This window comes from Marmota marmota, unplaced genomic scaffold (genome assembly GCF_001458135.2).
Source record: "Marmota marmota marmota unplaced genomic scaffold, marMar, whole genome shotgun sequence".
Classification (NCBI taxonomy): Eukaryota; Metazoa; Chordata; class Mammalia; order Rodentia; family Sciuridae; genus Marmota; species Marmota marmota.
The window spans coordinates 19,871,185-19,938,197 of record NW_026000242.1 but is presented as its reverse complement, the minus strand read 5'-3'; the positions used below and the strand labels follow the sequence as shown (position 1 = coordinate 19,938,197).

The window sequence follows — 67,013 nt, the reverse complement described above, 5'->3', positions numbered from 1 at the left end:
AAAAACAAGGAAAAAAACAAAGAAAGGCAAGGAGAGCAAGGAGAATTAGATGCAGGAAAAAAGGGGGATGGGGCAGGTAGTACATCTCTTCACAGTATCCCCCAGGATTTATTTCAGCAGAAATCAGAAGAAAATAATAAACATTTATTGGACACCTCCTGATTATTGAATGATTCTAAGAATTTCTATGTATCAATAACTTTAATTTTCCAAGAAAACTATGAGGTAGAAACTCTTTCATTATATTATCAAGATTACTAAAGCCCATGACCTACTAAAGCAAAGATTAATTAGCTTGATGTAATTTATCTACAATGTAATCTTACCTACAATGATGTAATCTTATCTACAATGTAGACACAGATCCAAACATCATGTCATACTTCCAAAATATACACAATTATTATTTATCAATTAATAGTAATTTTAAAATGAATTAATTTATTTGATCTTTTTAATATAAATTCATTCAGAGTTTATTACATAACAGTCTTGAAGAGATAGACTTCTGGCATGATGTTCTTCCCAAGTTTGCTCTTGGTTGTTCCAGGTTCATGTGATTCTTTTGAGTAACTGCTAAGTATTCATTAGGTTGCCTCCTATTATGGTTTGGATATGAAATATTCCTGTGAATGCAGGAATATTTGGAGGCCAAATAATTAGATTATAAGAATAGTAACCTAATCAATCCATCCTACTTGAATGAACTAACTGGGTAGTAAATATAGGCAGGTGGAACGTGGCTGGAGGTGGGTCACTGGGAGCATGCCCTGGAAGGGTGCATCTTCCCTGTAGCCCCTTCCCTATCTACTTTTTCACTCTACCATGGACGGAGTGGTTTTTCTCCACTGCACTCTTCCCCCACAATGTCCTGCCTCACCTTTGGCCCTCAGCAATGGAAGTGGTCGTCCATGGACTGAGGCCTCTTAAACCACAAGCCCCAAATAGACTTTTACTTCTGTAAGTAGAACATGGCAGGTACTTTGGTTACAGCAATGCAAAAGCTAACTAAATACCTCCTTTCCTTGTACCTCTGCAAGAAATAATAGCCTGGGCTTTGAACAATGCCCTGATTCTTCCTTAGACTCCAACAAATCATATTTGAATCTGCTCTTTTAATTACTCTTTGTGGCCTCCTGAGGGGTGTGGCTGGTCTGTTGCTTGCCATATAGCTTTCTATTTTCTCTGGTCACAACCTCAGGTGCAGGGAATTCAAGAGCTCTAAAGCAAAGGCTGAATCTCACCAATTTCCTATCCAGTCTCTAGGCCTGGTGCTGTTTCCTCTGTTTTTTTCTCTATAGAAACCCAGATTTTCTCACTCTTGGAATCTGAGCAGAATTTCTTAGGATTCCAAACTCTATGAAATTACCCTATATTTTAGGAGTTTCTTCTTGGCTGCCACTCTAGGGTACTTTTCTCTGGCAAAGATGCAGGTACCAGAAAAATATTGCTGTGACTGAGAAATGAGTGTGTCATTTGGTTATTTTCACTATTTCCTGTTTTTAAGTACCTGAGAAGTTTGCTTTAGGAAAATATCCTTTATTTTCCATGAATGAATATTCAATCAGTTATAATGTGAATTTTAAGTTATAATCAGTAAATTCTCATTGAAGTTCAATACAAACTTGACATTATATTTTCCTTATATAATCATTTTTAAATTATTAGCATTAATATCAAAGTATATAGATATACCTCAATATAAGAGAATGAGAATTCAATTAATGTGGAGCAGAGAAATGTGGAAGGCAATAACACAAGAAAGCCACTTAAGAATTTCGTGGCTATGGCTCAGTGACAGAGCACTTGCCTAGCACGTGTGAGGTATTGGGTTCAACCTTAAAAGAAAGGCAAGCTGTCTGTCTACAACTACAAAAAAAAAAAAAATTCTTAATTTAATAAGCTAAAACAGATTAAACTAATCTGGCCTAATGGGAAAATACATCCATTGTGATCTTGTAATATAGCCCAGTTCTATCAGTTACAAGTCAAGTGGATTTAAGAATCATAGATTCTGTTATCTAAATTTCCGAGAAATTCAGAAAAATCAAGACATCTTTTTTTGAAACTAGATGTTTAGGGTGACTCTGGATATTTACAATTCTAAACTCTGAACTTCCAGATATTGAGCAAAAATTAATGACCTAAATGCAAATTCCTTTATTAATTACAAGTTTCCCTGTAACATCAGCTAAAATGTCTTTTTTGGAAATTAGTCTAAGTACATCAAAAAAAGTTGTCTCTGTATTGACAAAATAGATGTTAAACTACCACGTCTTTAAATATTAAGTGGTCAGTAATATATTAATCAGTCACAGAAAATTTCAAGGTAATTCACTCTGGACTATTTTCTAATCATGCCTAATAATAATTGTGTAACACTATGAATTCATAATTAGCTACATGTATTTAACATACTTAATTATTGTAGCGTAGATGTTGTTAGGGCCATTTGAAATTATTGAATATCACTTTAGATTCCATAAAGTGGTTTCCTGTGCTTCTATTATTAGAGACTTTTGACAACACTGCACATCATCCACGCAAATCATCTGGCTTCTAATCCAGAGTTCTTATGACTGCTAATAAGTGTGGGTTATGAAAATGAAAAGAGCACAGTGAACTCTCACAACAGGCAAATTTTCTAGCTTCTAGTGAGTCAGACTTCTCAGTTTGATTTTTGGAATAGTTAGACCAACCTCACAAAGTAGTGCACAAATTCCCCTATTATATTTTTTTTCTCATAAAAATAGGGCACAGGCCATTCTCTCAGCAATGAGTGGAGTTGTATATTTAAAAGTAGTAACTGATTATGTTATTAATTCTGCTGATCTCTCATTTAAAGATTTTGTTGACATTTTTCTTGACCATTTCTATTTTTTTAAGCAATCAAGTAATTTTCTAAATTTACATGGTAAGCAGTAGAAGGCCATTCTGTGGTTTCCTCTTCCTAGTTGTCATCCTTTCCACTTGGCTTGTGGAGAATACACAATTTTCTGGTAAAGTAACACAATGAGTGTTTGTTTATTCTTCTGAAGTATTTCCTGTTTTGTTGTTTTTCCAGTCTGTCTACATACAGATATAAGGAGGCTGAACTATTTGCTTATTCTCCTTTAACTCTGCTGAATTCTCTTCATGACTTTTTCCAATGAAACAAACAGGCTAGGCAACTAGTAGCTCTTAATAGAAATAGTAGGTGTCACTTCCCTTCGCTTTCTCCATCACTCCCAACACAAATCCATACTCTGCATTTCTGTTTCACCTGGATCTTGATTTATTCAATAACCATCACCTGTATCTACAAACGCTTGCTAAGAGAGATGAGATGATAGGGAAGGTATGGTCATTAAATTGGAATTGTGGGCAGTCTATGTAATTTATGCAACTGCAATTAATCTATACTGAGAACTACTTTAAAACTTAATTTTTATTTTTAAGGAAACTTGTATCACTTTAAACCATAACAGTGAGTTTCCAAATGATTACTTTTCTTCAAGTTTTAGAGATAATTAACTTTTTTTTTTTTTTTGGCAGTGCTGGGGATTGAACCCAGGGCCCTGTGTATGTGAGGCAAGCACTCTACCAACTGAGCTATATCTCCAGCCCAATAACTTACTTCTTTATGTTAAGAAAATATGTTTCACAAGTTTTAGCAGGATCTTGAAATGAAGTGACCATGCTACAAGTGTGGTAACTTAAAGACAAAAGAGGGAAGCATATTTTAAGTAGACAAGTATAAAAGACAGCAGGAAGCACAAAACTAAAAGACAAAAACAAGCATTCCTCAGCAAGCTTAGTTCCAGAAAGCACAGAATTAACTCTAGAATATGGAAAAAGTTGAGGTAAGAGTGTGGAGAAGGCACAGATCCACTGCTAGGGAGTTTCACGATGAGTGCAAAAAGAAAATAGAATTACTCAGGCCCTATTTTAGTTTCTATTTTCTCTGTTAATGTGAACGTGAATCTGAAATTAAAGAAACTAACTTCAAGAAATTGTTAAGACTGCTATACCTGCCCAGATTATATCACATCTGTAGTTTTATGTTTGGTTCAAAATTTTTAAGAGGAAGGATTCAAAGGAGCCTGACATATCTTAAAACAGTACTTCATTCATTTTGTGCATTCATGAATTCACTTATTCTTCATTAAATCCAGCTCCATATCACAAATTAGAAAACAGACTCATTCATTTATTCATTCACTGACACATACTTTTTGTGTTCTAGACACCGTGAACAAGTCAGTTAAGGTCCTTGCTATTATGGAGCACACAGGTATGAGAAAATATTATTCAGTACAAAAACCATTAGAACAAAACATGTGTAAATCATAGGGAAGCATTTCTGAAACAAAAGGATAAAACAATTCATTTGAATGGAAGAAGAAATGGTTCAAATTAGGCCTTGACAAATGAATGATTCAGTATGTAGATACAGACTTCAAGAGTTTTGCCAGCAGAGGAATGGCATGTGCAAAGTCCCTTAGAGGCAAAAATACACAGAGACTTCATCAGGAATAAAGGAAAACTTGATCATATGAGAAACCGTAAAAGAAACTAGAATTTTTAACCCAAAGAGTAAGAGACTTATGGCTATTGTATTATTGCTATCTTCAAATATCTTGAAATCTGTTATGCAGAAAAAAGGAATTCCATACCAAGGGCAAAACCAGAATCAATCCATGGAAGTTACACACAAATGAATATGGGGTCAGTGTCAAGAAAAACTTGGAATGAGGGTTGTTTTTGTGGCAGCATTAACCTACAAAAAATATTTTGGCAGAGCCTTGGCAAATCAGAGAGTAAGATAGGCAACTTCTACGTTGAATGCCAACAGTTAAAGAAATCCAGTTTTTTAGTTCTTTGAAAGCTAAGATCAGGTCACAGTATTCTAAGACAGCACACTAAAATTTGAGAGAATTCTGGAAAGAGACCTTGGGTATTACTGAACCTAAAGCTTTCACTTTACAGATGAGAAATTGAAACCTTGGAAAAGATAAGTGCCTGCAGGTCACCCAGAAAATCAGTGTCTCTGTCTAAACTAGAATTGTCTTTTCAGTTCCCCATGTGGTTATCATTCTACCATATCATGAAGCTGCTCTGAAATGAATCCAAATATCTAAACCTAGAACTCACAAAGCACAATCTGCAATGTTAAAAAACAAATGCCCAGCTGCTAGAGAACTGGAGATGAGGGCACATTTTCCATGACTTTTCAAAAATACAGAAGATGGCTTCTCCAAATTGTAGCCTGCTGATTTTCATATCCAAGAGAATATACAGTTCAAATTAATGAATAATAATAAACAGAAGAGGTGATCACAAGGAACCAATATATAAGAACAAATAATTCTTAACCTTTATTTTTTAACATCAGAAGGAAATTGTTATTTCATCACTCACTTCTTTATCCTATCAAGACAGAAATATTTAAGTGTCTTTTATGTGTCCCACAGTGAGCTAAGCACATTGGGAAGATGAACGATGACACTTCTGGTTTCAAGGAGTTCAGTATAATACAATACGACAATGCTATAGGAGGTGGGGAGTGGGTGTGGGTGAGGAGAGCCTTCCCAGAAGAGGCAATATCTAAATTGGGATTAGGAGTTTTGAAAGATTAGTGAGAGTTAGCCAGGTTAGGACTTTCACTATATAGGTGGCAGCAAAAAGGAATAGCTCATTTGATAACTGAAGGTAGTATAATGCTATGCTGTAATTATACTGTATTTCCATTTTGGTAGTTAACCAAATCTAAATAATATGCTTTATACTTACATAGTCAGATGGACTACTGACTAGCTGAATGGCTCTGCCCAAAGAGTAAAGAGCAACTGATTGATGTTAATGGGGGTAAGGACTTTAAGTGACTTTTTCAATTTTGTTCAGCTGGTTAAAAACCAGGTGAGTATGGTGGTGCATACCTATAATTCCAGTGGCTCAGGAGGCTGACACAGGAGGATCACAGGTTCTAAGCCAGCCTCAGCAATTTAGTGAGACTGTAAGCAACATAGTGAAATTCTGACTCAAAATAAAAAAAGAAAAAGGGCTGGGAATGTGGCTCAGTGGTTAAGCACCCCTGAGTTCAATCCCTGGTACCAAAAAAAAAAAAAAAAAAAAGAGGCAAACCCATACTTACAAGTAGTTTAATAATGATAAATATAGAAAATTTATGGATGTAAAGCTTTGGTTAACTAAATGTTCTATGAGACAAAGTGAAGGAAATTAAGGCTACTAATTAAAGATATTAACTTTGAGGACAACCTGTCTTCTAAATCTACAGTTGATGAGAATTTCACAAAATGAGGTCCAAGTAATCAAAAATAACACTAGACTAGTAACGAAATTTCTGAATTTAAGTCTAGAATATGCCACTTATCACCCATTCAGTCTTAGGCAAATCTGTTTGGGATATATTTTCCCTGTTGCCAAAGAGAGAAAGCTGGAGTAGATACTTTCTTAAATTTCCAGTTTCAAAATAAATTTCAGAATGCATTTAACCCTCTAGAATTTGACACTTAATATCCCAAGTTCCTAGACCACAAGTCTCAATAAATATTTCCTGAATAAATGAACAAATCAAAGTTACTTACTCTGTAATAGGCTTCTGCTGTATATTATGACTAGGATAAGTAATAATGGCAGAAAAGGCAAGTAAAAAGGGCAGCAATATTGAGTTCAGGTGAAAATTCCTATTTTATAATTGGTTCCAATTCTTTCACTAGAGGATATGTATAATCAGCAAAGGAGAAAGTATATATTCCTTATACAACCTTTATTTTTTATATTACAAAACTAATACATACTCATTGTATTACAGAAAATACAGATTGTGAAGCAAAATAAAAACTCCTGGTAATTCTATCACCAAGAAGTTAACCATTTATCTTTTTTTGGTGTATAGCCTTTCAGCCTTCTCCCAATACATACAGTTTTGAAATATAGTATTGCATTGTACATACTGCTTTAAAATGCTTCCACCTTTTATAGCATGAATGTTTAAAGATACCATAATACTCCATTATATGAGTGTGCTATTATTTAACAAATTTTCCTATGCTTAAGCATGTAGGTAATTTCTTTTTTTCTTATAAATTATATTATGGTAAAAATCACAAATTTTATTCTTTAGGATATATTTGTAGGCATAGGATGGCTGGGTAAGAAGATATGAAACTTATTAAGGCTTTTGAATATATCTTCCTACTTTCCAGGAAAGGCTATGCCAAATCATAGTCCCTCCAGTAAAGCATAAAAATTTCTGTCCCCATATGCCATCAACCATAGGTATTATCAATTTTAAAATCTATGCTAATTTGGGTGGCAAAATATAATTGTTTTAATACGCATTTGATTTGCATTAATTTACTTCAATAAATCAACATTAAAAATAAGATTATACTAGAATGTCTGCCATACAGTAAACAAAAAATACAAATATATTAGATATCTAACACAAGCAAAAACATTCATCTGTTCATTCTCATGTATTCATTTGTTCCATTTATGAATGCTTTTCCTATACTGTAGATAGTTCTGGGCATTGGAGGATAAAGCTAAAACATACAGTCCCTGCTCTCTAGGAGCTCACAGCTTAGTTAAGAAAACATATGTGAATATGCTGTTACAATACAGTGTTATGGACACTCAAAAAAGTATATACAAGATCAGTAGTGACTCAAAGAATGCAGAAAGGAAAGGATGTTTCTTTAAGGATAACCAAGCCCAGAATTGGGAGGAGAGCCCTCAATTATACAGAGACAGTATACGCAGAATATGCAAGAGACATAGAAAGGTGCTGCAATCTGGACTAAAGGAGAAGCTCCAATAAATCAAATCTTACATCAGAGAGTTAAAGACTACTGATTATCTTCAATTCATACATCCTAAGTGCAAGAAGGGTCAGATTTTCCCTTACTCAACTAGTGGTCTGTCAATTTTTTTCATTTATTTTGTAAGATCAGACTAGTCAATGTAACCATCTTATGACCATATTTATAACAAACTGGTTATGGGGGGAAAATGACTTACTTGTTAAGCAAAGTGGAAGACAGTAAAGCAAATGAAGCATCATTCCTTCAGGAAGCTATTTTTTTAAAAAGATTTTCTGCATGTTTTATCTTGTGGTTTGCCTCTTTCAACAAAGCAGCAACCTTAGAAATAATGTCAGTATGAAAAGCTATGACTTATTCACTTCTGACATAACTTTAGAGTCTCAAGAGTTTCCAACTGATCTAAAAAGTCTTTCTTGGGATCACGAGATTCAGTGACTTCACATACTTGTTTTTCTTCTCATAAGAACTAACCAGTTTACTGGCTGCTTAAGAGCTGACATTCCACTGGCTCCATTCTTTCCATTATAGTCAAATATCACTTATCCTTTAACATTCAAAAAAAAAAATATTTGGAACCCACTGTCTTCAAAGTACAGTATTAGGTTTTACTGAGCATTAGACAAACAATGCAATTTTAAGTAGATTATCAATATGCACTCTAATCTTACTCTACCTCACAGAAGAGGAAGAAAACTTAAGAAGTGATTCTTTTGTCAAGTTCAAGTGGTCACTATCAAGGACTTTGAATATAAATCTTCGAATTCCAAGTCCTGGGCTTCTTTCATGTTATGTCTTCCTTATCGATCTTTCCAGGTGACTTTTTCTCCAGTTGTCTAAATAATGACTTTAAAATACCACCTTCACCATTTCATCTGCTCTGAAAAGCAATCTTGCCTATTTGGGTCTATAAGAATTCACTCTCCTCTGAACTCTTATAGGTTGTTGCTCAAGTTGTTCAAATGGCAGACTCTAGAAAATGCCCAGTGGATCTCGATCTTCAATCATGAAATAATTTTTGAGTCTATTAGGAAGACACCATGCAAAGTTATGAAACTACTCTGGTACTTCTCAAACTTAAGTTCTATTTAGTTTGCTAATATTTTTGACAAGCTACTATGAGTCATACTTAACTTCACTGAGGACATGGTTTCCATTCTTAAAAATTTTAGTCTAAGGGAAATGTAGATATAGAAACATTTTATGTATATAAATGTGCATTTGCTCATTCAATTTATTCAATAAACAAACTTAATTTGCTGGTGGATCTGTACATAAAAAGATAAATGGAAAATGGTCTACTTTGCACTTGCACTTTAAGTGGAGAGATAAGTATACAAATTTTTTCATTTATTCAATAGACACATTATGAGGGGGACCTACAAGTAAGGAACACCTATAAACATCACAGTCCCTGCTTATAGTTGTTTCCTTTTTGAGAATCACAATCCTCAAAAGAAAGGAGTAGGAATTATACTTATTTATTCTATGTAATAAGGAGATATGGTGAAGCCTTAAACCATGGACATTCATTTATTCTTAAGTCTATCCCAAATCTGTTGGTAGTTCTTATATTACTGTTTCAGAATAGCTCCAGATAATAAGTCATCATAAACGCTATCATTCTGATATAAAATAATTCCTCTGATACTTGAAACTTTTTTTATCTTATTCTACACTAAAACAATGCCAGCTACTTTTTGGCTTTTTAGAGAATGAAATAGAAATTCCTAAATCCAGTTTTCCCACTATTACTTTGCTCACATTTGACACGTCAAAGTACAAATGTGCAAACAGTGGTTTTCAAAATATGCTGTTGGAGCCGAGTGTGGGTGGAGCCAGCTGCTGCGGAGGCTGAGACAGGAGGAAGGTGAATGCAAAGCCAGCCTCTGCAAAAGTGAGGCGCTCAGCAATTGAGACTCTGTCTCTAATTAAAATACAAAACAGGGCTGGGGATGTGGCTCAGTGGTAGAATGATCCCGAGTTCAAATCCTGGTACCACCACTACCTAAAAAATGGAGAGCCAGTAGTTCCTTTAAGTGGGGAGGATGTAGAGATTCTTACTTTAACTGTTTTAAATATTTTACTTCTAGGTAAAACTTCTTTTGGGAAAAGGTCTTGCTACTATATAATCAATCAAAGTAATAAGGGAATCAAACAAAGTAATAAGACCATATAGTATTTTTGTTTTATAAACTTATTTATTTTGTTAAAAAACAGCCCTCCAGGGGGCTGGGATTGTGGCTTGCCTACCATGTGCAAGGCACTGGGTTTGATTCTCAGCACCACATATAAATAAATAAATAAAATTAAAAATTTAATCAACAATAAAAATATTTTTTAAAAAGAGCCCTCTCTCTGAAATCAAATTGATCCACTTTTTTTTTTTGATCCACTTTTTAAAATAGCTATAGCAGTTCATTTTACTGAATGCTTGTTACTTGGTACCAAGCACTGTAAATTTATCATCTCATTTAGTCATATTTAATATTCTTTAGAACAATCACTTCATTACAGTGCCCAAGTTAACAAGTATATAATACAGATTAGTTCACATCAATAACAGTTTTGTATTTCTAAGTGTATATTAGTGGATTAACTGTTTTCCACTTAGTTGCTCTACTATATAATATTTGAACACAAATTCAATTTACAAAGACCAATGATTTAGTTTTGTTTTTTCAAAGAACAATGTAGTTATTAATATTTACTGCAGGTATTGTTTCATTTCATCCTCAAAACAATACAATTAGGTAATGACTATTATTCTCATTTTATAGGCAAGAAAATTAAAGTAGGGAAACTAAAAAGACCAGAAAAACTTTAAGGCCCATGTGTGGGAGAATTTTCAGGGTAGAATGTAGGTAAGAGAGTACCTTCATTCTGGAAGGTTCCATCTCAATCTCTAACGTCTCAATCTGATACAAGCCAGACAGAAGGAACTGCCCACCTTCCACACCTATCATTTCTCTTCACTCTGGTGACTATAAAAAGACTAACTTTCTATTCTCTATGGCTACAAACTGTTCTTGTAGCTAAACTATCAGAAAAAGGCATGGGAGTAAAGATAGAGTGGAATCATCTACATCTTAATAGGAAAGCCTATCTGTGAAAATGTGAAAAGGTGGTGGTAGGGGATAAGACAAACAGCTCAGTGGCAGAGTGCTTACATAGCATGTGCAAGGCCCTGGGCTTGATCCTCAGCCATGAGGGGGGGAAAAAAAAACAAATAAAATTGGACTTTGTAAAGGCTCCCAATTCCTGAACCCACTTTTTAAAATTATTTTTTTTATTTATTCAAACACTATGAACTAACCTAAAAACTAGGCACAGTGATGAGTACTTCAAAGTACCAATAATAACTGGGTCCAGATTTCCATTATTGAAGGGGGAAACTACCTTGAATTTCCTTGGACTTCATATGCAAATGTGTTACTATCAATCACAGTCCTAGACAGACTAAAAGTCAAGCTTACCTTTACTTTCTACTTTCCCAGCAACAGAAATAAAACACAGTAGATGGTAAATATGTCACTTGAGAAGCAAGTGCATTCACTGCATTCACTGAGAATGAATGTAGGGATTACGTTTGGACAAATTCACTCTTCACAATCTAGAAGCAATCCTGCCCTCTAGTGCTAAAACTATCAAACTGAATCACGACAGCAACTTCTGACCACCATAGAAATATATTCTTAAAATATAAGACTGTACCATTCACAACAAAAAGCCTCATTTTAAGAATTAAGGAATGAGATATTCCCCCTTCATTTTGCCATTTGTTTATACATAAATGTATGTTATCAATCTTGGTTTTAAAATGTTTCTATATTATAGGAAGTAATGGTTGGTGTATGTGGTAGAAAATGTTATTACATTTCTACTTTTAAAATCACAAAAGGTGGTCCTAAAAGTTCATTAATTATGTTTTCAATTCAGTTCTATTCTCTAGCTACATTTATTCTCTATGTGATTTCATCCATGTCCTGATATACATATATACATATATATATATATATGTATATATATATATATATATAGACTGTTGACTTCCAAATTACCTATCTCCAGCCCAGACTTTATCTTTGAACTCCAAATTCAAATATCCAACTACCCACTATTCTATATTTCCCTCTGGACATCTTACAGGCACATCTACTGTTACAAATCCCAAACTAAATCCTCAGTCTCCCTACCTCAAACATGATCCTGAATCTTTTACTCTTAAATGGCCACTTTCAATATTCCAATGTATTATTCTCCAAATTTTATTCACCCCCATATCCTTGCTTTGATCAGAACCCTAATTGTTTCCTACTTCACTCAGTAAGTCTTATTCCCTATGTCTGTAACGTCGCTTTCTATTGCTAATTCTCTTTTGGCTTATTACATTTACTCTGATCTTGTAGCTTCCCAAAGACACCTAGCAAACTGTTACCTGCTCATGGCCTTAGCACGATTCCTCTGCCCAGAACACTGTGCTCCCAGATAACCAACCATATTGTTCAATTGCTCCTGTATCCCAGGTCAAATGTCTCATAAATTAGAATACAGTTTATTTAAAATAGCAACCTTATACTCACACTCTGTAATGCCTTCCTTGACTTATTTTCCCCCAAATAATTTTGTCACCATTTGATAAACAATATAAACCAATTCAAATGAAAATCACATAAATGCCAGAGACCTCTCTATTCTATGCCCTATGATATACTAGAGCTAGAATACTTCTTGGTGTAGTTAGAATTTGCTGAATTAAAGATTTGGTCTGAAACATAAATAAATGTGTTTGATTATTTTTTTTTAAATGGTAGAATAAAATAGTAAACTCCAGCTATTTTTCCATGTAGGATGGTATAATCTGTTGGGGGCAGAGTGAACTATTTTAACTAATCACTTTTTGTTCAAACACCAAAGTGAACTCTTTTAATATTTAGGGGCCCCATTTGTACTTCCTGACAATAATAGAATTATTGCTGTTTTACAGAAAAAAAACTAAAGATGACAAGAGTCAAGTGACTATCTAAAAGTAACAGAGATGTGGCAAAGAAGAAACCAAACTCAGGTTCTCAGATTTCACTTTTATAAACTCTCAAAATTCCAAGTAATTTCAAAGAATACAAATCCAAAATAGATAAGTAGTCAAAATTAACTGTGCCTAAACCTGCTTTAAGTCATTTCATTTGCATGATAGTACAGGTAAAATATGTAAACCTCATTTAAAACTAAAAAAAATTGATTTGCTAAATTTGATAAAGTCAAAATAAAATCTCTAGTGACAAGTGTTCAAATAAAGTATTGTCTTTTTTCTTTCACAAATTCAAATAATAGTCATATAAAAGCAAAATTTTTAACCTTCATGGCTTTTAACTATGATTTATTTCTACAGGAAAAATAAACTATAACTACTAATTCTACACACACATACAACCCTATAGAGTTTTGGGGAAATCTTGCTTTATACATATGCATTTTATATATTTTCAAGCTTTTAAAAGTCCACAATTTTAATTTAAACCAACCATGAAGTATGAAAAGTCATCAATACTGTAGACCTGAAAAGCCAAATAGCAGGACAATATCTCCTCAAATGATATAATTTTGAGGAAGGCTAAGACAATTTTAATAAAATTGTTTTGCTGTAACTTGTAAGAACTGATATAAAAACAAGGTGTATTACAAAGGATTCTAAATGAAGTATCCATCTTAAAAAGAAAAGGGTCACATTAAGTAACAACTGATCAGGGAAAGGAATTAAGGAAACACTATCTGTACTCATAGAATACAGAAGATTGTGAGGTGGATACAGTAAATGCCTAATCAGTTTTATTAAAATTGGTGTTTAAGAAAAGGCAAATAAATTAAACATCAAAAGATTTACTCCAGGGGCTGGGGTGGTGGCTCAGTGGTAGAATGCTCGCCTAGCACTGGGTTCGATCCTCAGCACCACATAAAAACAAACTAATGTATCCACCTAAAAAACTAAAGATACATAAATAAATATTTTTTAAAATTTATTCCAGTGAAGTAAAAATTCACTAGAAAAATATCTACAATATCAGTACAATTTATCCAAGGTTTGTGGCAGCAATTCAGTTCCACAATATAAAGTTTATCATAAAAGTTATAATGCTTTCTGGGCTTTAACAGTATAATCATAGGTATAAGTAGGTCTATTAACAAAAAAGATTGAATTGTAATATTTTTGTCTCATTATTGCTAAATATTCATGAAAGTGATAAAATTAAAGTCATTAAAAATTATATGATCCAGAATATTTAATAATTCACATTAGTCTTTCCTACTGAGGAAATTTACAGTTTTCCTATTTTTCATTTCTCTTGAAGAGAAAATGCTTCCTTCTTTGAAATGTTTCCTTGTGATGTTTTCCAGTATCACTCAAGAAGTGATATACTTCCTTAAGGAAGAATTTCTCTCTAGGAAAAAGAAAAAAATTCTTTAGCTTTCTAACTTTTCTCTTTTTAACAAAAAAAATGTATTTAAATTACATGCATTAAATGCCCTCAAATTATTTGCTGCATTAGACATTTGGGAGGCATGTGAGAGATGTGCTAAAAACTTCAGGCTTAAAAGCCAGAACAAAGTATTATCCCTTTATGAATTGTCACAATAGTATCCAGAATACTTCATCAAGAAGGCAGTAAAACAAATGACGTCAGCATTCTTACTAACAGCTCCTCAAAAACTAAGCACATAATACATTTTAGTAAGTCCTTTCATAATTTCCCATTAGTGACTAGGCAGAAAAGACATTTTGCTTAAGATACAATTCAAAATTTGTTTTATTAGCAATGTATTTCATTTGTCTAGAATCTGACCACTCCACATAATTGTGCATGCCTTAAAAACTCTAGTTATGTCAAAATTCTACTCTCACCTTCATCCCCTTCACACTGAAAAGTGATGGCATTCAATATTGTTAAGATACACTTTTGGTTTGCTAGATAAAAAGGCATTTGTACTTAAGGGATATATAATCCTGAGGGTCAATTTAATAATCCCATGGAAGGTCTCACATTACACATAAAAATATAACCATTAAAAATGTATTGTTGAGAATTTTATCATTTTAAAAACAAGAAATCATTAGATAATAAGAGAAAAATAGGGTAACAGATCCAGATCAGCATGTAATACACATTTTTATCATACTATGTTACCCGAATCCCTGGTCAATTTTCTTCTAAATGACTATACCTTATTAAAAATTACTGACCCCATGGATTTGTGGAAGGCAACTACTCCAACCTCCCACAAAGAATCAATACCTGGCTCTACTTTCTTCCAGTAGTATTACATTTGTAAACTATTTTATAAGCAGCACGTCAACTCCATGTTATAAAGCACCATGGAGTATTTCATTCCATACGAAGAAAATAAATTAAAAGATTTTACAACAGGATTCCTGGGAAGGCACTTTAGTTTTCAAAAAAAAAAAAAAAAAAAGAGCCACAACACTTAGGAGACTTCTTCATACTGCAAGTTCCTTAATACTGTCCTCTTTGCTAAACATCTTGACCAGTTAATATCTTAACCACTTAGCATCTTGATTATAAGTTTCCCAATAAACTGAAAGTTGTTCAAATATAAATTAAGAAAGGAGAGAAGGGACACAGCCCATGCCCTGATGAATAAGGCCAAGCAAATTTGCCGGCAAAGTAAGTAAACAGGGTGGGGGGTAGTGGAGATCAAACTCTGGAGCACTTAACCACCAAGCTTCTTCATTCCCAGGCCCCTGTCCACCCCCCACTCTTAAATTTTGAGACAGGGTCTAGATAAGTTGCTGAGGCTGACCCTGAACTTTTGATCCTTCTGTTTCAGTCTCCCAAGATACTGGGGTTATACAGGCATATGCCACTGAATTAGGTGAGTGTTATATGGCTTTAGAAAGGTAAGAGAAACAGATGGAGCAAGAAAGTAAAACAGGCACATGACCAGTATCGAATTGGACCACTAACTTTAGGCAGAAAAAAAGTGAATTTAATTTTCATATTCAGAACCAACCCCTGCCAAAATATTAAAGGGTGAACCCTTGGATAGTTAATCTAAGCAAAAATTTTTTTAAAGTCACCCTATAAGTTTTGAGTGTTACTCACTTCACTCAAATAATAAAGATTACAAAGATTTTTACAATTAGTTCAAGTTATAAAGTAACAACTTGTAAGATTTCACTTAAATTCTTTTGAATTAAACAAAAGTGGACAATATTCTTCAATTGTTTTAACTTGTACCTTAGAAGAGTCAATTATATTAGAAATTATACAATGTAAATCCTTTTCTTATATTATTAATTTGATGTTAAAACATCATTCATGATACTAAATCACAAATGTTCATGTGCTCCTTTCTAATAATTTGCTAATTCTAACCCTTAAGAGGAATATTCCAAGAAAATAATCTTTATCTAAAGGTATTGAGGAAAAGAATTATTTTCCACTATTTTATCAGTGTTTTACAAAACTGTACAAAATAATCTTGTTAAGAAGGCAAGTAAAACATTGGCAATCACTTTATGTTCATTAACCAAGAAGCAAACAATAAGTTTCAAAATGCTATTTTTCCCTTAGGTAATTAATACTGAAAATCACTCATTAGACAAATTCACTATCAAAACAACCAACCTTTACTTTAGATCAACAGAAATTTCCTTATTATGGAAAAATAACCTCTTTAGTTCTCTTCATTTATACAATGAGACTATGAATATTACTGAGGTTGTGAATGAACTGTGAATGTGAACCAAGTTTTCTTATCGCTGGAATACTGGATGGTTTGAAAAGGAATGTATAAAACATGCCTGCTGCTAACCAAAAGGTGACTTTTATGTGAATAAGGCTGTCATTTCTTCAAGATACTGTATTGCCAACAGTCAGAAAATTGTGACAAACAGCAAAACTGTAATACTACCAATGTTAAATGACATCACCAAGTTTGCACTTACAGCCAGAGTTCTCTCATGATCCATTATTCTATTTTCTTTTCTTTTACATATCTTAACAAAGTCCACAAAAATCAAAGCTAAAGTTTTCTTAAGGAAAATAACAGTGCTCTCAACAAAACTCTCTATATTATAAAATAATAGTTAAAAATATCATAAATATGCCATTTGTATTAATGATAAAAATACAACTTCAATATTGATCCTAATGCTCTTAAAAGAATGTCTGATTTTGAGACCATTAATATATCAACCTTGCTACTTCAAATGTAAATGAAATTCTTTGACAGAAATACACAAAACTTAAAATTCATGTTAAATATACACATGCAGGGCTCATTTATGCTTATTAAAAATATCTCATGGTCAAAAAACAAAATAACATAATCTTTCCAAACTTTTCAAGTAAGATACGTACATAAGACCTTGACAGCTTTTACAGATACCCACAGCTGAAAGTTGGAGCACTTCCAATATCTAGAAATGTTTTTTACTAGCTGCATCAGAAAATCATTATAAGTCAAGGCCAATAATTATTCTTCCTAACTGTGCAAAGATAAATAATATGAGCTATACCATCAGCAGACTACATTGCCAGATATTAAGATTGCTTAAAATCTTTAAAATTTCACCAATTCATGGTAATTCTGAACCTCAAAAATCAAGAATTCAAACTTACAAAAATAAATACCACTCTGACACTCAAGGGACATCTTCACTTTAAGGCCTTTGTCACAAATCTGAATCTTTATTGTTCTGAAATAAATGTTAAAAACATAACTTGAAACAAAAATGTCAATATTCAGTCTCAGAAGAGGTGTGGCTCAATGCCGCTCACATGTAACAAGGAAACTTCCTTTAAAAAAAAAAGGAAAAAAAAAAAAAAGTACTATGAGAAGTCTTTCATATGAATGAAAATGCACCCTTTGGATTTTTCCCCCTCGTTTCATTAGTTTGTATACATGTGGGAAACAAAAAGTTTGCATTTTCTTCACAATAGTTCTTGCTATGATGTTTGACGAACTTTTTGCCACTCAACAAATTCATCAAGAAGAACGGGCCCTAGAAATAATGAAACAAGTCTCATTAGAATTCAATAAACTCATCTCTCCAACTATATAACAAATTCTCCATATGTTTAGTAATGATAGTCTGACCTATCCTGTTTTGTTTCCAGTCTCCCTCTTCTACATATTGGTATTTTCTTAGCCTTTTCCATTTTGCCCGAAAAAAAAAAAAAAGGTGGGACTTTCTACAATGGGTATTCATAGCAATTTTCTTTTCAAGGTGTTTCATGAACCTTCTAATAACTGAGTCACTATTAACCTCTTCCATAGCATTCTGGCATTTAATCATAATGTAAAAAGTGATTAAGGTAGTAGTTCTGTTACATTCCCAAGTACTGTAAGATTGTTAAGGGGAGATAGGCCATATAAAAGACTTTATTCTAAAAAGGGGACATGGTATAAAGATAAACACAAAGTAAATGTTTAAATGCATCATTTTAATTCCTTTTCCAGGTTAACTGCTCTGAACATTAAAACAACGCGTGAAACCAAAATAATAGTAAAAACTAAAAATATATAATTCTAGAGAGTAATTTGGCCCATCTAAATAATCGTTACTCCAAATCTGTTTTATCCACTTAAGAGTTGTTTCTGCCCCTAGTCCTGACAGTTGTGACCCTGGCCACATCAGGGATGGCCCAATCCTGTGTCTGCGTCTGACACACCACCTCAATGATTCCATCCCACAAAAACCTGCCAACTGAAGCCTGTCCTTGCATCCAGGATGGAACCAGCTCCCGTTCCTCTTCTCCCACCCCCACAGGTGCCTTAAAGGGCCCTCGTCCACCAGAGGTAGAGGGCAGGGGGCCTCACTCTCCAGCCCTGATATAGGGGAGAGAGTTGGGGGGATTGAAAATTGGGAGGGGCACTCTGAGATTAAAAAGTTTTACCTCTTAAAAAAAAAAAAAGAGTACAAATATTTTAATTGGAAGGTTGAAATTGTAGTGAGTTATTGATATTATCTGCCATATCATTAATAGGTACCATCATTAATTTTAAAGCTTTTTCTAGTATAGTTCTTGTTTTTAAAATCATGATTTTTTTTTCTACAGGAAAGACAAAGCAGAATTTTGGCTTCTAAATGCAGAAATTATCATTTAAGTTTAGCTATTATGTATGGTTACTAAGGAATGGAAACATTTACCAGAATTAATTTTATAATATTACTGAATCTAAGCTCTTGACCTTCCTCATAACCTGGCTAAACAGTAAAAGTTACTGTTATGATGTTTAAAACTGTTATGTTAATGCTCCACAAATGCATAATATTTTTAGGAATTTTATTTTCATAGAAATACACCATACTTACAAGCACCGTCTTCATCGTAGTTACTAAGATCGGCATGAACTGTTCTGCTGAATTCTAATACATTGTACCACTGATCTTTGTTCATAACACGATACTTTGATTGCTGTGGAAATCAAAACAAATTGCTGTGAACTTCAGAACAAACATTACTTAACAGGATTTAACTTCAGTCAATATATTATAATTTTTTGTGTGCTTTGGCATTTCCTAAAACATTTATTTCTCTATTAACTATTTGTGTTCTTAGGGAATCCTCAAGAGCATTTACATATTGACGACTACTAGTTTTTTTCCTCCAATTTTTGAATAATATTAGTAAGTACAAGTATACTAATAATTAAAAGTCACAATTTTTCTATCTGTATGTTCTTGTGTAACTAACAACAAGATCAAGATATAGAACATTTCCCATTTCTAGAAAGTTCCCTTGTGTTCCTTCCAAGTATATTTCTTGCATGAACTACATTTTGAGGTTGGTGTCTAATGGAAATAGTGGGTTCAAATTCCACTTCTGTCGCTTAATTGAAGGACCTGAGAAAGTTACTTAAGAATAGAACTCATAGCCAGGTATGGTATAATCCCTGAGGCTTGGGAGACTGAGGCAGGAGGACTGCAAATTCAAATACAACCTCAAAAACTTAGTGAGGTCCTAAGCAACTTAGAAAGACCCTACCTCAAAAATTTAAAAAAGTGGGAGGCGGAGTAAGAATGAGGCTCAGTGGTTAAGTGCCCCTGGGTTCATCCCTGGTACCAAAAAAAAAAAAAGAATAGAATACATTTCCTGGAGAGAAAACTTAACTTAAAAATGGTGTTATAATGATTTAAAAAGAAAACATATGTCAAATAGTTTGCATATTAATAAGTGTGTGAAAATATTTAGTTTTCAACTTAGCTTCTCAGAGGTGAATGTCTTTACATTCAGTTAAATTTAATTTTGCCTAAAAATAGAAACAGGAGAAAGGTAAGCACTATTCGTGAAAAATATTCACTTTACTGGGCTTAAAAATTTATTGTGCAAAAAATTCTTTCATATAAGTGCCACTGTCCTTTATTATAAGTTTTAAGTAAAACTACTCTGGACAACTTGCTGTGATATCAGCTTTATGAGAAATTATTTCCAAAGGAAAACTTATTTATTCAAAAAATAGCAAGAACTATACCAAGAAAAAATTAAAAGGCATAAGCTGGATGTGGTGGTACATCCTTGTAATCCCAGCTACTCAGAAGGCTGAAGCAGGAGGATCAAAATTTAAGGTCAACTTAGGTAATTTAGTGAAAACATTTCTCAAATAAAGAAAGAAAGAAAGAAAGAAAGGGCTAAGGATGACGATCAGTGGCAGAGCACCTGCCTAGGACATGTAAGGTTCTATATTCAATCCCAATGCAAAAAAAGAGAAAAGAAGTCAATGAAAACAGATATGAAACTAGATAAAACAATGTAAAAAAGAATAGTATTGTTTTAGAACCACTGTGCTAGTAAGAACAATGATACCCCTCTCCAAGAATATTTGCTTCATAAATTCAATATACTTTTTTCTTTTTTTAGTAATCAGTAAAGTCAAGCATGCTATTAAAGTCATTCTCATACTTGTGGACATAAAATATTAGTTTTATTTCTTCACAGTCAATCTAAATGCAAAAGGGAAGCTTTATTATAAGAACTGGTACTTAAATATATTTCAGTATGAGACAAGTTGCTTGAGATTTGTTTACTAGCATTGATTCTTTCTAAGACACAAGAAACTAATTTTGCATGAAAAATACCTGTTAAATAAATTTTTTGGAGGTCTCACTTCCAACTTAGTGCTAGTGACTGAACCCAGGGTCTAATGCACACTAAACAGGCATTATACCACAAAACTATACCCCTAATTCCCCAAATTCTTATGTAAAGGATATATCAAATCACATGAACTTGGGTCTAAAACTGACAATAGAAATTTACACATTTTAACAGAATTTTTTCAATACTCATGAATAATGTTTAAAAGTACAGGACTTAAAAGTGACTTTTTCCTCAATATTTTAAAATCAGATTGTTTTTTAAATATTTAATTAAAATTTTTTTAAAAATGCATACCTCCAGGTACTGGTAAAATACTGAAAACAGTGGCCATGTCCTACCAAGCAGAAGAGCTAACATAGATTTAGCAGTATCAATATCAAGGCTTCTCTGATCTTTATCCTAAAATAAGTGAAAAAATTTTCTTAAGTATGGTCTTAAGATGAAAAACAATTACAATGACTTAAGGAAGAAAAACTGCACACCTACCCTTGCAAAATCAAAGGCATATCTGTATATATTCTTAAATGATGAAATGTCATTCAGCTGTGAGCGCAAAAAATCAAATTTGTTCTGTAACTTTTCTGTGCAATCACACCTTGAGTAAAAAATATATAATGAAGAAAATTAAAACATTTTTAGGGAGTTAGAAGGAATGTATTAAGAACGAATACATTTATAAAGTTAATTTAAGTTCAAAATTCTCTCACAAATTTAGAGTAATATGCCTTCTATCTACCAATACAATAATAAAAGGAAAAATAAAAAGAAGCCCTGGCAATTACAATTAATGTCAAGAGCTACGTAATGTTTTGAACAATTAAAAAAAAAAAAAAAACAATTAATGAAAGCTTATTCCAAAGACTTTTCTTTGGGGGGCAGGGGATGGAACTCAACCATAAAATTCTAATAAAATCATAAGTATCTCTTTAAAAGACATGTATTAAAATATGCCTTTATTACATATAATTGCAAAAGAGAAAGTAAAAAAGAAAAAAGAATGGGATATAAATAATATAATTAATGAGGCCTCTATCACATACTTCATTGGAAAGTTCTTAGGCAACAGCTTGGTGAAAGATATCAGCCATAAGTGGTTTTAAAAATTAGGGACACAACACAGAAGAAATTAACAATTATATTAAGTGGTAATATAATATTATATACTATATAATTAACAATTATATTAAGTGGCCCAATAATAAATCCTGATTCCCACATAGCAAACAAAAAATTAAGTTATCAGTAGAAGCATTTAACTTCAAGTAAGATAAATACACAAAAGCATGCAAAAGAGTTATACATGTTATTTCTAAAGACAATACATTAAATATAAACAATTAAAAACAGGTACAATGCTCAAAAATTTTGACTGGTTTTCTAACTCTCACAGGGTTGGCAAGTTCCAACTGGAACAAGAAGCAAGGCAAAGTCTCCATAGGTGGCACAAATCTCCAGTCTCATCTTCTTGCCATTTCAGAACATCCTTACTGTACTCTATTTTTATTTCAATTAACCGCTCCCATATGCCACAGCTATGGTTTAGCATACCTTACTTTCTCTACTTAACACATTGGCTTCAACTTTCTGACAAAATATTACCCATCAAGACCTAACTCACATTTTGCCACCTCTGAGACCATCTGACACACACTGATCAAATTTAGTTGTGTCATGAACTATGACCCACAGTATTCTACTCAAAATTGAATTTTAATGCTCATGATATAATACATAATACCTAGCATTTTCAAATTTGACTAAGACTTTCACTATCCTAAATGTATAGTAAGTTAAAATTCTATTAAGGTGTAAACATTTTGTATACTTCTTTTTTTGGTCCTGGGGATTGAACCCAGGGGGCACTTAACCACTGAGCCACATCCCCAGCCCTTTTTATTCAGAGACAGTGTGGCCAAGTTGCTCAGAGATTCCCTAAATTTCTGTGGGTTTTGAAACCAGGTTCCTCCTGCCTCACATGTCCAGCCATTTGGATACATTTCTAATGTTGATTAAATCTTGCATATCTAAAATAAGCCAAACTTAAGTCATGTTACCTGTTTTACATGCTGCTAGATTTTTTTCCCCCGCTGTTTCTAAGGGAAACTAAAGCCAAAAAAATTTCATTTTTTGGTACACTCTCCTTACTAGTTTTTGTAATATTCTTTACATAAGCCTCAGAAAACAAAATAAGGATCATTTCACTTTTTTTCTGTTTCATGAAAAAATTTACGTAACCTTGGGATTAGTGTTTGTCCAAACACAAATTAAGCATTTGGGCCTTTTTATTGAGGGAAAAGAAAGGCTTTAAAAACTACTAAATTAATAAATCAGCATTAAACTACTTAACTGTACTAGAAAAAAAATTACAAAATTAATATTTTTTTAAATTGTAGATGGACACAATACCTTCATTTTATTTATTTATTTTCATGTGGTGCTGAGGATTGAACCCAGTTCCTCATATGTATGAGACAAGTCCTCTGCCACTGAGACACAATCCCAGCCCACTGAATTAATATTTTTAATGGCTACGTGACTATTCAAATTTTCTTGACCAATCTAAACAGAATTCAATTTAATACAGCTTTCAAGCCTACAGAGTAAAACTTTAGGTGTAACCATAAATTGTGGTATTATTGCTTTTATTATTCACTTATAAATGACACATTGAAAAACTGTTTTCAGAGAAGTGATAGGGATAAAAATTCTACTGGAATAGGTTTAAGAAAGAATGAGAAGAACTAGAGAAAATAAGTATAAACAAACACTTTTGAAGAACTTGGTTCTACCTACAAAATGGGGGAAATCTTTTCTACCTACTCTTCTGATAGAAAAATATCTAGAATATATAAAGAATTAAAAAAACTCAGCACCAAAAAACCAAATAACCCAATTAATAAATGAGCAAATGAATTAAAGAGACACTTCTCAAAAAAGAAATACAAACAGCCAACAAAGCCGGGTGGTGCATACCTGTGGTCCTAGGGACTCAGCAGGTTGAGGCAGGAACATCACAAGTTCAAGGACAAACTCAGCAACTAAGACCCTCAACAATTTAGCAAGAACCTGTCTCAAAAAATAAAAAGAGCTAGGGATGTGGCTCAGTGGTTTAGCATGTCTGGGTTCAACCCCCACTACCAAAAAGCAAACAAATGGCCAACAAATACATGAAAAAATGTTCAACTTCAACAGGGAAATGCAAACCAAAATCATACTGAGATTTCATCTCACAACAGTCAGAATGGCAGTCATTGGGAATACAAAAAATAATTATTGCTGGAAAGAATGTGCAGAGAAAGAAACATTTTTACACTGTTGGTGGGATTGTAAATTAGTACAATCACTATGGAAATCACTATCAAGGTTCTCAAAAGACTGTGCAAGGAATCACCATATGACCCAGCTATACCACTCCTCAATATTTATGGTTTAGATGTGGTATACCCCAAAGCTCACATGTGAGACAATGCAAGAAGGTTGGAGGAGGAATGATTAGGTTATAGCCTTAACATAACTGAGTGGTAACTGGAGGCAGGTACAGTATGGCTGGAGGAAGCCATTCATTGGGGCTGTCGCTATGGGTAATATATTTTGTATCTGAAGAGTGGAGTGTCTCTCTACTTTCTGATCACCATATGAGCTGATTCCCTCTGCCATACTCTTCTGCCATGTTGTTCCTGTCTCACCTGGATCCCTGAGGAATGGAGCCAGCTGTCTATTGAGAATGAGATCTGTGAAACTATGAGCCCTTAAATAAACTTTTCATCCTCTAAAATTGTTTGTTAGATTCTTTAGTCACAGCAACAAAAAAAGCTGATTAAAACAATACTATAGTGATACATGTATACCCATGTTTATAGCAACACAATTCACAATAGCCAAACTATGGAGCAGCCTAGGTATCCATCAATAGACGAATGGATAAAGAAAATGTAGCATATATACACAATGAGTTTTTATTCAGCCATCAAGAAAAATGATACTACGTCATTTGCAGGAAAAGGGATGGGAACCTAAGACAATATGTTAAATGAAATAAGTCACACTCAGAAGGTCAAGGGTCATATGTTTTCTCTCACCAAAGAGGAGGGAAAAAATAAAAATGTAGGGGGAGCAGGGATCTCATGAAAGTCAAACGGACATCAGAAGAGGGAAGAAAACAAGGAGTGGGAGGTGGGGAGTGCTGGGGAATGATATCAGCCAAATTATAGTCTTATATTATGTGCACATATAAATATGTAACAACAAATACTATAATTATATGCAACTATAATGAACCAAAAAAATGTGGCAAGAAAAAACTTGGTTTTAAAATGGCATACAAAAGAGGCACTAGCATGAGTGGGATAAAAAAAAAAAAAAATAGTTAAAAGGAATAACTTTCTCCCAGCTACTAGGGAGGCTAAAACAGGAGGAAAGCAAGTCTGAGGCAGCCTCAACAACTCAGCAAGACTGGCTCAAAAGGGGATAGAGGGGAGGGGCTGGGGATATAGCTCAGTGGTAAGGCATCCCTGGGATCAAAACAGAAATAACTTTCAATTTCATCAAGATGGAATAAATATATCTCTTTCACCATCCTTCCCTCTGTCCTTTATATATGATGTTCCACAGATATCATATATAAAACAAATGTAATAGAATTCCAAAAGTGAAGACTTGAATAACAAGAGTGGCAAGTTCCTTGAGTTTATTCTTGCTATACATACTCAGCCTTGGGGCTGAAGAAGCCAGCAAACCAGAAACAATGAGAGAAGACAAGAGAGCTCCAACAAAAACCTCAACTTTTTCTAGCCAAAAGACTAGGAAAGGAACAGCAAAGGAGGACAAAATTTAAAAAACTAAACATTCTATTTTAGTCACACACTATCAAAAAACCTGTGATCCAACTCCCACCTATGCCAGTGAAGACTTTAGGGACCTAAAATATCCACCCTCACCAGGATATATGACCTCTCTCTCAACTCTTATAGTGTTTGGTACAAAGCACATAGAGAACACGAACTTCTACTCAGGAATAATGAGCAGCAAATTCTCCTCTGCCTTGCAGTGGTATAGAGCTGACATGGTAAAAAGTCTGGGCTTTCCCCATCACCCACTGGTAAAAGGCCACCACCCTAATGGGGTCAATGGAGGCTATATGGGGAATAGCTAAGAAGGCACTCTTACCCCTTTCAGACAAGACAGTTATCAGTGAAGGCCTAAAGGGGACCCAGAACTCTCACCCTTGCCTATTAGTAACAAGAAGCATCCTTTCTTGGATGTCAATGGGTGCAGTTTCCACTCCTCAAAGAGTGGTGCTACAGGAAGCTATTAAAAATGAAATCCAAAGTTTCATATTGTATTAAAAATGTCCAGGTTTCTGGGGCTGGGGATGTGGCTCAAGCGGTAGCGCGCTCGCCTGGCATGCGTGCGGCCCGGGTTCGATCCTCAGTACCACATACCAACAAAGATGTTGTGTCTGCCGAAAACTAATAAATAAATATTAAAATTAAAAAAAAAAAAAAAATGTCCAGGTTTCAATAAAAAAAATTACTTAAACAAGAACCAAGATCTCACAGAGAAGGCAAAAACATAATAAATTCAAACACCAAAATGACAGAAATGCTCATAATTATCTGACATAACTTCAAAGAACCATCATAAAAATGCTTCAACAAGCAACTAACCACACAATAAAACAAACAAAACAATAGAAAAGTCTTATGGCCTATCTTATCAATAATCACACATAATATAAAAGGTCTTTAAATACACCGATGAGAAGATAAATTTGCAAAGCAGAGTTTAAAAAATGACCCAAATATATGCTGTTTAGAAGACACTAATCTCAAAAATAACAATACAGGCAGGTTAATAGCAACAGAATGGAATGATATACATCATAAAAACAATCAAAAGAAAGCAGGAGTGGCTATACTAATATGCACTTTACAACAAAGAAAATGATTCAAACAAGTGCTTAATGATAAAAGGGTCAATCAACCAAGAAGACACTGCAATCCTAAATAACCTTAAGCAATCCAAGATGTACCAAATAACAAAGCTACAAACATGTGAAGAAAAAATTGACAGAATTGAAGGAGAAATAAACAAATTCATAATTGTAGTTGGAGATTTAAACACCTCCTCTCCTCAACTGATAGAAATATTAGAATGTCAGTAAACAAAGAATTTAACAATACCATCAACCAATAGAATCTACATGACAAAGGAATACTTCACTAATTTACAGTGGAATATATATTCTTTTCAAATGCCTATGGAACATAAATCAAGATAACACCATACCCTGAGCCATAAAACAAACCCCCAGATAAAAAATAAATAACTGAAGTGATGGAAACTGTGTTCTCTGGCCACAATGGACCCAAACTAGAAAATAATAGCAGGAAGATAACAGCGTAATCTCTGATGAACACTTGGAAACTACACAGGAAACTCCTAAATAATCCCTGGATCAAAGTGCCAATGTCCACTGAAAATGCACTAAGTTGAAGGAGATGAAAATATATTTGTACCTTTAGATTCTAGAATAAGAGCAGCAAAATAAATACATGAACTAAATAATTAAGAGCCAAAATCTATAAAACTGAAACGAACAGCAATAACAAACAAACAACAACAACAAAAAAAAAAAACAGAACAAAAAAACTTACCTCCACCAAATCAATTAAACAAAAACTGGTTCTTTGGGGGAAAAAAAAAATCAATAATTTGACAAGGTTCTAGTAAGACTGCTCAAAAACAACAAAAAAGGGAAAGATATCATTAAAGACTCAAAGAAGTGGCTGGGGTTATAGCTCAATGGTAGAACACTTGCCTAGCATTTGTGAGGCACTGGGTTTGATTCTCGGCACCACATATAAATAAATGAATAAAATAAAGGTCCATCAACATCTAAAAACAACAACAAAAAAGACTCAAAGGGACTATCCTATGAATAACTATACACAAAAATTTTCAATCTACCCTAGATAAACTGATTCAATCCTTTAAAAAGCAGAAATACCAAGACTAAATAAACACCATGGAAATCAATATGTAAATTCCTCAAAAGACTAGTATGATTGAAACTACCTTATAACCCAGCTATAACACCCCTCAGTACTGATCCAAAAGAATACCCATGTTTATGGCAGTGCTATTCACAATAAAGAATGCTTTCTCTCCTAAGTGGTAGAAAGAAACAGGAGGGGGGGTGGGGGGAGATTTTCATGAAAGTAGAAGGGAGACCAGTAAGATAGAAGGAAGAGGAGGCAATTGGGAATGAAACTGATCAAATTATGAGTACATAAAAATGTGCCACAATGAATTCCACTATTTATGTATAATCATTACCCAGGAATAAAAAATTTTTTAAAAAGCACAAATACCAGACCACAATATGCAGTAATGAGTAGTCCTAAATTATTTATATTTATTATTATTATTTATATTTATATAATATAAATAATGTTTATAATACATTGTTATATTTAATAATTATAATAATTATTATTAAATAAATTGAATTCAAATTTAAAAGTTCTCAGAAAAAAATCTCTAAGCTTAGATGGTTTCACTGGAGAAACAAACCTATAAAGAACTATTCTACATAATCCATTTCAAATAATAAAACGAAAAACTTTCCAATTTACTTTAAAAAGCCAGAGTTACCTTCTAACAAAAGCAGACAAAAATACACAAAAAAAGGAAAAACCACATAATCATTTAGTGGAGGGAACTAAACAAATTAACATCTGTTTGTAATAAAACAAGGCCACAGGAGACAAGATAAACTTACAAAAATTAACTGTATTTCTATAATAGTAATGAGCATGTAGACTCTAAAATTTAAAAAAACACAACACCATTCATAATAGGTCAAAATAAAAATGTAATACATGTAATTCTAACACCGTATGTACATGACTTGCACTTTCAAAAACTATACAAGACTGGTGGGAAAAAATCAAATATCTAAGAAAATGGGGAGGGCGGGCAGTGTGGCTCAGTGTTGAATGCTGTGTAGTATGTGCAAGGCCCTGGTTTCAATCTCCAGTGCTGCAAAAAACAATAACATTTAAAAATGAACAGATATATATGGGGCTGGGGATTTGGCTCAAGCGGTAGCGCGCTCGCCTGGCATGCGTGCGGCCCGGGTTCGATCCTCAGCACCACCTACAAAAACAAAGATGATGTGTCCGCCGAAAATTTTAAAAAAATAAATAAATATTAAAAAACAATAATAAAATAAAAAATAAAAATGAACAGATATATATCAAAACACTGAAAATGGCAAAAATGTCAATTCATAGTTTAATCAAAATCTCAGAAAAATGTTTTTTATAGATATTATGTAAATTTATATGCAAAAGCAAAGGAACTAGATTAGCTAAAGCAATTTTGTGGGGAAAAAAAATGACCCAGTCCATCTAATTTCAAGACATTATATAGCCATAGTAATTTAGACTGTGGTACTGGCAGAAGATTAAGACACATCAATGGAACAGAATGAAGAACTCAGAAATAGACCCACAAAATACATCCAACTGATTTTTGACAAAAGTGCAAAAGCAATTTAATGGATGAAAGATAGCTTTTCAACAAACAGTACTGGAATATATGGACAACCAAGGCAAAGAATTCAACTAAGACCCCTAAGTCTCACATCTTTTATAGAAATTAATTTACAATACACCAATGACTTAAATGTAAAACTTCAAAACTCTTCTAGAAAAAAATATAAGAGAAAATTCTCAGGATAAAGCTAGGCAAAGAATTTTTCCATAAAAGGAAAAACAATATACTGGACTTAAACAAAGCAAAGTAGCAGCATACAAATTCAACATAGAAAAATCAACACTTTTCTACATACCAATAATGAACCCAGTAGAAAAATAATTGAGAAAAACAATTCCCATTAACAAACCAAACTAGGAATAAATCTAACCAAGGGGGTTTTACAATGAAAACTATAGAAATCACTGAAGAAAACATTAGAAGATGGAAAGACCTTCCTTGTTCTTCTACAGGCAGAAATAATATTGTCAAAATGATCATACTACCAGAAATGTTCCACAAATTCAATGAAATCTTTATTAAAACTCCAATGAATTTTTGCACAGAACTAGAGGAAAAAAAGAGTGCTAAAATTCATAAGGAAGAATAAGAGACTGTGAATAGTCAAGCAATTCTGAGCAATAACAAGGCTAGAGGCATTACCCAACCTCAAACTACAGAACTACAGGTAACAAACAGGATGACGTTGGCATCAAAACAGACTGAAAACCAATGGACTAGAAGACACAGAGACAAACTCACATAGACATAGTCATCTAATCCTTATCAAAGTTGCTAACAACATAAGATGGAGAAAAGACAGTCTTTAAGGTACTGGGAAAACTGGATCACCATATGTAGAAGAATGAAACTGAACCTCTATCTCCCTCCCTCAACTCAAAGTGGATCAAAGACCAGAAACTCTGCAAATGCTAGAAAATTATAGGGTCAATACTCCATCATATGTGTGTAGGCACTAACTTCCTCAATTAAGATTCCTAAAGCTCAAAAAATAAAACCAAGAATAAATTAATGGGATGACATCAAATCAAATTTAAAAAGGTTCTGAACAATATAGGAAACAAGAGCTCAAAATGATTATAAAATGGGAGAAAAATCTTTGCTAGCTACTCCTCTGATAAAGGGCGAATATTCATAATACACAAAGAACTCAAAGACTTATCAAAAAAACAAATAACCCAATCAATAAATGGGCAAATGAACAAAATAAAGAGTCATTTCTCAAAAGAAGGGCAAATGGCCAAAAATAAGTGAAAAAATGTTCAATTTCCTTAGCAATCAAATGCAAATCAAAACTACATTGAGGTTTCATCTCACCTCATTTAGAGTGACAATAATCAAGATTATAAATAATAGCCAGGTGGTAGCACACGCCCATAATATCAGCAACTCAGGAGGTTGAGGCAGGAAGATCACAAGTTTGATGCCAGGCTCAGCAACTCAGCAAGACCCTCAGCAAATTAGTGAGACTCTGTCTCGAAATTTAAAAAAATAAAAAGGGTTGGGGATGTACCTCAGTGGTAAAGTACCCCTGGGTCCAATCCCCAGTACAAACAAAACAAAACCAGAAAATAAATAATAATAAATGCTGGAGATGATGTGGGGAGAAAGGAATAATTATACACTGTTAGTGCGACTGCAAATTAGTAGGAACACTTTGGAAAGCAATATGGACAGTCCTTAAAAGATAAGGAATGGAACCACAATATGATCCTGCTAATTCACTCCTTGTGAAGAGCTGAAATCAGCATACTATAGTGATACCTGCATTTCAATGTTCATGGTAGTGCAGTTCACAATTACCAAATTATGAAGCCAACATAGGTGTCTGTCAACAAATGGATGAATAAAGAAAATGTGGTATACACACACACACACACACACACACACAGGTATATGTATATATATACACACACACACAATGGAGTTCTACTCTGCTATAAAGAATAAAATGAAGCATTTGCTGGCAAATGGATGAACTGGAAAACAACATACTAAGTGAAATAAGCCAAACTCAAAGTTAAGGCCAACTGTTTTCTATCAAATGTAAAAACCAGGAAGAAATAAGGAATAAAAACAAAGGGAAGATCTTATGAAAATAATAGAGGAAAAGAATGGAGGGGAGAAAAGAAGGGTTGGAAGGGGAGGAAGTAATGAAGTGAAATCAATCAACTTATGCATATATGAATTCCACTTATGTATGATTATAATGCACAATTAAGATAACAAATAAATAGAAGAAAGACCAGTAGAATAGAGGAGGGGGATGAGGGAAAAGGAGGACAGGGAAAGTGGAAGTACCACAGATTGAAATGGAATATATTATATCATATTCATTTATGAATATGTTAAAATGAACCCCACTATTATGTATAACCACAGTATACTAATAAAATCATACAATTTTAAAAATTAAAACTTTTATTTCCCAAAAAGCCTTATTAAGAAAAGGATGAAAACAAATGGGAAAAAAATATTACAAGCCACATATCCAATGAAGGACTCCTGTCTGGAATACAGATATTCTGTATTCTGTATATGCAAATCTAGAATATGAAAACTCTCAAAACTCAATAGTAACAAAACTATCCTTATATCTTTTAGCCTCTTTATAATTTTCTTCCCTGAGTTCAATCCCTGGTACCACCACCACCCCAAAAAGTGGTCTGAGATTACCACTACATTTTAGGTATAAAGCTCTATGTAGCTCAGTGGTAGAGCGCTTGCCTAACAAGTATGACGCCCTGGGTTCAATCCCTAGCACTGCCGTGGGAGGAAGGAGGAGTTACATGTATTCTTTCCCCTTCATGGATTATTTTAGGTAGAGGCCTGTTTTCTGTATCTTTGCAACTTAAAGCAATGTTTTCACATTTTGTTTTAGTAATTTAAGCTCACTGTTATAGTTTGGATATGAGGTGTCCACCAAAAGCTCACATGTGAGACAATAATTGGGTTAAGAGAGTTTAAACTCAATTAGTGAATTAATCCCCTACAAGGATTAACTGAGTGGTAACTGAAGGCAAGTAGGGTGTGGTTAGAGGAGGTGGGTCATTGGGAGTCATGCCTTTGGTGTATGTTTTCTATTTGGTGAGTGGAATCTCTAGGCTGTCTGATCATCTTGTGAGCCTTCCACCACACTCTTCTGCCATGATGTTCAGTTTCACCTCAAGTCCTGAGGAATGGAGTCAGCTGTCTATGGACCAAGATCTCTGAAACCATGAGCCCCCAATTAAACTCTTCCTCCTCTACAGTTGTGCTGGTTGGATCTTTTAGTCACAGCAGCAAAAAGCTTACTAAAAATATAATGCAAAACTTTAACAAACTTGAAATACAAAAGGGAGAAAAAGACAAAGTATGCCTCCTGACAATCTAAGTTATTCCTTTTTCTACCTCCATAGTTTGAAAATTATTTTAACAGTGTAACACACAAGGTCTGGTATATAGAAGCACTCCAAAAATATTTGTTAAAAAAAAAATATGAACACCAAAAATAAGCTCCAAGGTTGATGGACGAGATTTTTTAATTAAGTTTCACAATTGCTATTGGGGAAAAAAATCAGTGGAAAAATACAGATCAAAACAAAATCATAAAGCACATAGTGACTAAGTTCTAAAGAGATAAGAACTCAAGAAATTATATATAATCTTTTCCAAATATTTTACATCCCATGGGTTCACACAGCAACAATATTACTTAAGTGATCTCAATGAGCTTTAAGACAGAGATAGTGAAAAAAAGAACAAAGATTCATGTCAGTGACTTCAGTTAAAATCCTAACTTCTCTATTTTCAGCCATGGGGCCTTTAGGAAAGTTACTAATTTAACCCTTTCCAGCTTGTTTCCTCTTTTCTAAAATAACAATAATAATTTCATAGGATAGCCATAAAGATTAAATGGGAATACATGTGTTAAATGATTAAGATAGCTCTTGGCTTAATGTGTTTCTTTTGAGACAAATGGATTAAAAAAATCACCTACCCTACATTCTGTTACCCAAACTACATCCTACCACACCTAATGGTCTGCATCTTGAGCAGAGAAAGAATCTAATGGCATTGAAAATTGATGTTTTCTCCTTGGGGAAGAGTGATAAAAAAGAAAAGCCCAAATCTCCACATTACCAGCATCAGAAAGACTGTCAGTGAACCAAATAAACATACCTACTCACTAATACCAACTCAATTCTTAATCTAGTCCCTAGATAAACTCCAAATAGTAAAAAAGTCAATATCACAGAAATTAGGAATTTAGGAAGAATAGGTCCTTCTTTAAAAAAAAAAAAAAAAAAGCATTCNAAAAAAAAAAAGCATTCTTAACTAGTAATGTCATGGGAAGCAAGTAGTTTATAAATAGAACCAAAAAAAAAAAAAAAAAAGAAAGAAACAAAGAGAAACACCAGATTTGGGGGAATATTGGCATAATATAATACCACTCTCCAAGGCCATTATGGTTAATGGAAGAACAAAATGGTATAAATTTCAATACTGAGACTTGGAAATTAATTTCCTGGGTATTGTTAAACACCTGATCATCAAGGGAGGCCTTCAAAATTCTGCTTCACCTTTAAAATGAGAATTCTCATTTATGTATCAGATCTAAATGAGGTTCTCTTCCTGAAGGGTAAATTCCAATAAAAGAATTTCATCACAAAATTTTAGATTAAGAACCTTTTCTAAATCAGGTTTATCACCTACAATAATTCTACCTCTAGGCGTATATGGAAATGTGAAAAGCGCATTTTGAAACTCATGAGAGATTGAAGAGGAAAGATGCAAACAGCAGTTGGACCCAAAATGCCAAATGAATAATAGTCACAAACCACACTCACCATAGGATCCCATCTACCCACTCCTCTGCCTCCACCATAAAGTAAATATTCTTCATTCCTTTCTTTTTTAAAGAAAGTCAAGCCAGAACATTCCCTATAATTTTCAAAATAAGGACTCGAAAGACCAGAATGCGCAATCTGTACCCCACTGGCAGGTAACTTAGTTCCTACCACTGTTATCAGATGCTATCCTCTTACCACTTTATTTATAACATCATATCAAGTACAATTCTCTTCAAAGGTCTATGTTGTTTTCTCTACCAACATATTTTACCCTTGTTCCAACACGAAACTTTCATCTAGCTAATATGTGAAAAATGCTCCATTCCAGTAGAGTATGTCAGAACCAAACCTTCCAACCACCCCTAGAACTTTGTATCTGTAGATGGAGAATAAGAAAGATCCATAACCTCCTAAGAACACAAGCATGATTTTGTGTGTAGCAGTATATGTGAATCTTAACAGGGAGATGGTCCATAGTTTTGCTAAAATTCTCAAGTATCTAACCTTAAAATAACCAGCAGCTGGATATAATGGTACATACTTGTGTTATCAGCTACCTGGTAAGTTGAGGCAGGAAGATGACAAGTTTAAAACCAGCCTGAGCAACTTAGTGAGAACCAGTCTCAAAATAAAATAAGGGATGGAGATATAGCTCAATGGCATAGAGTGCATGCCTAGCACATGCAAGGCCTGCTTCAGTCCAAAGAATCTGAAAACATAAAAACAAAAACAACTGCTCATTAAAAACTGCACTGAAAAATCTTTGATGATTCCTATGCTCAAAAATCTGGTTGTTGGGGCTGGAGTTGCAGCTCAGTGGTACAGCACTTGCTTGCCTGGCATGTGTGAGGCCCTGGGTTCAATCCTCAGCACTGCATATAAATAAATAAAAGATCCACTGACAACTAAAAAATATATACATACATTATATATCTGGTTGTTTCCCAGTATCTAAAACATTGTTTAAACATGTTACCTAGGCTCTTCACAATGGAGTCATTATCCCAAATATCTAGAATTTTAAACACATTCTGGCAACTTTATCTATCCTATAATTCTAACAACCAGATTACGTCCTTTAAACATAATTTCCTTCCTCAAGGCTCTCCTCCCAATTTCTCTCTTCTGAAACATTTTCCCATATCCTCAACCAACAACATCTTGATCATTTTTCAAGTTCCAGTTCAAATGCCAAGTCTATAAAGATTTCACAATCTACTCAGCTGAAATTAGCCTTATTAGTTTCTTTCCTTTCCCAGTATTTTGTACTTTTACTCTATCACATATCAGGTTCTGCCTGGGTTTCAGTTATAGTATTGAACTGTCTTCCCTGACCTATTATAATATAACCAAAGGGCAAGAGCTGTGCCTGATGTATCACAGTGATCACCAGTAAGAGGCACAGTACTTAATGTAAGATAGGGTTTTAATGTAAATATCTATAAAATTAAATACAATTTGGGGAAACTTGACTTACTAAAGATGAAAACTTTATGAAGCAAAATATCTAGAAAAGCTATGGCAATTTCATCCTCTGAAACTTACAAAATATCCATCTACTCCCAATTATATATAAATTCAAATGAACAAATTTCTTCACACAAAATAGAAAGCCAATTCACTTATAGAAAGCCTGTATGATAGCCTTAAAGCAAATGTGTAAAGTTTTCTAAAAACTGTAAAGCATTATACAATACAGATTAAAATTAATCATAACTATTATAGTTCACTATATTTGACTAAAGTATATATTTTAACTATCAGACTATTTCTACTCTTTAGCACAGTTCAACTAAAGTTTCTACACATTAAAATTAATTGAAACAACTGATAACTATCTTAAGATGATTTAAAGACCATCAGCTTCCTTGGCTAAATTAAATTCTAAAAGTACAAATGAAAACTATACACAGGGAATAGAGCCTATAAAGTTTTATATTTTAAGATTATATTATAGAAAGTCAAGTATATTAAACAACTATAAATTTTAATATTAAGACATACAGGTTATTTAGTCTGTGTTGCTTAAAATTTGAACTATTTTTTTCCTAGCAAGATTTTGAAAGATTCAGGGAATAATAAGAATTGGTTGACTGAGAGGGAAGAAAACTTTATACTTCACATAACAATTTATATCATGAAGAAAAAAATCATTTTCCTAGCTGAGAAAACTTATTTGTATAGCTTCAAAGCTCTACAGAATATTGTTAATATTGTTCTAGGTACATGACAATGATAAACTTCTGGGACAATTTGAAATAAGTACTTGCTTTTATTTTGAATAGCTTTTGAACTTCCTACAGAAAACATATGTCAAAGGTGCACTGGCACATGCCTGTGCCTGTAATCCCAGTAACTCAAGAGGCTGAGGTAGGAGTCCAAGTTCAAGGACAGTCTGGGCAACTTAGTGAGGCCCTGTCTCAAAATAAAACAAAAAGGGCTAGCAATATATCTCAGTGATAGAGTGCCCCTTGGATCAATCCCCAGTAACAACCCTCCCCTCAAAAAAAAGATGCTAATAAAAACCATGTTCATGGGCTACTTAATTTCTGGTTTTTGGTACTCATATCTAATGATTCAGGAGTATTAGAAATGTTTTGTTAACCACTTTATTATACAAAGGCTCTTCATATCAACTCATGCAAAAACAATTTGCATCTTCTTGGTTTATAAATACAAAACTACTTATTAGCTGGAATAATCCAAAAAACAGCTCACAAAATGTAGTAACCTAAAAAGCCCTTAAAATGTCAAATTAGCAACTAACAATTTTAATAGAACAGGCTAAGTTGCATAAAAACTGTGGTTTATGTTCCTTGTGTATCCTTTTGTATGCACTTGCCTAGCACGTATGAGACACTGGGTTCGATTCCCAGCACCACATAAAACAAATAATAAAGGTCCATCAATAACTAATAAAAAAATTTTTTTAAGTTAATTAAATATTTGGTAGGATATAGCCCCCCAAAATTTCAGAACCAATGTATTTAACTGGGCATATTACAACATCTAAATGTAATACAGAACTAGTAATCGGTAAATTTAAACTCTAGATCCTAAATCTGCCACTAAGGAATTGTGTAAACATTGCCAAATATTTTCTTAACTTGTTTTCGTCTTAAATTCCTTATTTATAAATAATGGAAGTAGGAGAATTGATTTTATGTTCTATTCTAGAAATTATGATTTGGTTCCCAAGAAAAGGTTTTTACCCCTCCAAATATAAACTATCTATATGCTAATGTTGGTTTAAATTAGACACTGAAAACTCAAATACAAAAGCATAGGTGCCATAAAAACAAATATACTTCCTTTTAAAAAAACTGAAGAACAGGCAAAGGAGGACTAAAAATAGTTAGGTGTGTTAATAAAAGCATATCACAACAGGAAACCACCAGGCTAATAAAACCCTAGTTTCTGCCTTTAAAATATAAATTAATGCTTCCTCACTTGAAAATTTTAACCAGTAATATCCTGAAGAAACATTAGGAACATGATATAAAATTAACACATAATTCCTTATTAATTCTGAAATTAAATAAACTTCACTCTGGAAAGCCAAAATCAAATTATTTTTATAAAGTTAATTCTATAACTTATAATTTAGATATTCAAAGACACCATCTTAAACTGAAAGTATCCAACTATAAAATGGCTGAAGATTGCATGGGAACTGACATTTTCTTTTGTTCTGTTTGAGTTCATTTAGTAAAAAAGAAAAACAATCTAAAAATATCATGTAATTGTATCTTCAAACTGACTTAAGAAAGGAGTGAGGAGGCCCTGGAACTTAGGACTGCTCATGAACAAACTCCTTACATTGTGGAGTTCTCTATTCAGAATGTAAAGCCCTTATAATACTCAAGCAACCTGTGAATACAAACTCTTTAATCACAGATTTCTAATTCACTTAACAAGAGAATCAACGAGTTTTTGATACAATTATACTGAAGTTCTAAAACAATATGAAAAATGGGGTATTTATCTGCCAAGATCACAATATAATTTTGTCAATCCCCAAACTGATTGTGATAGATCAAACCAATTTGATTTTTTAAAGGTGAAATCTTACTCCTGAAAATTATGAAGCACAAAGTATCAATTAAGATCTTCAAATAGGCCATCAAATTTGTTTTTTAAAAAAATTTCTTACTGTAATGAAGTCATTCCCTTTAACCATTCTTCCTTGGTAAAAAATCCCATGCTTTCAGCCTCCAATTTCCACGCTAAAACTAACATAATAATCTGGAAAGAACAGAACATAAAGGATACGGGAAAAGTCAGCATAGAGATAATCATTTCTATATTTATCATGGAGAGCATTTTTATAAAAACTATATCCATCCTTCAACCATTAAAGAGTACAACCTCTGGAATTATTAACTATAAAGAAACTAAGATGGGCCAATTTCTTAGAAGTAAAAGTTTATGAGGTAGAATCTCACTTTACCACAAAAACATTTATAACAAGAGAATACGTGCCCAACTTAAACTGATTAATAACACTCTAAATGCAAATTTACAATACTAAAGGTAAAAAAAACAAAATCTTCATAAGTATAAAATCAATTTTCAGAAATTTATGAATTTGTTATACCCATCTTATATTGCATTCTACTTAGAAATAAAACATACATTTTCAGGTTCAACACCAATGTCTTCACAAAATTTTTCCATTCCTTCTGGCCCTACAACTTCATCAGGACCTTCAAAGACAAAAATAATTTATATATTTGATTATGATTCAATATCAACATAGAACAAGGCATCTATGAATACAACATAACATTTGACAAATAACTAGAATAGCTTCAAAAGAAGTATAAATATTTGCTAGAGGATTTAGAATTTAAAACTTTTAAAAGTAGTCTTTAACAAGTCACTATGAAATTAAGGAAATTTTAAAAAGAATCGATAAAGAAATACTTCATTAGTATTAATCATTAATTTATTTAAAAAATTTACTAAGCCTACTCCTAATAAAATTTTTGGCAATGCAGGAATCAATTTTTTCTTTTTGGTACTGAGGATTGAACCTAGGATACTGCACATGCTAGGCAAGTGCTACACCACTGAGCTACATCCCCAGCCCACAAAGCAAGAATTTTAAAAAGCCTAAGAAGATTGAAGCTAGCATGTGTAAGAAACAATGCCCATTTTCATTTTTTTCTACTAAGGATTTAACCCTAAGGTAAGCAACCTACAGTACCAGCCCCTTCAAATTTTTTATTTTGAGACAGGGTCTTGTCAAGTTGCTTAGGGCCTCACAAAGTTGCAGAGGCTGGCCTTGAATTTGCAATCCTGTCTCAACCTCTGGAATTGCTAGGATTACAGGCATGCGCCACTAGGCCTAGCTCAATGCATAGTTTAATACAGTAATAAGAAGAATATTCATTTACTTACTACAGATTATCATTATCTCTTTTAAATAAATTTAATTATTCTTGAAAATTTATATTGTAAAAATGACTTATTTAAACTACTATATTATACTTTAAGAAATATTTTCCTTATCATATTGGTTCTAAATCACAAGGCATCAGTTATGTCACCTTAATGTAGAAACAAAAATTTAATCTCAATTAGCTTGTGTCTATCATGTGACCAAAAATTGTTATTTATCTTATTCCTTACTTGACTCCCTATCACTAAATTTAAATTAACATATCAATTCTCATGCTTTTTTTTTTTTAAATCAGACTCCCAACACATAGATATTGAATCCGCTAGGTTTCTTTTGTGACTGGATAACTAAAATAAATCTTGATACATAATGTTAAATTAGTCAAGAGGAGCCTCTATTCTCCTTTCTTAAGAACTAAAAATACTCCAGCTTTATAAGTCATAAACTAGACCAACGCTGCTCAGGTGGATTTGACGGCATCATTGTTAGCTTATCTTAGAATGTAGCCATCCATTATGTAGTCAATACATTTTGCTGCTTGAGATGATATCCAGGATGTCAAAATGACTTTAATATATAATCAGAAACCAAAACCCATTTTAAATTTTATGTAAAATGATCAATGTCCTTAAGTTTAAATAAGCAGTAAAAGTGCACTGAAGTGTTGAAAGGGGAAGATGGTGGTAGTCATTTTTACTTCCTAATATGAACATCTAGAGAATTGTTTTAATTAAACATGTTATATTCATAATTCAACATAGGAAAGAATGTACATAAGAGCTGGGGGTGTAGTTCAGTGGTAGAATGTGTGCTTAGCAGGCACAAGGCCCTGAGTTAAATCTCCAACACCATAAAAAAAAAAAAAAAAGCATACACAATAAAGGTATTAAAAAATACATAACTAAGGCTGTGTTTGGCAGCACATGTCTGTAATCCCAGTCTCTTAGGGAGGCTGAGGCAAGAGGATCACAAGTTTGAAGTTAGCCTGGGCAAATTAGTGAGATCTTGTCTCAAAATAAAATAAAAAGGACTGAGGATATAGGTTAGCAGTAGAGTACTTGCCTAGCATATGCAAGGCCCTAGGTTCAATCCTAGTACCAAAAAAAAAAAAAAAAAACCAAACCCATAACTGAGTATGCATCCTCATTATATGGCTGGAAGAAAAAAAAAAACATTAAAAATTTAATGGAAGAAAACAAAAGTGCTTTTTAAAGCCATGACAGAAATACATTCTAATTTTTTCTGATGCAACAAGTACACTCGCCCTCAAAATTGCCATCAGTGCTTAGAAGGGAAAGCTGAAGAGTTTTGTCAAGAAATATCAGCTACTGTCACAAAATACAGGCTTCTAGAAATGGGGATTAGTGATTAAAACTGATTAGAATCAGGTTAAAATTTGTTTTATATGTATAAAGTATGCATATATACACCATATATATATATATATATACACACACACACACACATACATACATACACACATATACCTCATCTTATAGAGCTAAGATCTATAAATGTTAAATAACTTTCCCAAAGAAATGCAAACAGTAATATATTTAAGTCTAAAGCAAAGTCTGTACCAATGTCCTTTCCTTGAGTCATAATTTTAATTAAACTTTTTAACCATACCCTCCAATGACACTATTCCTGGGTAAAATTTCTAAAGCCGAATTTAATTTACTCTTTCATGCAAATTGGTTTGCACTCAATTTAAAAAGCCTGGGAAATGATTAGTTCACTGTACTAGTTCACTTTACCAGCTGGCTACTATATTAGTATTATACACTTCTAACATTTTTAAATTTTTGCTTACGACTTTTTAAAAATTCCCTTTCACTTTGTATGTTTTTGTTTACCACAGGCCCAGTATACAACTAGCCTTCTATATCTTGGGTTCTGCACTAATAAATTTCAACCAATTGCTCATCAAAAATATTCGAGAGTGAAAAACCTCCACCTGTACTGAATGTACACACTTTTTCTCATTATTTTTAAACTATTTACATAGCATTTACATTGTATTAAATAGTATAACTAATCTAGAGATGGCTAAAAGTCTACTGGTGAATATGTGAGGGTAATAGGCAAATAATAATACTCCATTTTATAAAGGAATTTGAGCATCTTTGGATTTTGTTATCTGTGGTGAAGATGAGGTTGTCCTACCAATCCCCTGTGGATAAACAGGGACAAACATATTACTAAATTCTTGTTAATTTAAATATCACTCAAGCCAGGCAAAGTGGTACACACCTACAATGCCAGGGACTTAGGAGGCTAAAGCAGAATTGCAAGTTCAAGGCCAGACTTTGCAACTTAGGGAGACCCTGTTTCGATACAAAAAGTCTGGGGATGTGGCTCAGTGGCAAAGTGCCCCTGGGTTCAATCCCCAACACTGCAAGCAATAAATAAATAAATAAATATCATTCAAGAGTAAAAAGGTTTTGCTTACAGGCAAAACCACCAAGTTAATCACACGTGACCTATAATTCTATAGTAACACATTGTGGGATATTTTTAAAACTAGGAGAAAAACATCATTAACTCTGATTTTTTTTTTTTTTTAATAATGAAAAAATGTTTCCAGGTGTATGTGCAGTGCTTAATACCATACCCATAATAGACTCTCGGGACAAAATAATGTGCTCAGTGACACAGCACTTTCATCATGAGCTACATAGATTAATTTTGGAACAACATTATTAAAAAGCTACAACCAATAAATCTAATGCTGTAATGCTATTACTGTTTTAACAGTAATAGCAAAAATATACTGAGTTCTGACTATATACCAGGTACTATGCTAAGGGCTTTATAAGATATTATACTAATAGGCACAACCACTGTCTCCACTTAATGAGGGACAGACGCATTTAAACACAAAACAATGACTGTTTGGCAATTGGTTCTTTCCTATCAAGCAATTTTCTGCCCAAAGTCTCCACAGAGAGCCCTCCCCTAATCTGTGTCTCTGAAAGTCCATCCAATCCTTCTTTATTTATGAAGCTCCCTATATTTATTATTTGCATAATATTCCAAAATCTATAATTATCTTGCCTATATGCTTGTTTACTATCTTCTTCACTAGAAGCCAAGTCCCATGAAGACAGGGATCATGTCTGACTTCTTCACTCCTATATCCCCAGCACTTTGCACAGTGCCTGACTCACCAACAAGTGCTGGATAAATACTGAATGAATGATAGAAAATAAATTAACCAAGTGTACTCATATTTTTTATAAAAGTGAAAATTAGTTACCATGTACACAGTCATGTACATATTTAAATAAAAATATTAGCCCTGTGCAATGGCACACACCTATAATCCTAGCAGCCCAGGAAGCTGAGACAGGAGGATAGCAAGTCCAAAGCAAGCCTCAGCAATTTATTGAGCGCCTAAGCAACTCAGTGAGACCCTGATTCTAAATAAAATACAAAAAGGGCCAAGGATGTCACTCAGTGGTTAAGCGTCCCTGGGTTCAATCTCTGGTACCCCGCCCCCCCAAAAAATTTATATATATAGGAATAGTTGTTAAAACCATTGTCTCTAGTGTCACAACAACCATGGTTTGACTCCTTGCTCTTGTTACTATAGTATCTAGGGCAAATTACTTAATCTAAGTCTGTTTTCCCAATAATAAAATGAATATTACACCATCTACTTAACAGAATGGTTATATGAAAAAATAATATATATAGCACAATTCCTGTAATAATGACAGCAATTATTTTGTTGGCAATTAAAAAATGCTAATACAGGGAATACATGTTTAATTAGAATTTTATGATACCCAGGAAAGTCCTAAAAAGAGGTAAACTCAAGCAAACATTAAAGAAAAAAAGTGCTAATTATTTTTATAATAAGAAGAGTGACCTTTTGATTCTATATCCTGCATACCAATAAAACTGGCATTTTGAATAATGGGTCAACATCTTAAATGGAGGTCAGTAAGAAAATGAATTCCCTTCATTTAAATTGGGTTAGTGGTTGCCTTGGGATGCCAGTAATAGCTTTTTTTCTGGTCTAGAATGATTCTGTTCTGCTACTAAACAATTTTAAATTATACTTTTGGGACCACCTCACTGATCGCAACAGTTATGTTGCTGTCCCCTTTTTAAAATAGTCTCACTTTCCATACAGTTAATCTAAACTTTATTTCAAGTTCAAAGCACATTTTAGAACTTAACATGGATTAGCACTAAATAAACTACATACACACTTTTAAACAAAGATTGTGAGAATGTCATTGATAAAAGAGAGGGAAAAAAAAAATAAGAAAGCAGGTAAGAAAAAGAGGGAAAAGGAAAACCAAAACCAAGTTTTTAGAGTTAATAACTCCAAAAGAGCAAAACTACTTTAAGGGGCTTACAAAAACGTTAGTAACAAATGGGAAATAATTATTCTTTTTCATTTACTTGCTTAATTCTTCAGCCTCATCTATGGCTGGTTTTGACTTTCACCTATATCCTAGGCTTAGAATTTTTCAGCTGTTAATAGGATTTAGCTGAGGTTAGTTAGCTCTTCCAAGAAAACTACCCTGACACTTCCAAAGCTGGGTTATACATTGCTCCTATGAATTCTCACAATGTGTCTTCCTAATACAATATTTATCACAATGTAATAACATGAATCTATTTACTTTCCTATTCTATCTCTAATAGAAGTATATGACCAAATAACAATCATTAAAGGGTAAATGTTTTGTGTAATCATAGTTCAAATCTTTTCCTGTCTCCCCTAAAGTCTCAGAAAATGTTAAATTCACAAAAATTTCCAAAAAAATTTACTACGTATTTGTTTCCCATAATACTACTATAGCCAAAGGATGTAAATAAGTGAATCTCTGTTTACACATTAACAGTAAACGAGTTTCTCCTCTCCTGATGCATACTGAATACATATTTAAAGAAATACCAGCTGAAAGTGGCTCCATATTCTTTTTTTTTTTTTTTTTTATAATTTTTTAACATTTATTTTTTAGTTTTCGGTGGACACAACATCTTTGTTTGTATGTGGTGTTCAGGATCGAACCCGGGCCACACGCATGCCAGGCGAGCGCACTACCGCTTAAGCCACATCCCCAGCCCTCCAAATTCTTAACTAATCCACAATCCTTGGTTTTGACCCTGATCCTATCACACAGCACTAAAACATGGCAGGCCTGAAAAAATAATTTGTTAAATGAATAAACCAAAAGGAAATAAATTTTTTTAATGCATATGACTGATATCTTCTTACATTAATTTCATTACCTGCATACTCATAAAACCAAGCCAGGCACTTCTTGCTTGAAAAATGTTCCTCTCCACTTATTAGTCTAGCAGGGGGTTGGGATCTGCAATAGCTTAGAAAACACACAAATGCCTAAGATTTTTATCAAGTCTCAACTCTTAATGAAAAACTAAGTTCAATAAGAACTACTTCAGTTCAAACAAAGTTTTGTTTTTTAAGTTGACATTATAGGGAAAAAATGGAGTTAAGTATTTGCAATTTGAAACAGTAGTCTATACATTAGATTTCTGTCTAACAAAACCCAATTGCTTCTTTGTTTACTATCAAATTCCAAAAATACCAACTAAAATTATTGCCCAGATTTCAAGACTAAGCAGAAGTTCAAACTAAGTGTCAATGTAAGACTGAGAAAGTAAAATCTTTATTGTAATTCCACTGATTTCCATTGAAACTGTGCATAACACATACATTTCAAAATCTTACAAAGTATATATTTCAAAATAAATGATACATTAAAAATTTTCATGTATCACCTTTCAAACTTAAGATTTTTAAAAGATGATTTAGAACCTAAAAGTGTATTAAATTCCAGATTAAAAAAATACACACACAACAAAACTTTTACAAATTAATAATCAAAAATAGTCCAAATAATTGGGCAAAAGCTACTTAATCATATTTTTTTCCTCACAAAATCATTAAAAGTTGGGAAGTTAAAAAATGGCCTCTAGGATTTAACCAACCAAGGAATTCAAATAATTACACTACCACAATGATATGGAAACACTGGAATTTCTGCAATTGAATAATGTAATGTAAAATAGGAATACCATATTTTAAAATTTTAATTGATAAAGTATCACTTGATTTCTATTTCTGTCTGCCTAGCTACTTTAATGTTTAAATAATTTTGATATATTACACACTTAAGATGGCCACAAGTTACAGTGATAAAAACTAATTTGCCTATGTTTCATAAAAATATGCTAGTAACCACTTCAAATCCTAATGTTAGCTACCAAGGGATATAAGAAAACTGTATCATAAATTAACAGCCAAAAGAAAAAAATACAGAGTTCCTTAGGCTTCTTTGCCAAAGCACAGTAATGAAGGAAAAAAGTGAATTATAAAAAGGAAGATGTAGACTATACAAGTCACCTCCCTTACATTTTAAGCAGTAGATCTCTCATTAAAGAGCACTCTATTTTTTTCCTTACAACCCTAGCTAGTCTTGTTTTAATGGTAACATCTGAAGTTGATGTTGAAAAGCATCAATCATTGAGACAAGTATACCATATGAGATGGGGGGAGGACAAAAACCCACTTTCTCACACCTAAACTGCAATGATCTTTTGCAGCATAGAAGGTTTCTGTAATGACTGAATGGTATGAAAGGGGCCAAAAAGCTATTATTATAGTTCTGCTTTATCTTTTTTTTTTTTCTCAAAGAAAATACTGAGTATAATCGCTCCAAAATTATTAGTATACATTCTGAGAATTAACAACGTGCTGAATGCTCTAGAAAACAAAAAGCATGCAGAGCCTTCCCAACGCTGCACACAGGGAATTGGCTTCCCAACTATAATTCCCAAAACTGGGGCTCCTTCAATTAAAAAAGGCCTCCAGCTGGGATGGTTCAGATTAGTCCACTCCAAATACTAAAAATTTGGAGGCCAATTACAGAAGTTTTTCCTTTTTTACATTTCCAAAGCAGTTCTCAAGATTCCTTATGCTCTCTCTCCTTTCTTCAGGCTCTACAAAGAAATTCTAGGTTTGACCTTTTAGGTTTGGGGGGAAAAGACGAGAGAAGAATTAAGGGAGTAGAAAGTCGAAAAGAGTGCACTTTATCTATGCAAGTGTTTCCCCACCCATTCTGCTGGGCACGTAGACTAATGAAGGGCGACTCTCTGGTCCCTCCTTAAACGCCAGAGCACACGCACACTAGCGACCACGAGGTCGGGCTCGGAGACTGGGTGTTCTAGACCTACCGCCTAATTTGATTAGAGGGGTCTCACCTCTCTCCACTTGAGGCCTGGAGGCTGGGCCCAACTCCTTCTCCTCCAGCTGTCCTGCAAAGGAGAAAGGAGGAAAGACTGAAAGGTGGGGGGAGGTGGTACCTGGAGATTTTACACTTTTTGAGGCCTCCGTCTTCCGCTACTGCCGTTGCCACCGCAGAGGATTTTCTCTTCTTCTTCACTGGCATCTTCCGCCCTCCCCGGCAGGGTGGGCTGGGGGGCCGGGGAAGGGGGTCGCTGTCCGCTGGAGGCCCCTCAGCGCTGGCACCCAGTTCCCAAAGACAGCAGCAAGCGGAGGGACACAGTCGCCAGCCCGCACCGGCGCGGCCCAGCCGCTGCCCGTTCGCACGTCTCCTCCTGGTCTTTCTTAGCTTAGGACAGAGATAGCTCCTCGCCTGTGAACACTGCGGCTCGGTCTCACCAGGAGGAGAAAACGCGAACAGCGCGGCACCTACACTAGTCACGGACAGCAAGCAGCTCAATCTGACCCGGATGAGAATTGCCCGGGACCGGAAGTGACGCAAGTGCAGAGCCGGGCGACGCTTTGGGCGTGGCTTCTGTTGGTCCAGAGTTGCCTTACACCAAGCCGAGAGGGACTTGGCCTGGGCGGGTGGAGAAATGTTGTCAAAATTCCGTGTTTTGTCCAAGGTATCCTGACTGTTCTAATGAAGATTACACCCTGCGCCAGAGCTGATAGTCACCACCAATAAATGTTTCATGAAACCACTAATATTCTGCAGTCGACGTTCAAAATAACTTGGTAGACTAATCTGAGCTCTAAACGGTAACCTCACAATTAAATGTTCCCACCCCTTAAATGTGCTAGTGCCCTGCATGCTTTCTTTATGGGCCTAAGATCAGCTTCCTTCTCCGCCATACCCACTTTACCACTTCTGCTTATTACTTTCTCCTGTATTAAAACAGCTCTGCCATTTTTATTTCTACTAATAATGCACCTCTCAGGTAAGAGTCAGTAGGTACCCATTGACAATAAAAATTGGGGGAACAGTTCTAAGGGCCTCTCCCTAAACCTTGTTACCCCAAACAAACTAATCACTCGCACTCCAGTGGAAATATTTGTAATTAAAATTGTAAATGTTGTGTGTAGAAATTATCTAGTCAAAAAATCATTAGTCAATATTTTTTGTAAAATCCCCTCTAAAACAACTGTAATGACAGGAATAAAAATTTCTTTATATTCAATAACAGTCGTTATTGTTCATTAGCACCATAATCTGGCTAATCAGAATATCATATTTCTTTAGTTCTATTAATCGATTCAGGATAGATGCTTAGCTCAAGTCAGGGTAATAAGTGCTAAGGACATGAAACTGAGCTATTTCTTTCCTGTGAACTGGAACCTGAGAAACTGTTGGGAATGAAACCAAAATTCAGAAAAGACCAAAATCAAGCAGAAGACAGAAAAACCAAGATACGATTATGTGATATCAGTCCCAAGTCCATGATATGCCCTGGAATTGTCAGTTATGTGAGTCAATAAATTTCACCAATTTGCATATGTAGTTACCAAAATGATGTTTAAAGCCTTTAATCTTTCAACTCAGTTGAAATGCACGAGACTAACAAATATCAATCAGATCAAGTCTCTAAATAGAACTACTTTCTTCAGAAAGTAGAGGACAGGAGCATCAGCAAAATCTAGAGTACAAGTGACCCAGATTCTTCAGCAAATTATTAGGAAGAGAGGAAAGAGAAGGAATTTAGAAGTGATTTCTAAAAAAGAGTTGTTGTTTTGACAGAGCTGGGGTTTGAACCCAGGGCGTTATACATGGTAGGCAAGTACTGGACTACTGTATACTTCTAATCTAGATCATTTCAGTGTGGTTCTTATTTGACTTGTGATTTAAGCAATTTAAACAGTACTGTAACAATTATGGGAAAATCAGAAATTTTAAAACTACCAGATATATGAGAAAATGTAGAACTTGGAAAACTTATCTATAGCATATCAGTAATTCCTGGGACCTGAAATAATGTGGAGTTGTGGGGGAGAAGACTGACTGCAAAAGAATGCAAGGGAACTTTTTAGATAATAGACACATTCTATGTGTTGACTTAATTGGTAGCAAATATACTTCTCAAAATTCGTTGACTCATACACTTAAAAACAGATGTTCTTGCTGGGCATGGTGGCACATGTGTGTAATCCCAGCTGCTCTCAGGAGGCTGAGTTAGGAGGATCACAAGTTCAAAGTCAGCCTCAGCAACTTGGCGAAGCCCTAAGCAACTTAGCAAGACTCTGTCTCAAAATAAAAAATTTTTTAAAAGAGCTGGGAATGTGGCTCAGTTAAGTGCCTCTGGGCTCAATCCCCGGTACCAAAAACAAAACAACAACAGCAAATATGTATGTATATTTTATAATTTTATATATATATTTTATGCATATATATACACACATACACATATATATATACATATATGTCCTTAATTGTAAGAATATTATTTCTCAATAAATTTTATATCAAATGAACAAATTCAAACAACACAAAATAAAACAAATAATAATTACAAAATGCTATTAGAAAAAGCAAAGTTATTTCTTCAAGAAATTAGCTGCAAAAGCTGAAGAACCCTTTTCCCCAATAAGGACAAAGGAAATGGAATAAAACCCCAAAGATGAAGACAAATAATTTAAGAGGACCAGAGGATAAAGTTCAAAGAATCTCATTCCAGATAATGAGTCATGGCCTAAGGAACTTCATAATGCATATGGAGCAGGATACAAGCATTGTTATAGACCAGGACTATTATACATCTTTTATTATTTTCTAAACTGGATTTTTTACTGTTGTTACCATGTACTTTTCCATCATTATATATTGAGTAAGAGTGGAGAGAAGATCATATTCTCTTAAGTTCATCATATTCTCTTAAGTTTGTAAGTTGTTAAACCATATAGAATCACTTTTAGACCTAAGAAGATCCTGACCTATCTGGAGATTCTGGTCATTGAGCTAAATTCAGTAACTCGATAGGAGATTACTTGCATCCATAGAATTCTTTGGAAAAAAAAGAAAAAATGCTGGATTTATATGGTATACATTCAGTAGATCTATAATTCAAATAACATTTAATGACAACTTAAACCAGAAACTTCTGGAGCAAAGAATATAAGGCTGACATGACTCCTGCATTCACAGAGTTGGACAGTCTGGAAGGGAAAATGTATACAACCTATCTAAGATATTTTATGAATAAATAATAAGATCAGCTGGGTAGGGTGGCACATGCCTGTAATCCCAGCAACTCAGGAGACTGAGGCAGGAGGATTGAAAGTTTGAGGTTAGCCTCAGCAACTTTATGAGACCCTCAGCAACTTCATGAGTTGTCTCAAAAACAAACTCAGGATGATGATATAGTTCAGTAGTAAAGTGCCCCTGGGTTCAATCCCCAATACCAAGAAAAAATAAATAGGATGTTTGTCAGTAATATCCTGGGGATGGCAATTTCCAGGGTTCATATAGAACATTCATACCCACACACTTCTTCATTGCCTTCTCTGGTCAGTACCTACAACCACAATAATACCTCCATTTCTTTTTTGGAGGGGGCGGGGCAAGTACCAGGAATTAAATTCATGGGCACTCAGCCACATCCCCAGCCCTATTTTGTATTTTATTTAGAGATAGGATCTCACTGAATTGCTTAGCGCCTCGCTTTTGCTGAGTCTGGCTTGAACTTCTGATCCTCCTGCCCCAGCCTCCGGAGCTGCTGCGATTACAGGCATGCTCCACCACCTCAGCTCATACCTCCATTCTTAAAAGTTTGGTCTATATCATCTCAATTACTCTTATAAAAAATGGGTATATTGATACCTCTCTACCTGTGAGGAATGTAGAAATGCCTATTTATGTGGTCTTACTTTTTTCTGATGCTTACCAACACATGGATATCCCATGATTTTTTACCAAAAGTACTACAATAGAAAAAAAAACTATGAAAGAATACTTTGGTTGTTATGCAGGAAATTTTTAAGTGAAAGTACTGAGGAGAGGAAATAATGAAATATTTACCTTAAGCAGAAACATGTGTTCTGGTTTCAGATCCAAAGAAGATCAGTAACTTTAGGAAAGTTATATGACTTTATTCTTCATCTTATCCTATATAAAAAGATGTAAATTAAAAAAAAACAGGCTGTGGTTGTGGCTCAGTGGTGCTCTCACTTAATAGGTGAGAGGCAGTGGGTTTGATTCTCAGCACCACATTAAAAAAACAAATAAAATAAAGGTGTTGTGTCTGTCTACAACTAAAAAATTTTTTAAAAAAGCCATAATACCCATCTGTAATGACAGTGGACATAATACTTAGCTGAACAGGAAAATAGGCAAAAGGGCTGATACATAGTTCCATTATCCATTTAGCATTTGGTGTTTATAGAACAAAGCCATGAAAAAGATCTTTAAAAATAGTCATATCTGGGGGCTGGGGATGTGGCTCAAGCAGTAGCGCGCTTGCCTGGCATGCGTGCGGCCCGGGTTCGATCCTCAGCACCACATACAAACAAAGATGTTGTGTCCGCCGATAACTAAAAAAATAAATACTAAAATTTAAAAAAAAAAAAAAAAAAAAAAAAAAAAAATAGTCATATCTGTATCAAGGTAGCCAAAAATAGGACCTAAGATGTGTTAATTTATATGTTCTGTACATAGTTTATTTTTTTCTTAACACCTCTTTAGTAGGATTTTTCCACTTGCCAAAAAAGCAAGCAATGCAGACATTAAGTGATTTATGGGATGCCAAGTGTTATTGTGGTCCTGGAACTATATTAGCCTTTGCATACATTAACGATGATTTTCAAAACAACTTTGTAAGTCAAAATTTTATGAAACATTTCCATACACATAAACCCATAGGATGTTGACTCTGGGAACTATGGGGACATTCTGTAATATCATTTCAGTGTTTTAAAAAATCTAAAATTAAAAAATTATTTAAAAAGTATTTTGAACATAATAAAATTGCAAAAATAGTGAAGTACAGGAAGAGTGATAACTCGGGGGATCCTCTTAGATTGGATGCCCTTGGAAAGATCAGAATTCACAAAATTTCGTACTGGGTAATACAGGCAGAAAGCAATGTCTTAGGTATCAGATGGATAAGAATGGAACAATTTGGACTTAAAACCCAGCCAGGAAGACTAAGAACAAGTGCTGAAGAGGGAAATAATATTAACCAGAACACCTGATTTGCTTTCTAGTATGTAAATATGTACCTTAAATAAAGAAAATTAGTTCATGGACTAATGTTACTGTCAGGAGTATATTGTTTTCATGACTTACTGCATAGAACTCTCTCTCTCTCTCTTTTTGGTTGGTTCATGTGTTAGAGAAGACCAAAGGTAAATGCAGGCAGTTTGTGTTTGGTGTGTGCTTATAGAATTTTATAACTTGGCCTTTGCTAGATGGATGTGTTTTTTTCACACCATATATTTCTCAAACTTACTGTTGGAAAGGTAGCATAATAGGATTTCTTAAGATGAGAACAACCATTACCTTTTTAACTCTGCTACATTTATAAGACATTTAACCATTTTATGACTCAATTTTGCTGTATATAAGGTAAAATAACAATATCTGCCTCATCTGGATAGCAAAGATTGTGTTATTGAAAAAAGAAAAAAAAATATGACAGTATTATCAAAACGGCACTACGGTACACAATTATGTATTGGGGCTTTTAGAGTATACCCAACAAAATGAATTCTAACTTAGCAAGTTGTCTTATTTATTTAATCTACAGAATCAAAGGAAGAAGTTGTAAGGAGGCATGTAAAAGAAGTGACTTATCTTAGGTTCCGTCTCCACCCAAATTCTAGTAATGAGGGAAAATTCATATCCCCACCACCCTTTTGGACGTAACCAACTCCATCATTAGTTTTGGGAATCTTAACTTTTTTTCCTAGCCGCTGAAAATAGAGCAGTTTCAATGGAACTCAACAAATTCTTGAGCCATGGTTCTACATCACTTCTTCGGAAAATTCACAGGTGACATGTGGGCCATTAACTGAGCACCATTGGTGAAACCTGTCAGCACAGAGAAGATCAGTTTATATGACTCTTCAGCAAAGGAAGAGAAGCAATGATCCGTAAATAATCTGCCACTTAGTTGGCACCTGCTTTCCTCTAATCACTGGCACTGATAGTGGGTTAGGTATCTCTTGATGCTGATTCTGTTCCTAATCACGTGTTCTTCAGAGAACTCTTTCCAAGTTCCATCCTTATGCAACTCTTAAATCCTTAGCTAAGATTATCTTTAAATGTTATAGCATTCATTCTGTCCTCTGTTTCTTTTAGGGACTGGGCCTTTAATTTCCAAGAAACTTCTTGTCTCTCAAGATAACATGGCTCATAAGAATCAAAGGTTTTGAGCTGGGTGTGGTGGCATAGGCCTGTAATCCCAGTGACTCAGGGCTCTGAGGCAGAAGGATCATGAGTTCAAAGCCAGCCTAAGCAACTTAGTGAGGCACTTAGCAACTCAGCAAGATACAGTCTCTAAATAAAATGCAAAAAATGGCTGGGGACCCAGTGTCTCAGTGGTTAAAGGTCCCTGGGTTCAATCCACAGTACCAAAAAAAAAAAAGGTTCTGGCTTTTAATAGCATGTTTTTATGTAACAAAGTTAAATCAACTTTATTTCTTTCCATTTTTGATCATACAATTATAATTCTTCTTGGAACAATAAGAACGACACTACTACAGTCATGAGCAAGAAATTGCAGGGAAAAAAACCACAAAAAAATTCTTTCAAGACATTATTTCCTACAGGCTGAAAAACCAGAGAATTCTTAGACAACCTGCACTGAACTCTTCCACATTCCATATGTGACTAAGACTTCCATCTGCACATTCTCCGGTTATAACCTACACTTAGAACCAATTGCATAATTTGAGAGACCCAGAGTCAAATGAAATTGTAGACCCTTTAGTAAAACCTTAATGCTCTATGAGACAGAAAAGCATTAAAACAGGTGAAGGGGGGCTTTCTATGCATGTGGCCCTATGAGACTTGTTTTAGTTAGCTTTTTCACTGCTGCGACCAAAATACCTGATAATAACAATTTTAGAGGAGGAAAAGATCATTTGGGGCTCATAATTTCAGAGGTCTCATTCACAGACTGCCAACTACATTGCTCTGAGTCTAAGGTAAGGCAGAACATCATGGTGGAAGGTCATGGCAGAGGAAAGCAGCTCAGGACAACACACCAGGAAGCAGAGACTCCCTCACCATGACAAAGTATATATGCAAAGGTGTTCCCCAATGACATAACTTCTCCAGACACACTCTACCTGCCTACAATTACCACCCAGTTCATCCCTAACAGCAGATGAATGAATTGATTAGGTTAAGACTCTCATAATCTAATCATTTCACTCTCAGTTTTCTTGCATTGTCTCACACATCAGCTTTTGGGGAACACCTAATATCTAAACCGTAACAAGACAGCACAGGTTGCATGTGCATGAGGCCTGCTCTGCATATACTTTAAAAACAAATCAAGGCCTGATTGTTCATTTCATGGAGCACCAGTTTTGTTTTTGTTTTTAAAGGACAGCCAGGCTTTTTATTTATTTATTTATTTTTATGTGGTGCTGAGGATTGAACCTAGGACCTCAGGATCGAACTTAGGACCCCGTACATGCTAGGCAACCTCTCTACCACTGAGCCACGACCCCAGCCCTTGGAGCACCAGGTTTGTAAAGTACACTCTATCAGAGAGTACTGTGTGTTGACTAATGTCATTATTTCTCATTCTAGTGTATACAATTAGATTACATTTCTTCTTTGTAGTCAGAAATTACCTCGTGAGGTTCTAACTTTCTTGCATAAGACTTCACACTTTATCTGTCAATGAACCAAATTCAAATAATTCATAGTCCAAGGAGATAATGGAGCCACAACATAGAAGAGGAAGATTCCTGAATCATCACATGGAAGACTTGTTGCCAAATACCACTTTATTGAGCTCTGAAATAAAATTCTTCAGTTAAGCTGCTGAAATCTTGTAGTGGTTTATTGTAACATTTGCTATACCTTGTTTGTATCTGTCAGGGCTAGGATATGCTATAACAACAAACCACACCAAAATCTTAAATATCTCATGTTTTAGATCATTAATGCTGCTATAACAGAATACAAGAGACCTAGTAATTTATAAAGAAACTTTTTCTTTATGTTTTTGGAAGTTAGGTGGTTTAAAATTAAGAGTCTCACATCTGGCAAGACTGCACCATGCCATGGTGGATGGTGGACACACAAGAGCAAGAGAGCAAGAGGAGTGCTAAATTTGCTTTTTAAAACTCACTGTAGTGATAACATTAATCTATTCATTAAGGCAAAGCCCTAATAACCTAATCATCTCTTAGTAGGCTCAACCTCCTGACACTTGCTTTGGAGATTAAATTTCCAGCACATGAACTTTGGGAAAACATTCAAACCATAGCACCTATCATAACAAAAATTTATTCCTTACTTACAGTAGTTTATCAAGAAGACTACTCATATAGATAGCCTGGTAAAAACTTCATCTTGACTTATACTTTCATGATTATCATGGCAGTGGAAAAGAGCTATAGTTAATCATACATTGACTTATAAGGTTCCTGTGTGAGGGGTCAAAATAGCCCACCTCTAAACTATACTTCTTTTTTTTTAATATTTATTTTTTTAGTTTTCGGCGGACACAACATCTCTGTTTGTATGTGGTGCTGAGGATCGAACCCGGGCCGCACACATGCCAGGTGAGCGTGCTACCGCTTGAGCCACATCCCTAGCCCTAAACTATACTTCTTTAGCATAATTTGAGACAGCTACTCAAAGGGGCTATAGACAAAAGAAATAGTTCTGAAAGCTGTCCTTTTATGGGGCAGATTTGTATCTGTTATTGAAGTACAAGACGACATAAACAGACTTTCTATGAGGCTTACTTTTTTCTGCCTTTTCTGGATCCACTTAGAGATTTCCACATGATGTCACATTATTCTGAAAGTCATTACCTGCAAGACTATCTGCAAAATATAACAACCATTAATTGGTGCATTTTTATCCCTTCACACCTTCCTAACTTACATTACCGCTTTCTTCCCAGCATCCTAAAGCCCCTATTTTTTCCTGTATCTCAAAATGCTATTTAGATTTCAACTATCTGGTGTTTTAAGTCTCATACTTATATATGGCTCCCAGGCTTCCATAAATTAATACATTTTTATGCTTTTTCCCTGTTAATCTGTCTGTTGTGCATTTATTTCATGGACTAAAATTATCAAAACTTCAGAGAGAAAATTCCAACTTCCTTATGTGATATATCATGTAGATGATAGATATATCAATCACTTCTATATACATTTTGATGATCAAAGCAAGTCATATAGCCTTACCTATTTTTAAAATAGCTGAGAAGTGCAATCCTATTATGTGCCAGGAAAGAGGAAAGCCAGAAATGTTTGTTAAATGGCAGTAATAAAAAGCACATGAATACACATGTCGGTGCTTAGAAGGAAGATGCTGCTGTACAGAAATTTAAAATATGTTGTATGAAATTGGGAATCATCCAGCAGGCAGCAGGGAAACAGAATAGCAGGTTGTTTAGCTGGACATTTCATGTGTGCTTTGGTAAAATATTTATAATACTGTTCTCAGTGAAAAGTAGAAGTTAGACCATGAACCTCATGAGGTTCCAACTATGGAAAGTTGTTGAAGGCAGAGTGATAGTGTGTGTTGGTTATAGTTGTCTGCCCTTTGCAAGGTATTAGAAGTCATATATAAGCTCAGAGAAGAACTGGTTGATATTCTAGAAAGGACAGGAGGGTACTAATTCTAGAGATCAAAGGCTTTTCTGAGTTCCAGACACGGAGGCCCAAAGTAATAGGAGATAAGACTAAGAAAGAAGTTAGACATGAAAATATATCTGTTTAAAAAGTGACACAATCCTTAGGCAAAGATCAGTCTATGGATTTTGATCTTTCCATCCAAATCTGTTGTTTGAGATAATCCCAAGATAACCATCAAGTTGAGAAAGAGAGACGTATATCAGAATGCAGACAAATTCCTGAGAACTATATGTAGGAAAGAACTAAAATATCAAATTTAGCATATAGAAAAAGCAAATACATATGAAAGCCTTAGTTTTTAAGAGAATTATATTGTTAATGAAACCATGAGCCTAGACTAAAAAAGACCAATTTGGGCCTTTAAAAAAAATCATCCACCTTCCAGCATTTCCCCAACAAGAAATGCAGATAATTTATCTTTTTAGCTTATGGGTTGCTATACTTTGAGGAGCCACATTTGAACCTAATGGAAAAAAAACTGTACACCACTTGTAGGTCTTGGATTTCTCTCTTTCTCTAATAAAGAATTCCCCCAAATGTGTCTTCAATATCTTCACAGCTTCATTACTGACAAGAACACATGATAGGAGTAACTTCTAGTAGATTCAGCAAATTTGTTTTTTAATGATTTAAAGTCTCAAATTTCATATTTGGTTAGCTGTCATTAGGGATTAAAAGTAACAAACCGATGCTTAAAAAATTAGAACTGCAACTGGGCTTCTTTTCCTTTAAATTTATATTGAGCCTTCCTGCTGGGTAATTTGACACTGACAATTTTTTGATGTTCTATTTTCATAGAAACAGGCTGTGATGTCAGAGAGTTATTTTATCACAGAATTTATCTAAAAAAAGATGTTAGGCTGTGAAACAGAAAACTGATTTAATTGCATGTTATTCAACAATCATTTTATATAAATAAAAATGGGAATAGAAATACTCAAAATAACCATTTATGTGAATATTTTTGTTAATAGTTGCCATGGTGTTGAAAGCTTCATCATTTTACATCGATGGGTATATATTTTTAAAATGACACTAAAGGGCATTCAGTTATAAGTCAAAGCAAGACTGTTCCTGCAAATAAAGAAAGTAGCAACTGAAAGTACACATCATCACAGAAGAAAATAAGCCTTTTGATATGTTTTGAAACTTATACTAAAGGCCTTAACATGGTAGTTTTGCTAGCATACTTCATTATTCTAAAAGGCAAATTTAAAAGCAATGCCCTCTTTATCAGACAATGGAATTTGATGGAGGTGCAACAAATTTTGTTAAGACAGCATCATGTAAGGCAGCTTTGCAAACTCCCAAGTCCACAGGGTCTGGTAGGTTATGTAAATCAGTAAAATGGCCTGGGGGTAAGAAAATCAGGTGTATGAGCACAGAACTGTATGTTTTAGCAGTTTAAGTGGGATAGATTAGCCAGAGTAACAAAGCAGCCAGTAACTCAAGTTAAGAAGACAAAATTTTCTTACCTGCTCACCCTACCAATCAAGGGTCAGTTGGGAGCTCTCTTTTTTGCTATGAGAATAGCTACTATCTGCAACATTACTGGTTACTCTGGCAGAGGAAAAAGAAAGAACATAGCTTTTTTTTTTTTTTTTTGGAGTCTGCTTTGCTGCATGGTTTCTTTCCCCTCAAAACCAGTAAGATGTATTGTCAAAAAAAAAGTGTGACTTTTCAAGAGAACTCTTACATAAGGTTATTATAACTAAAACTCGATAAACAGAAAAACTTTTTACCAAGGAATATACAACATCATAAAACTATAGTGGGTTTTCTTTTTGTATATTTCTCCCAAGCCTGGTGTTCCTTTTATTTTAAAAAGAATATTTTTAGAATATAGTCTTTACTGTACCTCCTGCACTCCTTGCCATTAGATGTACTTAAAATATTTTTTTTCTTTAAGTAGTGCATTGCAATTATACATAATAGTTGGTTTATTTCAACAAAATCATACATGCATGGAATTAATTTACTCCATTTCAGTCCTTGGTGCCCCTCCATTTTGATATTCAATTTTAAAAATATTATGAGGCACTAGCATTCAAATAGATAATAGTTAAAGTCTGATAGAATGATCACATATTTAAATTATGTAACCATACTGTCTATATTTTCTCATAATGAATCAGAAATTATATCTGCAAGAACTCTACATGTTGATTTTGTATTTTTCTAATGTCTGTTTCTGTTTCTTTTTGCTAATAGAGACAGGGAAAGAAATCATTCCCATATTATCTCATTTATGGCCTATTCTTCTACCTCTTCAGTCGTTTCCAGGATAAGTTGGGGAAGGTGGGTAACAGGAATGCAGATGTAGGAATTATCTTCAGCTATATGTTACAAACAAATAAACACTAACTCACTTGCTTACATACCTCCTATCTCTCTTCTCCTGTATTTTCAGTGCAACTGACTAGGAAGAATTGGCTTTCCACTGGACCTAGAAGTATTGTTAACAACTAGTTATTCAGTGACTTAGGAAAAAAGTCAGAAGAAATATGACTGCTTTGATTCTGCAGGGAGACATAAAAAAAGACTATAACTGTGAGTAATCAGTTTTTATTATTTATAAATTATCCAGTCTAAAGTATTTTGTTATAGCAGCCCAAACAGACTAAACAATGCTTTACAATGAAACTTAATGTTCAACTCAATTTTAAATATATTTATCTCCACAGAATTTTTTTAATGATTAAAGAGTCCTTGATAAAGATGCTAGGAGATCCCATTTCTGTAAGGGTTTAGTCCTCATAGATGATACTTTCTATGTGTTCATACATATCATAAGGGATGATCAAGCTTCATTGGGACTCTTTTATAAAGACATTAATCTTTTTAATGAGGGCAGAATCCTCATGACCTAATCACTTCTCAAAATCTCACTTCTTAACACCTTCACACTGGGTAATTAGGTTGCAACATATCAATTTGAGGGGACAATTATTCAGGCTACCAGAAGTATACATTTTATTATACTGGTGTCTGAAATCTGTAAAAACCATTTCCTTGAGTGAGTTCCTGCTTCTACAAGTCTGAAGAAAATATTCTCAAATGACATTCTTTCATGTGCAACTACCCAGCACTGTTTAAGAGAATTGTTTAAGAGTTGATTATTGCTTTGCTATGAAAATTTATATGTATAAGTCAGGATCCTCTAGAGAAACAGAACCAATAGAATGTATATAATCATAGAAGAGGCCTCCCTTAACCCCACCAATGGAATTGGCTCACAGAATTATGAAGGTCAAGAAATCCCATGATATGTACCATCTGCAGGTTGGAGAAACAGAAAAGCCAATGGTATAATTTAGCTTGAGTCTGAAGCCCTGAGAACCAGGAGAACCAATGGTGCAATTCTCAGCTCAAGGCCAAAAGCCTAAGAATGTTGAGAATGGCTAGTGTGATATGTTGGAATTTGAAGGCCCAATAGTCTGGAAGATCAGAAAATGTTTTTTTTCAGTTTCAGAAGAGAGAGCAAATTTGTCCTTTCTCATTTTTTTGTTCTATCTAAAATCTCAATGGATTTAATAATATTCACCCATTTCAGTGAGAACTATTTTATTATTTAGTCTACTGATTCAAATGCTGGTCTCTTTTAGAAACCACCTCACAGAAACATTAAGAAATAATATTTTACCAGCTATATGGATATATGTTAATCTAATCAAAACTTATAGTTTACTTAATATGTGAGGCAATGTTTTACAATGAACTTCAATATAGTTTGCTCAATATTTATCAAATATTAGTAAAATTAAATATCAAAAATTAGTAAAATTAAAACAAATGTCCCTGTAGTCACTTGGATAGAATAGATGCAGGTGCTTTGGAGATAATCTATAACAGTTGCTCCCTGGAGGAACTAGGGACATTTTCAGGAGATCTACCAAGTCGGAATGATTTTCACAATAATAGTGAGATATGTCTTTTTCACTGTACTTGCCACTTGCATTGATGGTGCTAAAGCAATGGCTGGTGTGGCAGGCAGAATTTTAAGATGACCCCAAGTTCCTTTTCCCTGATATACATACCTTGAAAAAATCCTCTAACCTCGAGTGTGACAGAAACCTATGATTATGATGGGATCTCATTCTCTTACTTAGTGTACTAGTTAGTCAACTTTGAGTTAATTAAAAAGGAGATTATCAATTGAGCCTGATCTAATCAGACAAACCTTTCAAAGGAACTGGGTCCCATAAGAGGTTTGAAGCACAGGGAGATTTGATGTGTGAGAAAGATCTCTACAGTTGGTTCTGAAGATAGAGACAAAGAATGTGGCTGGCCTCTAGTTGCTCAGTGGCCCCAACTGACAGTTAGCAAGGAAATGGAGATCTCAATCTCACGAATGCAAAGAATTTATTCATGCTCTCTACAAGAGCATGGGAAAGGTCCTCAAACACCAGATGAGATTCAGGGTGGCTACCACCTTGATTTAAGCCTTGTGAGACCTTTGGCAGAGAACCCAGCCACATAGCACCTGGTCCCTCTGAACTATAAGACTGTTAGCTAACAAGGGAATGTGGTTTAAGCCAATAAGTTTGTAGTAATTTGTTATGCAGCAATGGAAAATTAATATAGCAGCTAAAATTGTTAGCACCTTAGCACAAATCAAAGATGGGGCAACAGACTGTTGTAGTTTTCTATTCTTCACTTTCATGCATTCCCTGGCTAAGAATGTCCTCCATGATAGAGTAAAATTTATTAATTTTCTTAACTATCAAACCTTGAGTAAAAGTCATTTCAATATTTTGATTGATAAAATACCATAAAGCATATCTGCTTCTTTTGAAGTAAAGTGGTTGCCTCAAGGAAAAGAACTAAAGAACTTAAGTGACTGAGATATGATCTGAACTAGCTACAGGGTTTCATAGATTTCTTTTTTTTTTTTTGGCATGAAAGAATGACTGTGGTTAATCGAGTTTGGGCATTTGGCAGATATTTTTCTTGAAAATGAGCAAATGAGCCTTACTTCCAGGAAAACAAATTATTTGTTGCCAATGATAAATTTCAAACTTTGTGTAAAAATCTGAATTTTAGAAAACCTATTTGTCTATAGTAAGTGAAAGATGCCAACCACTCTATGAAAGTGAGGGGGCACACCAGGTCGTCCAGAGATCAGTTTATTCAGTGCAGGTTACAGTAGAAGTGGAAGTGTCTACAGCGGTGGTGTGGTTCTGGAGACTTATATAACCCCTAAGGGAAATATGTGTGGTTATGATTGGCCAGGTGGTTGTAAGTGCCTGTTGTTAGTTCCCTATTGTACTCCTGGACTGGTAACTGGTCTTTAGGTGGGCTCTTCCTCCAAGCAACCCAGAAGCCTAGAGCCTAGGGTGGCCGCCATTGTAGGTCAGTGGCGGCCCTGTCCTGACTTCGTGCCCCACTGCAAGCTTGATGATCTCATACATACAGACTTTGTCTTTTTTTTTTTTTTCCTTTTAGCATTGCCAGAGATCAAACCCAGGGCCTCAGGCTGCCATCAAGCTGCATTCTCAGGCCCATAAAGAAATCAATGATAAATTAATGAATGTGATTTTTTTGATACTGTATAATAAAAGAAGATCTTAATAGTTGGTGAACCAATATCTTCAAAATGACTAGTACATGATGCTACAAAATTATGTGTGAGTAAAAGATCAACTCATAGTGTAAGATAATCAATGGATTTTAATGTAACTGAGAATTAAATATTCATTGATGTGTTTCCAGATTCAAATTCACCTATATTTTAAGAACAATCACTTGTGGCTGGGTGCATTGGGGGACACATGCAATCCCAGTGACTGAGGAGGCTGAGGCAGGAGAATTGCAAGTTCCATGCCAACCTCAGTAATTTAGTGAGGCCCTCAACAACTTAGTGAGATTCTGTCTCAAAATAAAAAAAATAAAAAAGGCTGGGGATATATGTCAGTGGCAAAATGTCTCTGCTGCAATTCCCAGTACAATTTAAAAAAAAATTTTCTAACAGCATATCTATGTGAGGTTTGATATTCTTCCTATTCTTAAGAAATGGAATGCAGAAGCCAAAAAAGGATCCAGCTGTCTTCTACTAAACCAGACATGAAAGAGATTTGCAGATATACAAAACTGTATTATTCTCTTACCAAATTTATTTTCCTTTTTATAGCTATTTTCATAAAAATATTTTTGTGTTAATTAGAGATGGACTCATTATTTTAAAATAATCATTAAATTAACATTATTTAAATAATCATTATTATTAAATTAATCATTATTTCAAAATTTCTTTTTTAAATTTCTAGTAGTAAATATTGATAGACATAATTTACATAAATAAAAATTTTTGGAGTCTTCAATTTTTATTATTTATTTATTTTGAAAATTGAATCAGGGCTTTTTGCATGCTACATGGACACTTTACTACTACTACATCCCCAGACCGTGGAGTCTTCAGTAATTTTTTAAAATACAAAGAGGTACTGACACCAGGTAGTTTGGGAAATGACAGTATGGAACAAAATTAAGAAACTTTGGCTCAGAAAGGTTCTGCATCTTGTTCTCCGGCTCATATTTCCTGTTTTTATGCCACCTGCCAGCTAATAAGCCAATGATCTACATAAAAATAAAATTTAGACTGTACCATGAATATTAATTACATTTTTTTGTTTCAAAAATTACTACAAAAATAAACTCACGTTTAATGTACACAACAAAGGTTATTTCTTCTTATTTAACAATTGCTGATATTACTGCACATTGTGACTTAGGGTCATAGGGTCTTACTAATTTATGGTTTTACCATCTCTTCTTGCTTTGTTTTTATCTGCATCCAGTTGTCAAAAGGCAAAGGTACACTCAGTTCTTTAAACTTTTTGCCTTGAAAGTGCCATACATTACTTTTGCTCACATTTCATTGGTGTGAATGGCCATGCCTGGATAGTAGCCATGTCTTCTCTATAAAAAGAACAAATGGCTTTTTGTGGATCTGCCTGCCTAGCGCTGTGATACTGTATAAAGAGATTAGTTTGAATTGGATTTTGGTATGAATCTTGCCTTTACTACTCACCATCTCTATGGCCTAATTCAAGTTATTAAATCTCTGAGATCTTTTTTTTTTTTTTAATCTCTGAGATTTCTTCTCCTTTTTCCTTCCGCTCCTCTTCTTCCTTCTACTTGTCTTCCTTTTTTTGTATGGGTTACTCTATCACTAAGTCATATCTATAGGCTTTTTAAAATTTTGAGATGGGCTCACTAAGCTGCTGAGACTGTCCTCAAACTTGAGATCTTCTGTCTCAGTTTTCCTTCTTTTTTTTGTTGTGAACTTCATAAGTATAGGGTCCTAATGTATCTTGTTTCATACTCTATTCATAGTTTTACATGCACAGCAGTGAACAGGATACACAAAATCTCTCTCCTCAAGGGGTTTACATGTCAAATGGAATTTTCATGTTTCTTGAGGTCTGGGTTAAACTTGGGCCATAATGTTCATTGTAGAGTGAGAAGTTCTGTATCCATATAGCCACTTATGTTTTCTAAAATCCTTTTTAGCTACCCAGTTACCTTGGGTTCCTATTTTGATTTTTTTTCCCACCTAGTGTTCCCACTTCACTGTTTGGATTTTTCCCATCCAGTGTTAGACTCACATCTCCCATCTTATGGGTGTTTCCTGAGAACTTAAATTACTTTTATAATTGAGAGAAGTTCAGTTTCCTTTCATTGGGACTCCCAAATCTTAGTCAAGGTGTTCAGCAGATAAAAGTCCATCCTTCTACTTCTAGAATAATAGAATTGGAGGAGAAAGTTGTGATTATCGAAGGTAAATAAAAAAATCTGTATATAATTATGTACCCTAGGAAGACAGCTCAGATCCGTGCTAAGATGATGTTTAAAGACTAGACCAAAAACTATGTAAGAGCAGGGATTGTTTCCAGTGCCTGCTTCAGTGCTAGCATATAGTAGCATATACTAAGCATTTTTATAAGAAAAGTGTTTAACTGAGAACATCTTTGATGAATGTACTGACTGAAAAAACTCAACAGTTTAGTAATTTGTAGTGATGCTGTTATGCCATGGAGGCCTTCTGGGAAATACAGGCAGTGTGAAGACCCCCGCTTCAAATCCCAATTCTTGTGATCAAGTCAGAAAGATTTCAGATATGCTTCCCAGAGTAACAGGCATGAGTTTAATGAAGGGGTATGAAATGGGAAAGGACCCTGTCTAGGGAGAGAGTGGGTCCTCTCGGAGAGGGAGAGAGAAAGCCTCTCCTGCACTCCAGTTTTATTAGGGATCCCAGAAAAGTTTCCAGAGAGTCCCACTCAGGTCACCCAGGTCCACCTTTTGACTTTTGACTGTGGGTCAGCAAGGTAAACATCGGACTTTCAAGTTTCCACTGCCTTGACAACTCTGGGTCACTTTGGCTCATGCTAACGGTGCTAATTGGATTCTTAACCATAAATTTTTATAGATTTTTATGGTTGAGAGGAATTATAATTAGCTCCTTGAGTTTTGAGATCTAGTCTGTGAAAAGGCACATAGAAGGCACCTCCTTCAGAGTAAACTATAGACATTATCTCTGGTCTGCATTTCTTCTGTCAATAACAGGTAGTTTGCTGAGGAATGTGAGGTAGCCTGTCCACTTAAGCCAGGCAGAGCTGCAGGTAAATTACTTCTTGAAAAAGAAAGCATGTGGGGGTCAGCACAGTGGGTCCAGTTTATAGAATTATTCTCTTAACCTAGAGTTCCCACCATTCTCAGGTGGCTGTCCCCTTTCAATGCCATGAGGAGGAAAATGAAGCCTGCCTTCATTTCTGAATTTTTCTTCAGTGTTTGTTTGTACTTGTTATTAAATAAAGCAACAATTATCATTGTATATTTTGGCAATTTTATAAGCAGAGTTGTTTTAGGGTTATTATTGAAATTTTCTGAAATTTAGATAAAAATAAATAAAGCAGGAAATTAACTAGCACAGAAATTAACATTGTTTTGACCTTTCATTATCACCCTCTCTAAAAAGTGATTTTTAAATAATGATCTTTTAAAATCCTCACTTGGTTTAAAGATAGTATTTCTTCATTTTACATAGATGGAAATGAGGGGACAGTGGTTTGCTAATGGATGCACGTGGAAAGGGAGCACTAGAATCCAGGTTACGCTGCTGCACATTCAGGCTAGATGTACCTCTTCTGATTGTGCATTATAAGAAATCGGTAGGAAGAATAAAAGGTATTTTTCAGTCAATACAAACTTGCCGGAATCTTTTATAATCCATTATCACCGGGATCAGCTAAGGAGCTTGGAAATAGTCGATCACCTCTAAGAGCTTTGCGTGCGTGCGACCGACACAAAAACGTCCGCTGCGTGCCGCCGTAGCGCTCCGTCGCCATAGCGACCGCCTCGGCAACCGCGAAGCTCTGAGATCCGCGGGCCCACTCTGAGTTTTGAGCAGAGCTCTACTCTTCCCTTCCCTTTCCCTCCGGCCTGGTTTCTTGTTCCTTCCCTTTCCCGCCAGCCCTCTTCCCTGTCCCTCTATCCAAAATCATGGCGGCCGGGATTCCGGACGTTCGGAAGCTCTTCATTTTCACTACTACCCAGAATTACTTCGGGCTGGTGTTGGAATCCTGGGACCAGCCATTGCTGTCCAACTGTCTTGAAATCAACAACTTCTTGGATGATGGAAACCAGATGCTCCTCAGGGTGCAGCGGTCCGATGCCGGATTCTCCTTTTCCAACACGGTACGGGTTCCTTGCACCCCTGCCTAACCTCCCTTTACGTACCCGGGCTCCACCAGAGGGATGGATGGTCGACCGCTCGTCAGCCCTACTCACAGATCCTCGTCTGGAACCCAAGTCTGTCTCCGCCTGCCTAGCCTTGGAATTAGCCACTTTGGCCCGGTACTTAGTACTTCATGCAGGTAGTTTCCAATCCTGCATCCCGCCTGACAGAAGGAGGTTCCCTGTCCACACAGCTGAATAGAAATAATTAGATATATTAAAAAAAATATTTATTTTGTACCAGGGGTTGGACCCAGTGGCCCTTAACCACGGAGCCACATCCGCACCCCTTTTTATTTTCTATTTTTGAGACAGGGTCACACCAAGTTGCTGAGACTTGCTTTGAACTCAGGATCCTCCTGCTTCAGCCTCGGAGCCTCTAGGATGATAGGCGCGTGCCACTGCGCCAGGCTAGAAAGAAATATATATATATACTGT

At 34.6% G+C, this 67,013-nt stretch overlaps 2 protein-coding genes across 10 annotated transcripts in view; one reads left to right on the top strand and one right to left on the bottom strand.

Annotated features, from left to right (window-relative positions):
- Positions 1–17,510: 17,510 nt before the first annotated feature.
- Positions 17,511–47,503, bottom strand: Dcun1d5 (defective in cullin neddylation 1 domain containing 5). 5 transcript variants are annotated; one of them, XM_048795914.1, is made up of 8 exons: positions 46,994–47,503; positions 44,999–45,090; positions 38,977–39,047; positions 38,495–38,586; positions 21,434–21,542; positions 21,242–21,346; positions 19,162–19,264; positions 17,511–17,847 (listed from the first exon to the last, which is right to left on the bottom strand). In XM_048795914.1, the coding sequence occupies exons 1-8, from the start codon at positions 47,179–47,181 to the stop codon at positions 17,792–17,794; spliced, it is 816 nt and encodes a 271-aa protein (XP_048651871.1). In that variant the 5' UTR covers positions 47,182–47,503; the 3' UTR covers positions 17,511–17,791. The 5 variants fall into 5 exon arrangements, with proteins under 5 accessions (XP_048651871.1, XP_015345423.1, XP_015345424.1 ...); XM_015489937.2 differs by having other exon boundaries at positions 47,096–47,503; XM_015489938.2 differs by lacking the exon at positions 44,999–45,090 and having other exon boundaries at positions 47,096–47,232.
- Positions 47,504–66,171: 18,668 nt separating this feature from the next.
- Positions 66,172–67,013, top strand: part of Dync2h1 (dynein cytoplasmic 2 heavy chain 1) — a 174,019-nt gene continuing 173,177 nt past the window's right edge. For 4 of the 5 annotated variants that reach the window (XR_007344508.1, XM_048795761.1, XM_015489688.2 and 1 more), the window contains exon 1: positions 66,172–66,536. Coding sequence is in view for 3 of the 5 variants with exons in the window: in XM_048795761.1 (XP_048651718.1) it covers positions 66,342–66,536 (195 nt within the window). In the remaining 2 variants the exon portion in view is untranslated. The remainder of the gene's footprint in view (positions 66,537–67,013) is intronic. The other variant, XR_007344509.1, reaches the window with a different exon arrangement.

Coding starts and splice junctions, on each gene's coding strand:
- Dcun1d5 (XM_048795914.1), bottom strand. CDS start 47,181: ATGCCAGTGAAGAAGAAGAGAAAATCCTCTGCGGTGGCAACGGCAGTA. Junction 45,091..46,993: donor CAGGCCTCAAGTGGAGAGAG/GTGAGACCCCTC, acceptor GTGTTTTCTAAG/CTATTGCAGATCCCAACCCC. Junction 38,587..38,976: donor TTGGTGTTGAACCTGAAAAT/GTATGTTTTATT, acceptor TGTTCTTTCCAG/ATTATTATGTTAGTTTTAGC.